Source organism: Papaver somniferum, chromosome 1 (assembly GCF_003573695.1).
Source record: "Papaver somniferum cultivar HN1 chromosome 1, ASM357369v1, whole genome shotgun sequence".
In the NCBI taxonomy this organism is placed as follows: Eukaryota; Viridiplantae; Streptophyta; class Magnoliopsida; order Ranunculales; family Papaveraceae; genus Papaver; species Papaver somniferum.
Genome location: NC_039358.1, coordinates 202,400,357 through 202,470,808, shown reverse-complemented (window position 1 = coordinate 202,470,808; position 70,452 = coordinate 202,400,357). Strand labels below are relative to the sequence as shown.

Here is a 70,452-nt window from a genome sequence, read left to right as displayed (position 1 = left end):
TGATGAGGATAGTGCTGATGAAGAATTTGACACATATATGCATAGTGATCAGGAATCTGTTACTCCAATTGAGCTTTACAATGATATTACTATTTCTAGTTCAAATCCAAATAATTTTAATAATTATTCACCTATTCAAAAGGACGAGGATTTGACTAGAGATACCCTCGTTTTAGACGATGTAGTATGTCCTGTTTACGAATCCGATAAAGGTTTAGAGGAACCGGTTTATCTTGAGACTACTGTTTTCGAGTCGAACGATTTAGAAACTGTAATCGATGATGGTTTCGAGGAACGGTTTTATCCTGAGAATACTGTTTTAGAGTCGTACGATTTAGAAACAATAGTCTTAGATGAACTCGTAGAGATTAATGAGGATGAACCTGACTTAGAAGAATCAATTGCCCATTTTCAGGAATCTGATGACCTAGAAATTAGGGAGATTGTGACTAGTCTAACTAGAGATACTGAAAACTCTAAGTTTGGGGGTGATTATCATTCTCCATATGCTTTAACTCTTAGAAAGGTCCCTCACTTGGGACTTGACATCAATGCCTCAACCATCGTACAATATTATCTTCATACTCTCTCCCCCAAACCTCATAATGTCCATAAGGAATTTCAGTCGTTAGAAACCCACCCTCTGGTTGATGTGGTTTATCCAGGATATGATACCCAGATCGATTTTGTTTTCCCACCAAATAGTTTTCTTCCAAATGTGGGAACGTTTGTATTTAAAATAAGTCGAATATTAAGTTATGAGACTAAGCCTAAGTACTTTAGGTTAATAGAATCGACACATTTTCCTAAGAATGACCACTACTCTCATTGTGGTCAATTATGTAAGTCAAATTTGATTGACTTAGAGGATCCTCAGTTATTTAGGTTATTATTTTGTGATTCTAAGTTCTTATTTGAGTTTTTCCAGACTCTAGGACCTAATAATTTGGATCCAACCTAAGAGGAAATGTATCCAAGGAAAATATTTTATTTAGACCCTTTCATAGAACCTGAACCTGAACCGCAGTTAGTGATAGTTATCAGGAAACTAGGTAAGGGCATGCTAGTCTTGTTCATTTTCTTGGTTTACTGCAATTTCCTTTGGTCAGCTCTATTTGGTTTTGAAGACCCACAATTATTTCGGCTGTTACTATATGATTCGAGGTGACTAATCCTTTTCTAAGTCTGGCTGAAGACATTAAATTTAGCACTTCTTGGGAGGTAATGGTGGACCCGGAGGAGTGTGAAAATTAAGCGCAATAAAAACGCGGGTCTACAGTAATACCGCAAGTGCACGGTCGTCAGTTGTAGCTCGTGCAAGTACGGGTCGATCCACAGAGACTGGGTGTGTTTTGGAGTTTTCTAGCTATTTTGGGCTCTAAGTTGCTATTGTTGGGCTTTGGGTACCAATGGATTTTGGTAACCAATGGGTTATGATTGTGCTTTGGGCCTTTGAGTTCTTTGGGAATGAACTGGGCTTTAGCTTTAGCCTATCAGTAAACTAGGCTTTGGAGAGAACTGTAGACTGGGCTCAATGATCTTGAAGTGCTCTTGGGCTCAGTGGTTTTGAAATGAATTAAACTGGGGTTTTGATGTGAGCTAAGCTTTGATTGAGTTGGGTTTTCACAGTGAACTGGGCCTGTCTTTAACCTTAAGAGTTTACAGTGGGCTTAAAGCAGAAGAGAAGTGACAGAGCTGAGAGCAAAGTGGGCAGTAACAAGAGAGCAGTGAACAAGAATGGTAAAGAAAGACAGTGAGCAAACAGAAAGTGACAGTGAGGAAGTAACAAAGTGAAACAATGTATGTACAAGGCCAACATGAGAGGGTATTTACAGGGCAGTGACAAGAGAGGACTGGTACTGTGGACAACACAGGCAAAGGAAGAGAGGCACAACAGCAGCAGTAGGGTAATGCAGGCTGGGCAGGGAAGCAAAACAGGGCAGAACAAGGCAAAGCAGGGCAATATATCAAATGGAAAGTGGACAATGGCAATGGAGATAGTGTCATTATATACAATGTGGCAATATATACAATGATAAAACAACAGTGATCTACATGTGCATATTAACAATGGCATGGTAGTGGCAATGTGGTAGTGATAAATCAAGACAGTTGCAAACCAAGGCCTAAGCCAAGGGAAATGGCAGGGGAGCAAAACTACAGATACAAAACAGAGAAACAACACAACTAGGTTATGAATCCACCTTGTGACCTGGCCAGATAGTGTAATTCTATGTTAAATCCCTGTCCCTAATGGAGCTAGGTGAAGGTTCAAGCCTGCCTATGTTCCAGGGTATACATAAATGGAATGGAAAGATAAAAAGCTTGCTCAACTGTTTACTCCTAGCATTGACTGTCTTTTGACAGCACAATCAATCACAAGCACAGTTGAGCACTAATTTCCTCCATTTCTCAATCAATTCTATTTACATGAATTATAACCTAGCATTCCACCACTAACAGTGACTTAAGGCATCATCTCAGCCTAGCTATACACAAATACATGTGAGCTCACATAACAGCAACAAGAAAACATTTACTAAACAGAGAACTACAAACTAACATGTGAACTAGAATGAAATGTGAATTAAAACATAAAACAAACTGAATTGAAACAAGATAAACTAAAACTGAATTTGGAATTAAAATTGAAAATTAAAATTAAATCTACAAATACAAAACAGGGAAGAAAAATCTACCCAAGAGGAACTGGCTAGTCCAGCCCTCATGGGGATACACTGGCTAGTCCAGAGATACCTTCTATTCGACACCCTTGTGTTCAATTTATACAAAAAGGGACCTATGAACCCTAAATTAAAAACCCTAATTTTACAGACCTAGGGTTTGATTTTTTTTACCTAATTTAGTTGATAGGTCTTCACCACATCGTCGACCCATGCTTTATCTCTCTGCTCTGATTCTTCTCACGCTCTTGCTGCTGTGTCTAGCATGAATTACTTCATCAACTCCACACCCTAGGGTTCAGAGGCGTGAGTGTGGGTTTGATGAAAAAATAAAGGCTAGGTGGATGGGTTTTTGCAGATATGGGGGGTAGTTGGTGGCAGTTGGTGTAGGTGGTGGCGATGGCAGTGGCAGTAGCAGGTGGAGGTGATGGTGGCGGAATGGGTGTTGCAGAGAGGAGGTGGAGAGAAAGAGAAGAATAAGAAGGAAATGAAAGAGAAGTCGATAGATTTTAGGGTATAGGGTTAGGTCTTTTCGGTGTGAGGCGGAACAGAAGAATCTGATGATCAGCGTGTGAAAGACGTTGGATACGAAGATGGTTGGTAGATCTAACGGTGGTATGAGAGATGAATCACTTCGACCGTTGGATTGTGAAATACAACAAAGTCAACGGTGCTAGATGATGTTAGGTACTGTAGTGTAAAGCGGGAGTATCTAATTTTGATGCACAGGCATAAGAGCGACCGTTGGATTCAAATACAATGTAATCTGAAGGCTTGGAATTTAAGCGCTGTGGTGTTTGTCAGAGACTTCAGATTTTGATGCTCTATGAATGAGCGACCGTAGGATGATGAGTTGGATCCAATCTGACGGCTGAGAATGGAGGCGGTTTTGGTTATAGAAAATGGGTTTGGGTAAGGGTTTTGGGCCTTGGGTATGCCAAGCCCATATCTTCTTTAAGAGCAATTCTTCCTTCTTGAGCCCATTTCTAGTCTTTTGGGCTTATGCGCACCATTCTTCGCGGCTTCCTTGCGTAATTTCTTCCGGCTTTTCACTACTTTTCTGCTCTTTTCCGCTCCTCAAGTCATCCAAACTTTATTTGGTACCTAAAAATGCAAAATTAATTAAGAAAAATATTTATTCTTGAAAACAATGAAAATACAGAATATGGGATAAAATGTAGAATTAATGCACAATATATGAGTTAAATGCCAACAAAAAGGGATAAATATATACAATATTTGGCACTCATCAAATACCCCCAAACCTGAATTTTACTTGTCCTCAAGTAAAACAAAACTAAGGAAATCCTAACTATACCACTGTCGCTGGTTTCTCGAATGCATTTAGCGTATGCACTAAGCCTTTTAAACCACTAAGTGTCCCTAGTGGACGAGTGAAGTCTCGTGAAGGTTTGCTTAGAACGTACCTACAAAGTTCTAGATCAAAATATAAGCTCAGATTCCATCAAATGTGACATGTGCAAGTCAGTTTAAGCTCACAGCAAAATGGAGATGTCAATCTAGCTATCAAAGGCACAATCCTAGCACTGATAACAAAAAAAGACATGTGATAAGATTGTAAAGTGTATCTACACATGTTTCTAGAATGACCTGAAGTTATGACTACTAACCACCAAGAGATAGTTTTTAGGCTAAGAACCGAATTCTAAGCCAAGCTAGCTGTCCGGCTTTACGAGAATTGTGAATGTTCACCCAATGAGTTGGTGATATTTCAGTTTACCCGCGTTATACATCGATGGCTGCACCCTCCTTGCTTATTACAAGACTATTTACAACAAAAAGATGACTCTTTACATGACTCTTATTTACATTGACTACTCTCTTTTATTTTTGGAACAAGAGAGAACTATTGTCTTTGACATGACAAAACATGGAATAAATAAATACTTGATTTTTTTGATTTTTTTTTTTTTGATTTTTTTTTTGATTTTTTTTTTTTTTGAGGAAATAAATTTGATCTTTACAACATAATGACACTTTTGATACATGAACAAAAAGAAAAACATAATTACATGACTCTTAGCAAGAGGTGGCCCTTATCGAATGCATCCGGTCAAATTCTATGGTTGCTTTTCTTAACGTATCCTCCAACTTCTATCCCAGCCAACCAAAGAACAAGCTAGTCAAGTCTCATTCAGTATTCTAAAGTGATTGGCAATCTAACTTCCTATCAAACACCTTGAAGATCGAGGCTATACATGTATTGGTAGATCGTGCGCGTGCAAGTTTCTTATCACTATGTGAATTGTGCTAGAATCAGGGTGCCTAAATATCTAGACTAAGATTCCTAATAATTACATATTTGCACAAGAGTCAACATTTCAAGGTAAATGAGCTCCATTTTTATGTTTTTTTTTATCATTTTTTAATTTTTTTTTTTTGGAATTTTTTTTAAAAGCGGGAGTTCTGTTTTCAATTATGGCATATTATCAAAGTATCTACTTTTCACCCCCAAACCTAAACTAAACATTGTCCTCAATGTTTAAAAATATGGAAAGAATTAAAATGCAACATATGGAAAGGGACATGCTGAGTATAGTAAAAGGAGAGAGAATACCCGATTTCGGCGAAAGCAGAATTAAAACTCCGTTATCCAAGGCAAAACTCCAACATATTCGGAGTCACAATGGATGAGCACAAAATATATACAAAAGGAAATTTAACTAACACATTATCTACAAGAAAATTTGGTTTTTAATGGGATTGGACTTTTTGGGAAAAATTTGGTTTTGTCGGGAGACATTTGGTTTTGATGGGAAAAAGAAAAATTTTGGTTTTTAGGGAAACATTTGGAAAACTTTGGTTTTTATGGGAGAAAAACATTTGGTTTTGATGGGAAAAAGAAAAATTTTGGTTTTTAGGGAAACATTTGGAAAACTTTGGTTTTTATGGGAGAAATTTTTGGTTTTTTTTTTTTTTGGAAAATTTGAACTATTAGAAATTATCACAACCCACAAAAGAAAATAAAAATAACAATACAAATAATTACATGCCCATAAAAAAAAGGAAAAAGAAATAAAAAAAAAAATTATTACAAGCCCAAAATAATAAATAAATAAAAAGGAAAAAGAAATAAAGTAAAAATTATTACAAGACCAAAATTGAAACAAAATTATTACAAGCCCACAACTAAAATTTGGAAGCCCACAATTCGGGTTCTCTTAAATGGGTTACCTTTTAAGCACAGCCCAGCTGCTCTGATATTGTTGCAAAAACCCAGTTGGGCTTTGGTTCTTTTCCTTGGTGGCGTCCCAGCAGAGGAAAAACTGGTTCAGAACAGCAGGTCCAACAGCAAATGAAGTGAAGCAGATGCAGATGCAAATGCTATGCAGTGAAATGCAAAAATAGCTAATAAAACTACTAGAGAAACAAACCGAGTCCCCGGCAGCGGCGCCAAAAACTTGGTGGACCCGGAGGAGTGTGAAAATTAAGCGCAATAAAAACGCGGGTCTACAGTAATACCGCAAGTGCATGGTCGTCAGTTGTAGCTCGTGCAAGTACGGGTCGATCCATAGAGACTGGGTGTGTTTTGGAGTTTTCTAGCTATTTTGGGCTCTAAATTGCTATTGTTGGGCTTTGGGTACCAATGGATTTTGGTAACCAATGGGTTATGATTGTGCTTTGGGCCTTTGAGTTCTTTGGGAATGAACTGGGCTTTAGCTTTAGCCTATCAGTAAACTAGGCTTTGGAGAGAACTGTAGACTGGGCTCAATGATCTTGAAGTGCTCTTGGGCTCAGTGGTTTTGAAATGAATTAAACTGGGGTTTTGATGTGAGCTAAGCTTTGATTGAGTTGGGTTTTCACAGTGAACTGGGCCTGTCTTTAACCTTAAGAGTTTACAGTGGGCTTAAAGCAGAAGAGAAGTGACAGAGCTGAGAGCAAAGTGGGCAGTAACAAGAGAGCAGTGAACAAGAATGGTAAAGAAAGACAGTGAGCAAACAGAAAGTGACAGTGAGGAAGTAACAAAGTGAAACAATGTATGTACAAGGCCAACATGAGAGGGTATTTACAGGGCAGTGACAAGAGAGGACTGGTACTGTGGACAGCACAGGCAAAGGAAGAGAGGCACAACAGCAGCACTAGGGTAATGCAGGCTGTGCAGGGAAGCAAAACAGGGCAGAACAAGGCAAAGCAGAGCAATATATCAAAGGGAAAGTGGACAACGGCAATGGAGATAGTGTCATTATATACAATGTGGCAATATATACAATGATAAAACAACAGTGATCTACATGTGCATATTAACAATGGCATGGTAGTGGCAATGTGGTAGTGATAAATCAAGACAGTTGCAAACCAAGGCCTAATCCAAGGGCAATGGCAGGGGAGCAAAACTACAGATACAAAACAGAGAAACAACACAACTAGGTTATGAATCCACCTTGTGACCTAGCCAGATAGTGTAATTCTATGTTAAATCCCTGTCCCTAATGGAGCTAGGTGAAGGTTCAAGCCTGCCTATGTTCCAGGGTATACATAAATGGAATGGAAAGATAAAAAGCTTGCTCAACTGTTTACTCCTAGCATTGACTGTCTTTTAACAGCACAATCAATCACAAGCACAGTTGAGCACTAATTTCCTCCATTTCTCAATCAATCCTATTTACATGAATTATAACCTAGCATTCCACCACTAACAGTGACTTAATGCATCATCTCAGCCTGGATATACACAAATACATGTGAGCTCACATAACAGCAACAAGAAAACATTTACTAAACAGAGAACTACAAACTAACATGTGAACTAGAATGAAATGTGAATTAAAACATAAAACAAACTGAATTGAAACAAGATAAACTAAAACTGAATTTGGAATTAAAATTGAAAATTAAAATTAAATCTACAAATACAAAACAGGGAAGAAAAATCTACCCAAGAGGAACTGGCTAGTCCAGCCCTCATGGGGATACACTGGCTAGTCCAGAGATACCTTCTATTCGACACCCTTGTGTTCAATTTATACAAAAAGGGACCTATGAACCCTAAATTAAAAACCCTAATTTTACAGACCTAGGGTTTGATTTTTTTTTTACCTAATTTGGTTGACAGGTCTTCACCACATCGTCGACCCATGCTTTATCTCTCTGCTCTGATTCTTCTCACGCTCCTGCTGCTGTGTCTAGCATGAATTACTTCATCAACTCCACACCTAGGGTTCAGAGGCGTGAGTGTGGGTTTGATGAAACAATAAAGGCTAGGTGGATGGGTTTTTGCAGATATGGGGGGTAGTTGGTGGCAGTTGGTGTAGGTGGTGGCGATGGCAGTGGCAGTAGCAGGTGGAGGTGATGGAGGCGGAATGGGTGTTGCAGAGAGGAGGTGGAGAGAAAGAGAAGAAGAAGAAGGAAATGAAAGAGAAGTCGATAGATTTTAGGGTATAGGGTTAGGTCTTTTCGGTGTGAGGCGGAACAGAAGAATCTGATGATCAGCGTGTGAAAGACGTTGGATACGAAGATGGTTGGTAGATCTAACGGTGGTATGAGAGATGAATCACTTCGACCGTTGGATTGTGAAATACAACAAAGTCAACGGTGCTAGATGATGTTAGGTACTGTAGTGTAAAGCGGGAGTATCTAATTTTGATGCACAGGCATAGGAGCGACCGTTGGATTCAAATACAATGTAATCTGAAGGCTTGGAATTTAAGCGCTGTGGTGTTTGTCAGAGACTTCAGATTTTGATGCTCTATGAATGAGCGACCGTAGGATGATGAGTTGGATCCAATCTGACGGCTGAGAATGTAGGCGGTTTTGGTATAGAAAATGGGTTTGGGTAAGGGTTTTGGGCCTTGGGTATGCCAAGCCCATATCTTCTTTAAGAGCAATTCTTCCTTCTTGAGCCCATTTCTAGTCTTTTGGGCTTATGCGCACCATTCTTCGCGGCTTCCTTGCGTAATTTCTTCCGGCTTTTCACTACTTTTCTGCTCTTTTCCGCTCCTCAAGTCATCCAAACTTTATTTGGTACCTAAAAATGCAAAATTAATTAAGAAAAATATTTATTCTTGAAAACAATGAAAATACAGAATATGGGATAAAATGTAGAATTAATGCACAATATATGAGTTAAATGCCAACAAAAAGGGATAAATATATACAATATTTGGCACTCATCAGGTAACCCAACATTCACGCAACCAGCTAATATCTTTCCTTAACTCCTTTGCTTTAAATGGTAACAATTTCTCATTGTTCATGCTTTTAATTTTATCTTTAGAACATTGAGGACAATGTTAGATTTAAGTTTGGGGGTATGGGAGAAATTTTTTAGTTGCAATAAATAAACTCTAGAGCTTAGAAATTTATGCCTATTTAGGATTGCACTAACTAATCTAAGTGGATGGAAGCATTTTGGTTGTAGGAGTTGAGGAACCAATCTGATTAGATGGAAACATCTAGAAGAGTCTATTCATAAAAGCACAAAGCTCAGGTGTTAGAAATAACATGATAGTTTCACCATATCTCGTTGAGTCCTTTTCACTTCTATTTTTATTTTATTTTTTTTAAACTATGTTTCTCTAAATGATAGGTGGGGTCCACGATTCAAGTTGTTACCAATGCTTTGGTGAATTAGAGTGATTGAGATACCATGAAAAAAAAGTTGAAAAAGAAAAAAAAAGTTGAAAAAGAAAAAAAAAAGTTGAAAAAGAAAAAGAGAAAAAAAAAAGATAACAAAAAAAAATGGTAGTTCCCAAAAAGTTGAAAGAAAAAAGAGAAAAAAAATTGAGACCAGACCATTTGACCAAAAGGAACAAATTCAATAAAGTCGATCACTGGTACCCTTGTATATGCCAGTTGTGTTGACCTAGAGTTAGGTTATCGACCACTGGTTCCCTTGTATATGTCAGTGTGTTGATATTAGTCAGACTAATATCTCAATCCATTAGGATAGGTTCATTTTGGCGGAGGCCTTCAGACAGATATGGGAAACATTGATCATTTAGTCAACATCAAAACCATCTACATTTTTCTATTTCCATCTTCTTAATCTATCCATATGATTAGTTTGACTCCGAATATGATGTTCATAGTGCAACTATCTGAGTAGAGCTCTGTCACTTATATATGAATTTTAGTATGCTTGAGTGCAAACTCGTGTACATCAATTGGAATTTCGCATCGGGGTACTTCCTCTTGTAGTCAATAAGTATGCCAACCAAGGGGATTTTTTAGTGCCTTCCGAGGTTCGTTGTAGATAGCTAGGGTCTGGAGTATAAAGGTTTTGTGGGTATATCTCTAGTAAGCCCTCCCGGGACTATAACTCGGCCACTAGGGACACCTAGGGGTTTAAAGGCTTATTGCATACGCTAAATGCAATCGACGATGCCTCCGACAATGAGTTAGGATTTTATTTTCTATTTAATTTGCTCGAGGACTAGCAAATAATAGGTTTGGGGATATTTGATAGACGCATTTATGTGTCTAATTTGTCCCAATTGTATATATTGTTAGTACTCAATTTTGTACTTATTTGGTTATTTTATGTCTTTGTAGGTGTTTTTTTGGAGAAATAAGCTTTTGCGGCGAAATTGGCTCGAAAAGTGGTTTTTGCGCTCGTGGGATAAAATTACTATATGAACTCTCAGTTTGGATAAGGGGTAACCTAATTACTAAGGGGCACCCTCAGGACACCCCCAAGGCATCTGCTATTCGCACCCCATCAGATGATAGGGGAGGACACTTTTTATCACGGTTTAAAAGGAAACAGAAAACTTCCTTTATACTCGGAAGTGAGCAGCGAACTTTGGAAGCCTAGATTGGATCGAATTGGATAAAACGTTGAAGGAAGTTGATCTCTGGTGAAATTATGGATAAGGATAGATACATAGGAGTTTTCGGAAGATCAAAACACTAAAAATCCGTTCGATGATTGGCTGCGGAAGTTTCCTAGTCGCATTGGAACTCTGTCAACTAATGCTTATCGAATTGGGAGTTTGAGGGGATTACGATCGTGTTAAAGTATATATATAGGTGCTGGGAGGTTCAGAGAAGGGACACACAAAGTTTGGGGAAGTTTGGACGTCAGGTCGTGGAGGAATCGGGCGCGGAAGAAGGTTGCAGGAAGCTGTTTTCTGCTGCTGCTGAAGAACAACCGTTGCGAATAAGAACAACGTCGCGAATTCGCAACAGGCCGAAGAAAAAACATTGCGGTTTAGTATAAGCGTCTCAGTTCTGTAAAAGTTCTATTATTCTTTCTTAACAGACGATTTGTAGCGCTATTTCAGCGTTGTTTTTCACCCTTTTGAGCTATGAACAATTATTTTGAGCAAGTGAATGACATGAGGAGCTAAACCCCAACACTGGGATGATGGAGGAAGCCCTATTTCACGCATGTGGTAATTCTAATAATTCTTTTATGACTATTTTCATTGATTTTTAATCGATTTATGATTTTTATTGAATGGGTGTGATTTCGTTTGATGGTGTATGCTTCGTCTATGTATTTTTGATACATCATGCTTTTGATTTACAGTCATTGCTTTTCAAAAATCTACTTTTTGGCAAAGAATAAGAGTCCATATTTTTAATATTTGATCTATAATTGATTGGAATTATTATTTGAATCACATGAATGGAATTTGGTGGAATCCCGAGTCTCAGTCTCTCTCGACATTGTGACAAACCTTTTGTATATATATTTTCTATTTTTATTTTAAGTCTAGAACCCTATCTTATCAAGTCCGAGTTGAACGAACTTTACTACCACTTTCAAAACTACATCAATCAGCGAAAGGATATATTACTTCAAGTGTTGTACTGCACTTTCCGATCCACTGAATATGCTTGCAAGCGTTGGTAATACGCATTTCTACGGGATGTCCGTATGCATGATCTCATAGGTGAATGGCGATTTATCTGCTTCCTCTATTGCTTCTGCTAACTGTACTCTTCCACCTCTTCGTGAGTTATTAATTAAATCCCTCATGTCTCTCAACTCGTTCAGGACTTCTTGGTTCAAGTTTCCTCCATCCTCCTCATGGTGACGGCCTCTCATCACGCTAAGACTCCCTTCGTCTGGTCGTCGCCTATCCTCCTCGTCTCGGATAAAGTTCGCCTGACGTTGCAGTTCGTCCTCCTGCCTCTGTTCCTCCTCATGTCTCCGCCTCTGATCTTCCCATTGTGAGATCTCCAGTGCTCTTCTCAAGTCTCTTTCTTCGTCTTCATTCATTCGTCGTATTCTTCTTCGTCCTCCTTCATTTTCCTCGTGGTCATATATCCTTCGCCGCAGTTCATCTTCCTCCGAAGATACAGTGTTCCTTCCGAATCTATGGCATTCATCTCCACGTTTTCGTTAAGTTGCCGGTTTTGTTGCCTCAACCTAGTATTATGCCTTTCCAATTGCACATGTTGTTCCGCCAAGTCTCGGTCCCGTTCTCGTTCACGATGGAGCATCTCCCTTAGCTGGTCCAACGTTATGTTTTCTTCTCCGATATTCTCTTCCATCTCCTCGCGAGTCATCTCCTCCTCGACAACGGTGTCTGTATCGGATGCGTGCACTGAACCTTACCTGAGGCCATCTTCCTTCGTCTGTCGCTGGTTCTCTTCTCGCCTGCATCCTACAACTGATGTTCCGGCCCGTTCCATCCTTCCCCTCTTATCTGCCAATCGTTTGCTTGTCCTTACAGCTATCACATGCGCTGCTCGATCTGATGTTCTAGCCATCAACCTATCCTTATTTCAATATCAACTGAACTTTTCCAACCCTAATTATCTAGATCTCCTATTTTCACAGCCTCGACTTTCTTCTAACTCTTAGATGAGGATCGACCCTTGAATATAGCGCCAAAATGTGATTACTGGAAATCCAGCAACACACCCAAATGGAGAATATGCAAGATCTAAGACATAATAAACACTAGAACTTAAACTTATTTATTAATCTCAAGCGAAATACAAGTTACACTCGTGGGTTACAAGGAAACCCTAATCCCTTCTCCCAGCCTATGAATTACAAGGAAACCCTAACTCTCTGTCTCTCCTATGCTAGACCTTTCCCTCTCCAAAAGATCTCTCCCTTTACATTGTCAAAAGTTCTCTATTTATAGGCCTAAGCAACCTTAGTGTCATACAGCTCATATCATCTCGCCGATGTTAGTTTATGCTTCGCCCGGAGCATATTCCATAAAGTTTTTCCCCACCTTTCGCTGACTTCACGTGGTCTTGTCGGGACACCTGTCCTTTTTCTTGTGCCCTACTGCTCCTACTTCGCGGTTTATCTTCTTCGCCAAGTAATCTTTTCGTGGCTTCGCCTTAGTATCTTGATGGTCCTTCTACTTTATTCGGGGTGGAGAGTTATGTCGCGCTTGTGATTTGTATTTCGCCTTCTGATGTTGACTGATTTGATAAATCACTGACACGGATCTTTGACTAGAAATTTCTTACCTTACTTGGTATGACACGTGACAATCCTATTTCATGTACCTACTCAACCTCTACTATTAACTGCAAACACAATGAAATGCAAGTACATTAAAAACCAAAGGAAATATGCAGTTGCATACCCACAAAGTACGACTTTAGTTAACTTCACTTTCAAAGTCTACCATTATCCTTAAATTTTTTTTCTCTAAGGTAAAAGTTTAATTACTCATTGACTTTAGAGTCTAATGTCCTCAACCAACTCTACGGACTATAGCATTGAGCTTATACGCTCAGACAATTTTTTTAATGAATTCTACGACATTAAGCTTATGCAATTTCAATTCTACCGTTATTATTTGCACCAACAACACGTTTGAATTATAAAACCCAACCCATTAATTCCTGAAAATTGAAAATCCACTTGCACCCTCTCCCTCCCCTCCGTCCCCGCTTTTACTACTAATATCTGAAAAACCATTTATATTTTCAGAAAATAAAAACTCTCCAATAATAATAAAAAAAAGTATCAAAGCCGATTATAGAGATCAAGATGGGAGCAAACATACTTACCTTTTGTGATAGAAATGCAATCCAAAATATTTGGATAAATGAAGGATTAGAAGCTATTCTACGTCACCTATATATTAGGAATTGTATAAATCTTGTAACAACTAATGAACCTCAAAATTTTGAGAGTCACTGAATTCAATATATTGCTTGAGGAATTTCCTTCTTTTTCGAAAAAAAAAAGAGAGATTGAGATGGGACCCATCCACAACATAATAGAATCCTGCTAATTTTTAAGGGCAAGTCCAACCATAATGTGAGAGGATCGGTTTTTTTTTGGAGATTGCATAAGATCACATAAAGTATTTCAGTCTTATATTTTTTTATAAAGTATCCCTACTTTTCACATTACATTAAAAAAGTGCCCCCATTTTTTAGATTTTGTTAAAATACCCTGTTTTATTTAAAAGGTAAATTCCATCGAGTTAAGTGCTAGGCGATAGTTATATTTCTAATTAAAATTCCTATTTAGCCCTGAACTACATCTCCTAGGTGGGGAGGGTAAATGACCCGACGATCCTAAAAATGGTATAATGATCCTGAACCAGGATCGACGAACCTGAACTTGTTGCCACGATCCTGAAACGGGCTCGACGAACCTAAAAAATGTTGTAGAAGGTCGATTTTCCTCCAACCAAAAACCCAAAACACTTGGAATGATAAACCCTTTATGGAAATGATGTAGCGAACTTGAAAGCGGTGTAACGATCCTGAAAAATGATGTAGAAAATCAATGTGGCAATAAGTAAAGGACAAATATGTAAAATAAGTTAATATTAACTAACACTAGATGGAAAAACTAATGTGAGGATATTTTAACAAATTTCAAAATAATGAGGGTATTTTTTTTATGTGTTCCTGAGAGAGGGGTACTTTATCAAAATTCTTTTTTTTAATAATAAAGTATTTTAGTTTTATTCACATAAATGTTTAATTAGGTGATGTTTAGAATCATGGTTAGTGAGTTAGGACCATAAAGTTCCTTAAAACTTTAGTAAGAAGAGTCATAAACTTGAAAAGACTCCGGTCCAGTTTGGAGTCTCTCCACTCCAGTGACTCCACCAGCAACAGTTGTTGTCGTTTGTCTTTCCACTCAATTTCATTTTCCAGCCGTTTAGTATTTACTCTTACTACTCATCAACTGTCACACTTTTCCTCTTTATTCTTGTCCTTTATCTCAAAATTCCGATCTCAGTTTCCTTCTACAGGAAACAAGAACAATCAAAGTAATCTACTTCCTAGGGTTTGCAGTTTCACCCAATTCAATCTTCTTCAAGATGGCTGCAAATCCTGAAGATGAATTAAAATCTCCTTCAGCATCAACCCCACAAGATTTCCCCTTTAATCAGGTACTTTTTTCACCTCTAATTTCTTTGTTGGAGGGGATTTCCATTTATATGCTGTTAGTTTAGATAAGGGTTGCTGGAAATTTTTGAAATTTATTATCTTTTTAAGGAAGTTGGCAGTTCTGGTTGTATGAAATGTCATTTTTGTGGACCCAATGTTTAATGTATGTGAACTGTAGAGTAGAAATAATAATTGATGAACTATGTAATTTTTGTGTCGAAATTGGGATTTTGATGAACTGGGTAATGCGTTTTTGATGGATGGTTGGATGTGTGATTACGGAATTGGAGCTTGTTTAACAAATTAGGCTCGTTCTTGGTGTAACTAACTGTTTTCGTGATTTTAGTTATAGCACTAATTTGTCATGAAATGGAGGTTTATCTGTAGCTATGGAGTGTTTGACACATTTATCCTGTGCCCACATTGTTCGATTTGTTAGACAGTCGTAATTTAATGTAATCAAGCGCAATATATTGGAAATTTTGGTTAGGATTTTTGAAAATCCGTAGGTCAGTAATAATGGATATAATTCGGTCTTTGCTTATTTGCTTAGGTGATTTGCATCTATCAACATGTAAATTATGGTACCTTGTACAGCTATACAATTTATCATGAAAACTTTGTTTTCGTTACCAATTTTGACCATGATATTATCGCTTGTGCGAGTTGCTTCTGTTTTAGCATGAAAGCACCTTTTTCGCGTTGTTGGGTTTAATTGTATTCTAATCTATGTTTACGTTATCTCTTTAGATGGATATATTTACAGTAGTTAGTAGGTCTTGCTTTCTGAGATTGGTCATAGTTTCTACACTCACTTAGTTACGCAGTGCCAGTTCTATAAGCTTCACGAGTTTTCTGTTTCTCTCAGGACATTAAGCAAAATAAGAGAAGAGAAACCTCACCTGATCAGCATTCAAGGCGTCCAAACTTGTCGTCACTGCAAATACCTGAAAGGTCCATAGAAAATTCATTGATCAATTCCGCAAGAACAGATATAGCACCAAGTCCCAGTTCTACAAGAGCAGGCCTACCTCCAAGACCAAATTCAGCGAAGTACAAAGCATCTGTTAAAAATTTGCTTCCCCAACGCAGTCTTAGGACAAAAACTTTGTCTCACGAAGGAGAGAAGACCGTTCTTCTTGTTCCAGAGACAGAATTGTCAGTTGGTCCAGTCGACAAGCCTTCTACCTCAAGATCGTTTTCTCTGACTAAGGTGTTCTCCTCGTCAATGGCTAAAGGCACAAACTCTATGCCAGTAACACCTGTTGCAAACTCAGGCGTCGAATCTTTACAGGGAAGACATCTCCAAGATCATTCTGATTTTCCTGTAAGTGCCCCCCTCTCTTTCACATACTCACTCACATGCACACTCACTTTAGAGAATACAAGCGCTAGACTTACTGAAAAGGGGCGTTTGTTTCACAGAAACAAGCAGATCAGAAGCATATATCACGCTCCTTTTCAGTTCCTGTTAATGTCAAAACGATGGCAACTTTAAGGAGAATGGATTCATCAGGAGGTCTGATTCGTGTAATTTCAACTCCTCGTCCTGTAATGGTTGATGGAGGATCGCCAGATGACATTGGTGCAGCGGCCACTGGTGATTAGCTAATTTCTTTTCATCAAGTTAGATGCCAAATATTTTGTTTAATACTGTCATGTGATATTTGGCGTCTAACTTTGTTTTAGGTAGGCTTAATTTCTAAGTTATCTCTTATGGTTTACATATATGCAGCGACTGAAGAAGCAACTGAGGATATTCCTGAAGAAGAAGCAGTGTGCAGAATTTGTTTTGTCGAACTCAATGAAGGGGGTGAAACTCTTAAATTGGAGTGTAGCTGCAGAGGTGAACTTGCACTAGCCCACCAAGAATGTGCAGTGAAGTGGTTCAGTATAAAGGGTAACAGGACATGTGATGTCTGCAAGCAAGAAGTAAAAAACTTACCTGTAACATTATTGCGAATAGAGAGTATTCAGCAGCAGACTGTTAATAGACAGACGGGGGTTGTGGCACCACAGAGGGAAGTTCCTCGATACAGGCAAGTCCCATTTATGGATGTATAGATTTCTTCCCGAAATGTATGCCTTTCTAAATGAATTTGTTGGCATGAGGCTCAGATACAAGAGTACAAGATATCTTATCTTGATTGCTTCATCTCATGCATTCCAGGGTCTGGCAGGACGTGCCGGTTCTTGTCATGGTCAGCATGTTGGCGTATTTCTGCTTTCTGGAGCAGCTTCTGGTAAATAACTTTTCTAGTGCTATTTTAGAAACCGTCATTGCATTTCAGATTTAGACGAATAACAAACTTGATGAATACTGAATTTGTGCTGGCATTTACTGTTGCCTGATTGAAGAAAATATGGCCATCAGTATAGCAGTTATGCTTAGAATTAAAATTCTATTTTGTGATAGCTGCATATTAGATCGACAACCTGACCTGATTGAACTTGTGACTATGCTGTGGCTCCATTTATAGGATAGTAAAAGTCTCATAGTAGGTGAATGGAACTCTATTAAATGAAATATCCATAGTGTGACGTCTGGTGTTCTCCATATAAATGCAATATCCATATTGTATCCGTGTCATTCTACTGTTTAAATCAATTTCAGTTGTCCTTTTTTTCGTTTCTTTTCCATTAGGCCCTTTGTAATTGATGTGTGATATGCAAACAGGTTTCAGATCTGGGGTCTCGTGCTCTCGCTATATCTTTGCCCTTTTCCTGTGTTTTAGGCCTACTATCAGCCATGATAGCTTCTACAATGGGTAAGTCATCGCTCAACTTCTTGTGACCTTGTCATCCTACAGCCTACAAAGTTAAGACCAAATAGGGGAAGAAAAATATGAGTTTTTTGGTATTTCTGTCGAAGAATTTACACATCATTTTATCTAATGAAATCAGCTACTGGATCTTTAATTCTGAATCTCGCGCTTTTGAGAAAGGATTTTTGTTTTCATTTTATTTTTCGCCTTCCCCTTAAAAGTATTCCAATGCATCCAGGATTATGTCTGAATCCAAATGTTTTGCTTATTCTTTTCTTTTGTTCTGTCTTTTCGTTAATAATGAATCTGTATATTGATTTAACTTAATAAAGATTCTTAAATTTTTGATCTTCCAGTGAGCAAGAGTTACATTTGGGCTTATGCTTCGTTCCAATTTGCGATCGTTATCCTGTTTGCTCATATCTTTTATACTGTAGTAAGTAGGATCTGTTTCCTCCCCTATTTTTCCTATGACTTTCAGAGTCCCTAGAGATTAAAGGTATTCACACTTTCTTTCTACGGAATATTACAGCTTAGTGTGAACCCGATTCTCTCAGTTCTGCTTTCTTCGTTCACTGGTTTTGGAATTGCAATCAGCACGAATTCTCTGCTTGTGGAGTACCTAAGATGGAGAACCAGCAGAAATCCGCAAACTGCTCATCAACAAAACCAAAGAGGAGTACAGCATCAGTATCATCGTCATCGTCAGCATCAGCATCATCAACAACAACAGCAGCAGCAGCACCAGCAACAACAACAACAACAGCAGCAGCAGCAACAAAGGGAGGATATTGAAACTGGGACAGTAGATAGGCCTAACAGGAGTCTCGAAACCTGACAAGGGAACACTAATGCCGAGAGTAAAAATGGTATGCTGTTGTTCCCAAAACCTCTAACTTCCAATTGTCTTTATATATGTGGATTGAATATTAATAAACTGGGTAGACTGTTAGAGAGGACGATTGAGTGAAAAAATACCCGAACAAAGAGTGGTAGTAGAAAACCAAAATTTAACTTTCCGTAATCTAAAATGATAACGAGTTAAAACTGTTTTGAATGTCACCTCATCAAACTAATGTTTGTTAAATTTCATTCTTCCTATTGCAGAGAAGAGTAATTTTCCTCCACACTCTGCTGTGATATAAAACAAAAAAAAGAGAAAAAAAGAAGAAGAAGAAGGTGATTGTAAAGGAATGAGAATAGTAAAGAAAGCAAATGTGAATTATTACATCCTTTGTATAAGCAATTTTCATACTAAGGTAAAGAAAAAGTAGTACTTGAGAAACCCCTGGTTTCATTCATATATAATTCGATCGCGTCCTTCATTTTTGTTGTTTGTTTATATAATGGTGAAAATGAAATGCAACTTGTGTTCGTCAAATTTTCTCTTCTGTTTTCAGTTCTCCATGTCAGACACTCTAAAGAATAAATATAAAGATGAAGATAGGACATAAACTAGTCGGACTTGACAGAAATTCTTTTAGACGGCAATCCAGTGTGCGGAGCATTTTTGATTTAACAACACCATAATCATGCAAAATTTTCATTGATCAAGTGTTTTTATAATCATATGTAACGCTTTTAGATCAAAAATGCTGGAATGCTGAGTAAATTTTCTTCCATGAAATATAGGGTGGAAATAGCTAATTATTCCTTTAGGGGTAAAAAAGTTATTCTTCATTTGGTCCTCCTGTACCAAAATTAGTGATTTTAATAAAAAAATGAATCTCCAAAGAAAACATGAAGAAGAAAATATTTTGGATTCAAAATCAGAATAAGGATCCTCCTTTACTTGAATAATAATCTGCACTTCGTCTTAGATTCTTCACTCAGAATATCTGCTCGTCTTCATTATTCTTCTAATCACATTTCTTCTACTTCCTCAGAATCAATCGATCTTGTTGTTGATTTTTCTTCTTGATTTTACCGAATGGCGAATGATGAAGATAATAGTAACGAATCTCCTCCTCCTCCGCAGAAACATCTTGTTTTTGCTTATTACATTACTGGTCATGGATTTGGTCACGCTACTCGTGCAGTTGAGGTACTTATCTCACTCTTTTGATCTTGTTTTTATCGCATAATGTGAGAGATTTTGGTTTCAATTTCTTCTTCTTTTAGCATTTCTGTTTGATAATCAGTGGATTTTGAGATTACAATGGTTTAATTTGGAGGTTTTGATTGATTAATAGGAAGTAGGTTATGATTTGGTATTGAAATTTTGTGGATATTGATCTCAAAAATTGACACATAGACTGACCAGAATAATGTTGTTTAGTAATGGCTTTGGATGGTGAACAAATGTAGTTTAAGGTTATTGTTGAGATTTATTACCAACTTCAGATGGAATTTGTTTGGTTTGTGAAACGGAAATGTGGAATGTTATTGAAATTTGGTTGTTGGGAAAATGCAGGTTGTTCGACATCTTATTGCAGCTGGGCATGATGTCTATGTGGTCACTTGTGCTCCAGATTTTGTTTTCACTTCTGAAATTAAATCTGAAAGACTCTTCATTCGTAAGGTCTTGTTAGATTGTGGAGCTGTTCAAGCAGATGCATTGTCAGTGGATCCCCTGGCTTCGTTAGAGAAGGTACAAATAAAATGCTTGAGTGAGTTCAGAAGTATGATTAGAATGTAGTTGCTGTTAATCACGTGAATTTTGTTGCTGCCTGATCTGCTTATGGTTGCTATTGCCATATGTATAACTTACTTTGTATTTTTCACCTTTTGTTTTCCTATGTTCTTGACTACTCTATCGTCTCTGTTTGTTGGATAATGTAGTATTCGCAGACTGCAGTTGTACCCCGGGATTCTATTTTGGCAACAGAAATAGAGTGGCTTACCTCAATCAATGCTGATTTAGTGGTACGTGGATGGTCTTTATTTATTTTGTTCCAAAAGATTAGCAATGTCAAATTTTGCATCTGCTCCTTGTTGCATAACAACATGAATGTTTCTATAGTGCATACCTTCTTGAATATGAGTTTACATTCCTATGTTGCTTGAACATGGGTTCTTTGCTGCTTTTTGGAAATAGGTGTCGGATGTTGTTCCTATTGCATGTCGAGCAGCGGATGATGCTGGAATTCGCTCTGCTTGTGTCACCAATTTCAGGTGACTTTTGGGTACCGGTTATTACCATATGTATTTAATTTGGTTGGATCACCTAGACTGTTTCTTAGGGGCGGTAACATGAAGGACACAACAAACGATTTTATAAATTATTCTTTTGTCATGTACCTCTATGAAGACAATATCGAGCACATCCATATTAGATTTACGGCTATGAGACAATGGTCACATGATGGCTGTTGCTTTGATGACTTAAATGACTGAGTGTTACAGTGACTTGTATGTTTTTCATGACCAAGTCAATTCACCATTCCTTTTGATTTGGGACTTGAATTATTTCCAGGTGATCGGAAATTGAATCCGGAAAAATGGGGATTACACAAACAACACAATCATAGACCTGTTAATTATATTTCCTCTCATTTAGTTTGTATAAATGAACTCTTCACGCTTTGTTTACACCGGTGCAGTTGGGATTTTATCTACGCTGAGTATGTGATGGCTGCTGGACATCACCATCGTTCAATAGTTTGGCAGGTGATTCATTACGCACTAAAGCTAACTGTACAGATAGTTTTGGGGGAAGTGCCTCTCTCTCTTTCTATTTGTAACTGTACAGATAAATCCTGATATTGAATGTGCAAGTACTTATGAGATAGAGTAGCTGAGGATGAAGCACATTAAGTCTGTTTTATTTATTGGCCTTTGGTACGGATAGCAGAGGATTATTCTCACTGCGATCTTCTAATCCGCCTTCCAGGATACTGCCCGAGTATGTTGGTTTACATCTCATTTTAATGATTTCTTCGCATTCATTTTCTCTTCAATATTTTTGTAGCTGGCGTATAAAGTTAAGCTTCGATTTTGCAGTGCCTGCCTTTCGTGATGTTATTGATGTACCGCTTGTTGTGAGGGAGCAACGTAAATCAAGAGCGGAGGTAGTGATCTAAACATTCATCAATCACGTTGGCCAACTGCATCTTGCATCTCTTGATAATGTTCCTTCGGTGCAGGTTAGGAAAGAGCTTGAAATAGGGGAGGATGTTAAGCTAGTTATTTTCAACTTTGGTGGACAGGTGATAAATCATTACGTTGTTCGTGTTTTGGTCCTTGCAGCTTCTATGATTCTATCATTTCGTATTATTTAAACTTTTTTCTTGCTAGCAGCCTGCAGGTTGGACGCTAAAGGAGGAGTATTTACCGCCTGGTTGGCTCTGTCTGGTACTTTTGTTTGCAGAACTATCCCCTTGATCTGTTTTAGGCAGGCAAATATTTTTCCGGACTTGAATTATAGCAGAATAATAATCTATTCCAAATCAGGTATGTGGTGCATCTGACAATCAAGAACTTCCTCCAAATTTTATAAAGCTCAAAAGAGATGTATACACACCAGATGTGATGGCAGCATGTGACTGTATGATCGGTATTGGGTTAAGTTTCGTTGAAAATTTAAGTTTTCGTTTCTGTTAGTCTGATAATAAAATCAGATACTTAGTTATATTCTGTTTCAGGAAAGATTGGGTATGGAACAGTAAGTGAGGCTCTGTCATACAAGTTGCCTTTCGTATTTGTACGGAGAGACTTCTTTAATGAAGAACCGTTCGTTAGAAATATGCTTGAGGTATACAAGTCACTAGCTGATACTTTAGCTCTTTACCCATTTATCACTATAATAGTTGGGATATGTGAGTTTGTGTGGTTGACCTGATCTTTTTTTTCTTTTTTCTTTTTCAAAATAGTATTACCAAAACGGCGTTGAAATGATTAGGAGGGATTTGCTCACAGGACGCTGGGCACCTTACCTTCAGCGTGCAATTAGTTTGAAACCCTGCTATGAAGGAGGGGTTGATGGTGGCAAGGTAATCCTTGCTATTACCTTCAGCGTGCAATTAGTTTGTCTCTGTTCATACAGCCTTTTGATAAAATCCGTGTTTAGAAATTAACTTGCAATTTGCTCGATCATCGTTTTCCAGTTGATGTATCTCGGACTCCAAGTTGTCACCAATGTATTCTCATCTGAATGATATTTAGTATTTACCTAAATTTTTTAGTTGTTATAGCTGATAGTGGCCTTGTTGATAATTCAGGTGACTGCCCGCATACTACAGGATATGGCTTTTGGAAAGAATAATACTCCACAAAAGGTAAATCTAATTTGTCTGTCTTAATTTTAAATTTGTAATTTGTAACAGAATCATGCATTTACAGTTTTGAATATTTGTAATCTCGTCTATTTCTGGAAAAAGACTTGTTCGAGATCAGTTACACCCACCAATGTGATCAATCATTAAATTACATCTGGACCATCTTTCCTTACCCAAGAAGATGTGATCTTAATATCCTTTTTTCGTTTGTGCAAAATGTAGTTTAGCGGGGCCAGCAGATTGAGTGATGCCATAGTCCTCGGGTATCAATTACAACGAGCACCTGGTAGAGATGCAGATATTCCAGAGTGGTATTCTGTTGCTGAACATGAACTTGGTTTGCGCAACTCATTGTCGAGTGCTGAGATGAATCAGAAAAGCTCTTCCGAAAAATCGTGAGTTTGACTGGCATTAATCCTCACTTGATCTGTTTGTGCTTTTTAGTTTTGTATTTACGTACATGTCTGTCTTCCTGTTTCTGTGCTAGATGCGTTGAAGAATTTGAGATTCTTCATGGAGATCATCATGGTCTTTCGGACACAATAAATTTCTTGAGGAGTTTGGCAGAGCTGGATGTTGAACATGATTCTCGACACAGTACCGAGAAGCATAAAATGCGAGAGCAAATTGCAGCTGCTGGTCTTTTTAACTGGGAGGTCGTATCCAATGCTTTAATTATCATGTGTTGTTTCTTTTGTGATTGGTTAGTCACTGCAGAAGGAAGCACCCATATGAAACATAGGATTAACAAGTTATGGATTCCTTGTCGTAATACTAAATGTTATTCTTTACTTAATATTCAACTAATCTTTTTTGTTGACGGCAAATCCCATTTATATAATTGAGATTGAAAGTTAATTCATTCATGGAAGGAAGTTTCGTAGGCATAACATCATATTTTTTATGGCTCATGCAGGATGAGATATTTGTTGCCAGAGCACCTGGGAGATTGGATGTCATGGGAGGAATTGCAGACTATTCAGGAAGCCTTGTATTGCAGGTAATTAGTGATTTAGTGCTTATGTTGAAATTTATTATTGTCGTAGGGGTCTTCTTTCATCAGGAAAAAAACAAACAAACCATCTTTCACGTCATATGGAAAGTCATCTTAACTCCGTATAAGAATAAAGCATGAAAAGGGAATAAAACCTCTACTTGGAGAAGGTGGGAGCCGAACCGAGGGGTTTCTTGCAGAATCCTTAATAGTAGAATTTATTTCTTAGTTTGGGGTTGAGAATGTAGTGTTATCTTTTACTCTGTTTTCTTTTATGTTTTCTTACTCTGAATTATAAATCTCATTGCTAATATTATTTCGCTTATATAGCTGCCCATTAGAGAAGCTTGCCATGTTGCCATCCAGAGAAGTCATCCAAGCAAGCAGAAACTCTGGAAGCATGCCCAAGCTCGGCAACTTGCAAAAGGGCAGTCCACTCCTGTGCTGCAAATTGTATGTCATCAGCCTAGTTGATCAATATTCTTTGTATCTTTGCAAACGAAATAAGTTCTTATTTTGTTGTCTAATTTTCCTCAACATATCCCAAAAGATTAAAACGAAAAATGTTCTCACGTCTTACTTCTGTTGTAACAATATCACGAGTTATGATCCTGATCACTACCATTATTCTAAACAATGTTTCTTGATAGCACAATGTATATGTTCATAATACTGAATTAAAACTAATTAACATTTTATCGTTACAAAATTCGACCAATGCAGGTTTCATATGGGTCAGAATTGACCAATCGTGGACCAACTTTTGACATGGACTTATCTGATTTTATGGATGGTGAGCAGCCAGTTTCTTATGAAGCGGCCAACAGATTCTTTGCCAAAGATCCTTCACAGAAGTGGGTCATCCTTGTTTTTTCTTTATTTCCTCCATGTCTGTGGATATTTTTGTGTTCCTCCTATTAATACTTTTTTTTTGTTAATACGAGTCTTGGTATAGGTGGGCAGCATATGTTGCAGGGACTGTTCTTGTTTTGATGACTGAATTGGGTGTACGGTTTGACGATGGCATCAGTATATTGGTAAATCACTCCCTCAAGTTCAGAATTCATGGGTTACTTGTTACATGGGATATGTAGATTAACATAATTCTTATTTTCCTCCATGGACCGTGACTAGTAAACTCCATGTCAATTTTTTTTTCTCTCTCTAATTAATGAAATAGTATACGACTTGTATTTGTTTTCACTTTTCAGCTAGATGTCATCTTGTTATTACTTGTTTAGGAAGGAGGAGAATATATTTGATGCTAGCTGATGCGGTTATGCATGATCGCGTATGAATTCCTGCTCTTCGATTTTTATCAGTGTGGTCTTGCAGGTGTCTTCTGCTGTGCCGGAAGGGAAAGGAGTATCTTCTTCTGCTGCAGTGGAGGTTGCTACCATGTCGTCCATTGCTGCTGCTCATGGTTACTTCTCTTTTCCCATCTTACGCCATGTTCTCATTTTTAATTTTTGCGAGATGCATTTATGTAGCTTTTAATTCTGACATATATTCTATTTACCCACTCTAAGAGATAGGTTTAGGTGAATTAATTCTCACCCGCACACATGACAGCTTAAAAGCTCATCATTTAATTCTAAACATTTTATGATAAGAAATGACATCCTTAGTCAAATTTGATCAAGCGACACTGAGTTAAGTTTGCAACATCCACTAGATAATCAGTTGCAGGAGCATCTTTTTCTGGAGCGACTGTCCCTTTGGGCTATGAAACCAAGGGATTGATTTTGCTTTTGCCATCAGTTGTGGCTCTTGGGGAGATAGTGCAGTCTCCCTTCGTTAAAATGTTTACCAATTCTAATCATGATTTAAAATATATGAATCTCATTAACTGAGAGGGCATCTTTTCATTGCAGGGCTAGATATAAAGGCAAGAGATCTCGCATTGCTCTGTCAAAAGGCATGTGCACATCTATTAACTCAGTTTTTGAACATTTTTTTTACTTTTTAAAGTAAAGTTTGGGACCAGGATGGAGCGTGACCATCTCAGCAATATTTGACAGGGGGAGAATCATGTTGTTGGAGCTCCTTGTGGAGTGATGGATCAGATGGCATCAGCGTGCGGGGAATCTAACAAACTTCTTGCAATGGTTTGCCAGGTAAGGTTTTGGTATACTGAAGTTTTTTATATGTGTTGTTGATCCAGCATTGTAATTCAACTTGTATTAATGTAGCCAGCTGAGGTGCTCGGACTTGTGACAATCCCTTCCCATATACGATTCTGGGGTATCGATTCAGGAATTCGACATAGGTAATCAATGAAAGTTTCAGCTTCACATAGTTTGTTTCTGTGATCATGCCTCAGTTTCGGGATTATCTTTTTATACCTTAAAGATCTTCGCTATGGATTAATTTTTATGTTTACATAAAGTGCAGTCATCTTTAACCAAGATTTGGACATAGGAGTGGATGTTTTTATTGCACACTTCGGTATCATAGTTATTCCTGAGAAATTCTCTGTTAGATTCTTGATAAAGTTTTATTTTTTAGTTCTTTGAACCCACACTGTACCTTCTTTTTCCAGCTTTAATATGGCATTATTTTCAGTGTTGGTGGTGCAGACTATGGATCTGTCAGAATAGGTGCCTTTATGGGTCGTAAAATCATTAAATCAATTGCGTTAGCGTCGTTGTCTAAATCATCATCCAGTGCTAATACACCAGAGCAAGTAAATGAACTCGAAGAAGATGGTAACGAACTACGTGAAGCTGAAGTTTCCCTTGATTACCTATGTAATCTTTCCCCTCACAGGTAATTTTCTCAGGGCACAAATTCAAACTAATATTTCTCTCTTTTACGCCGCTCAGAAGTCTGTAATTATATCTTTTACTGCAGATATGAAGCTGTTTATGAAAACTTGTAATTACATCTTTTACTGCAGATATGAAGCTGTTTATGAAAACTTGTAATTACATCTTTTACTGCAGATATGAAGCTGTTTATGAAAACAAGCTTCCTGAATCTATACTTGGGGAAACATTCTTGGAAACCTACCTTGACCATGATGATCGAGTAACCACTATTGATCACAAACGCAGTTATGTAGTTAAAGCACCGGCCAGACATCCAATCTATGAGAATTTCCGTGTCAAGGTTGGTTGTTATATTTGACTCTCGGAGAAACAGTTTTGCCTTTTCATGTTATTCAGTATTTGTAGACACAATCTTTGATGAGCTTCAGACTTTCTCTAGGCATTATAATGACCTTTATCGGGTTTGAAATATGTAAAGATGTCCTTCTTCTACGTGTTACCCCCAAATCCATGCAGTATTTGGCTAGGAGTAGCTTAATTAAGAAGGAGATTTCTTGGAGCATCACCATTGGAACTTCTTCCATGCATGAAATAATCTGACCAAATTGCTAATGCGTATATATTTGATTTCAGGCTTTTAAAGCACTACTAACGGCTGTCTCATCGAATGACCAATTTTCTGCTCTTGGAGAACTCATGTACCAGGTATCATGCAGTTTTAAACTCCGAGCTTTATGCAGTTATATGTTATGTAGTTCCAAATTGTGTTTTCTAAAGAGTGCCACCACTAATAGTTGAGATTTGTTGACTACTATTTTCTTATTCCTTTTTTGGTATACAGTGCCACTACAGTTATAGTTCTTGCGGACTTGGATCTGATGGAACGGATAGGCTAGTAAAATTGGTGCAGGAAATCAACATTGTAAAGTGTCTAAATCTGAAAATGGAACTCTGTTTGGAGTAAAGATTACTGGTGGAGGCTCCGGTGGCTCTGTTTGCGTACTAGGAAGGAACTGTCTACGAAGCAGCGAACAGATTCTAGAGGTAACTTTCGGAAACCTCAGTTGAGGAAAAAATAAAATAAAGATTAGGATAAGTTTATCGTGCTTAAGTTAAGACATGGGCTACAAACAAAATTGACCGCCTTGACAATACCCCTAGAAATTTGTGCGCTGCATCCGTGCTGAACTCTTCTTAATGTGCACCGCATTCATGCTGAACTCTTCTTATTAGAGACGGTTATTCAATTACCTTGTATCTAATTGATTTTATTTTTCATGATACTAAATGTGCAGATTCAGAAAAAGTACAAAGCTGCCACAGGATTCAAGCCATTTGTTTTTGAAGGTTCTTCCCCAGGTGCCGGAGAGTTTGGGTATCTGAAAATTCGGCGCCGTTTTCCACCAGCAGAAGCTTAGTTTTCTCCCCCTCTAAAATTGTAGTCATTAAGATTCTAATTTTCGTTATAGACCTGTAAGTTATAAGTTGTAACCCTTCATTTGCTGTAATAGAACACAAAGAATAAGGCCAGGGTGTAGTAAATTTTTATTTTTTACCAACAAATATTAAAAATAATTTTGACACATCAAATAGTAGAATTCTCTATTTACGTTCAACAATTATTCATTATGGTTAATTGAATGGAACAGACATAATAACAAAGACACATCTACTTTTAGACAAGTTGGGGTGTCAAGTGGTAATTGTTGGCCAATAATGGTATAGAAATCACTATCTGCTTTTACGGGGGAAAGAGGTGATCAGAAATGAATGGAGGAGAGTGGACAGAGTATCAAATGGTTTCATGGATATTATTATTATTTTTGACTCTGCGAGCCATCGAAGACTCATCTTATTCCACATTCATAGTTGTACTCTACACACTTCGATATTTTTCTCAAAAAAACACTAGTATTCTTCTTCATTGTTTTTCAATCTGCTTGAAATTTTTCATAATGGCGGCGGAACAAATTCTTGTTAACGGGGTCACTGAGATCATTAAGAAGGTACTACCTGTTATTGCTCAACAGATTTCTTCGGCATGGGGTGTAAAAGACGACTTAAGGAAGCTCAAGGATACCCTGGAGTCAATTCAAGCTCTAATCTCTGATGCTGAGAAGAAACAAGTAAATTATGATACTGTGAAACTTTGGTTGAGAAGGCTGAAAGATGTTGTTTATGATGCAGACGACGTTATGGATGAGTTCGCTTATGAAACCATGCGTCGTCATGCAGTGGGAGGCCAATTTAAACACAAATTACGAGCTCTCGTTTCATCTTCCAACCCACTTGTATTTAAATTCAAGATGGCACGTAAAATTCGAGCCCTCAATGGAAGGTTAGATCAGATCTACAAAGAGAGTACAATGTATCAGTTGCAAAATACTAGTATTACCCAAGACAACCTGACTATGGTTCTGCGAAGTAACCGATTAACCTCATCCGTTGGTGGTACTGATTCAATAATTTTAGGGAGGGAGATTGCAAAATCAGACATAATAAAGATATTGATCCACAAGTCGTCACCATCATTACCGTCGTCATCATCTGGGATTTCTTCTCAACCGGAGAGTGTATCCGCTTTATCCATAGTGGGTATGGGTGGACTGGGTAAGACTACGGTAGCTCAAATGGTCTACAATGATGACTCTATCATGGGAAACTTTGAGCTAAGAACTTGGGTTTGTGTCTCTGATCCTTTTCATATCTTTAAGATTCTAAAAGATATCATCGAATCCATTACTGGAAATAAATGTGAGGATTTATCAAATGTCGATGTACTGGCAAAACAAGTCAAGGAAAAACTGATCGGTAAGAAATATTTGCTAGTGCTCGACGATTTGTGGAATGAGAACGCTACGTATTGGGAAAATCTGAAGAGCTACCTAAGCTATGGCGGCATCGGCAGCAAGATATTAGTCACTACACGCAGTCGAAATGTTGCATCTGTTGTTGGTGGTGATGTTCGTGATCTTGAAAAGTTATCAAAAGATGCTTGTTGGTCCATTATTGAGAAGAAAGTATTGTCCCGTGGTGGAGCAGTATTGACAGATCCAGAAATGATTAGTATTGGCAAGAATATAGCAGAAAAATGTGACGGTCTACCTCTTGCAGCGAACTTACTTGGAAGTTCAATGTGTTCCAAAAGAGAGAAAAGCTATTGGCGGTCAATTGTAGACGACATTGATCGATTGCGAGGTACACCTGAACATAATAATGTCATTTCAATATTAAAACTGAGCTATGATAATTTATCGCCTCCTCTGAAACAATGTTTTTCATACTGCTGTATTTTCCCGAAAGATTGGAAAATAAATAGAGAAATGTTAATTCGATTATGGATGGCAGAAGGATTCCTTTTGTCATCAAGTGGAGGAGAAAGTATATCTCTTGAAGATATTGGTAATGAATATTTTGAGTATTTGGTGTGGAGTTCGTTCTTCCAGGATGTGCAGAAGGATCAAGAGTCGGGTGACATTGAGACATGTAAGATGCATGATTTGGTGCATGATCTTGCAACGAGTGTTCTAGATCGTAATGAATTTAGAATTGCCAAGGTAAGAGATGACAAGGAAGATGTTTCAGAAGTTCGACGCTTACAACTGCTAATTGATGAAGGACAGAGTTTGGCATCTCCTACAGTATTATCAAATGCTGTGAAACTGCGTACAATTGTTGCTCTTGAACGAAAGAATATTTCGCATGTCAGTTCTTTCTTTCAGTGTAGGCGTTTACGCGTACTATGTCCTCTCGGTGACTGGTATAGGTGGGATACATGCACATTCTCTTCTAGGAGCATGTCTGCTTCATCGATTTCTAAGCTGAAGCATCTGAGGTACCTTGACCTCTCTGGCTACAATTTATTTTATGAGGTATCTTTAAATCATTCTTACAATCTGCAAACACTCATACTGAGAAGATGCAGAAGCGTTTCTAGCTGTCTTCTTAATAAGATTGGATCTTTGAAGAGTTTGAGGCATCTTGATATCTCGAAGTCGGATATTAAACATTTACCCGAAAACATTGGGTCCTTGGAACATCTGAGTTTCCTTGATCTTTCACATACAAATATATCAAAATTACCGGATTCAATTATCTGTATCAGCAATCTAAGGACGTTGAGTTTCCGTGGTTGTTATAATTTAGATGGCTTACCAAGTGAGCTAGGAGCACTGACACGATTGAGGTGTCTTGATTTGCGTGGTACTTCCATCAAAGAATTGCCTGAATCATGCATTAGCAACCTCTGCAATTTGGAGATTGTGAAACTAGGTAGTGTGTGTGAGCTTCCAAAGGAAATTAAGAATTGGCCGAAATTGAGAATTTTTGCTCACTCTAGAAAAGATGATGTAATGCCTAGAGGTATAGAAAGGCTTACCTGCCTTGAAACATTAAAGTCTTACATGGTTAGACAAGAAACAGAGGTATGTGGAAGTCCCGGTAATAAGAGTTACGGTGGCATTGAAGAGTTGGCAGGCTTAAACTCCCTTGAGGTATTGAAGATCATAAAACTTGAAAATATGAGAGGTGGAATAGAAGATGGAGAAACAGCAAAGTTAAAGGACAAGCAACATCTTCTAAAATTACATCTGGAATGGGGTTCCACTGTTGGTGATGATGACCAAGTACGGAGTAGTAGAAGTGTAAAAGATACTGCGGTGTTGGTGGGTCTCCAGCCTCACTCAAATTTGAAGAAATTGAGCATCATAGGGTTCTCAGGTTTAAACCTTCCAAAGTGGATGATGGGTTGTTCATTATCTAACTTCCTTCCGAATTTGGTGGATTTAAGTTTCATAGATTTGGATAATTGTGAGCAGCTTCCAGCTCTGGGCATGCTCCAATTTCTTAGGTATCTTGGGATCTTCAGAATGAAATCAATCAAGTGTCTGGGTGAAGAATTCTATTATCAACAAGAAAACAGAGAAGAAGAAGAAGAAAGCAGTAGTAGTGATACTGCAAAGAGATCCTCATTATTCCCTTCCTTAGTTGAATTGAGTATGAATTGGAAAACTTAGAAGAATGGGTTGCTCCTCCTCCTCTTTCTTCTTCTTCTTCTTCTTGTTTTCCTTCACTTGGAGCGATGGAAATCAGAAACTGTAAACGATTGAAAATCATACCAATAATTTCGTTTTCTTATCTGAAGACATTGAGATTATTGGGTACCAACGATAATATGGTAAACTCATTACTGAATAGAACAGGAGGAGAAGGATGTCTACCCTCTCTCACATCCATTGAAATATGGGATTCTCCAGATCTAATATATTTACCACCATTGGGCGCACTACTCCAACGCGGTACTCCGAATCTTGGGTTCCTTCAAATTATGGATTGCTCAAATTTTCAAGGTTTTCGTGATGATGGTGATAATCGAAACAACAACGACAAGAGTTCTATTCGTTCACTGTGGCTAGAAAAGTGTCCTGCTTTAACATCTCTACCGGATTTACGATTATGTACTTCTCTCCGGGAATTAACAATCTGGAACTGCGACAAACTGAAGAATAAGGAGTCAATACCCTATGATCTTAAGAAGTCCCTCACGTTTCTTGATGTACTCAAAGTTGATTTCATCCAAAGAGACGAGGGTGTTCCGGATGTCTCTTTTTCGGATGATTTAACTAATTTGATGGAGAAGAAGAAGAAGTAGATTTGGTCGATGGGAACTCATCTCTTCTTTTAGAATTACCAACAGGTCCCTTTTCTCTCCCTCTCTGTGTCTTTATATAAAATGCCATCTTGTTTATATGCGTTAGTAAGTAGTCTTTGCCATATAAATTGTGTTTCTTTGGATCTTTCATTTCCAAATTCTAATTAACTGAGATTTAATTCGTCTTCCCTTTGAAGAATTGACGGTTGTATGCAAACAAGGTTACTTTGCTTATGAATTTTATTGGTCCACCAGGTTGGTTGGATCGATGGCGAGGAATCAACAAGCAACCAGGCATGCTTCTTAATTTTGCTCTTGAAATTCTGCAAGCAGTGGGTATTGTATTACCAAGTAAGGATTTTCAAGCACAAGAAATAGTCTCACAAAATTGCTAATTTTGGATCTGATGGAACGGATAGGCTAGTAAAATTGGTGCAGGAAATGCAACACTCTAAAGTGTCTAAATCTGAAAATGGAACTCTGTTTGGAGAAAAGATTACTGGTGGAGGCTCCGGTGGCTCTGTTTGCATACTAGGAAGGAATTCTGTCTACGTGGCAGCGAACAGATTCTAGAGGTAAAATCTCAGTTGAGGAAAAATAAAATAAAGATTAGGATAAGTTTATCGTGCTTAAGACATGGGCTACAAACAAAATTGACCGCCTTGATAATACCCCTAGAAATTTGTGCGCTGCATCCATGCAAAAATTCTCTTGTTTGAGTAGAGGTTGTAATTCCAACTCGTTGCATCTGATTGATCTTTTTCATAATACTAAATTTGCAGATTCAGCAGAAGTACAAATTAAGCTGCCACAGGATTCAAGCTATTTGTTTTTGAAGGTTCTTCTCCGGGTGCTGAAGAGTTTGGGTATCTGAAAATTCGTCGTCGTTTTCCACCAACAGAAGCCTAGTTCTTTTCCACCCTCCTTTAACAATCTGAGGCACTTTTGAGTATTCTTTTTCAATCTGATTTTACTATTCGTTGTAGTAATTAAGATTTCAATTCTTGTTATTAGAGAATGGAATTATCTGAGTTGCAAGTTGTAACCCTTCGTTTTGTGAAAAGGTTGTTATATATGTTTTACAAAACCATGCGTTCTCGTGAACACAAGGTACAAGCTCTTGTATCATCCTCCAACCCACTTTTGTTTCGATTAAAATGGCAGTCTCCTTTCTTGACGTCCATGGTAGTTGACAAAAGTAAGCCGGCAGTAAGAGGCAACAACAAAGACAAATTACCGAACAAAAGAGATATGAGATCTGTTACCTCAAAAAGAGCTTGATCCTCAAAGAGAATTCCCCAGCAACTCCTCCCAAAACAATTTTAAAACCATACTGGCTTGCCCCATTACCACCAGTGCCGTCACCCATGTTTTACGTTGGATGTACCAATGCTCAAGCCGTCTCTATTAGGTAAGCTCATCACTTGTTGAGCCACTGACATTCTTCTAGCTGAGTTCCATAGTTTCCCCTGCAGACCTGCACCATAGTTGTGTTCGAACTTTTGCATGTAAACTTCCAAAAACCTTCATTTGAGAACAATTAATTAATAAAAGCAAAATAAAATCAAGATTATTGAACATTGTCACATGACAAAAATTTAATATAGAGATATTTTAAAACGCTAACTTCTTGTAATTATTTTGATAACAGATCCCTAGTATGAAGTCATGGAGATGAGTTCTGTGGTTTAATATAGAGCTATTTTGTAAAAGGGTCGCATCTTTTTGGCTATATTAGGCTCTGGGACGTAGAAGTTGCAGTTGCCGCGTTTGGGTCGAAGACTAACTTTGACTGCCTAACATTTTTACCAGAATACCCTTATAGAATTGTTTAAGGACATAATATCCTAACACCATTAAGAAACTTAACTGGGTCTAACAGATCCGATCCATTTTTAAACGGACCCATATTTTTCCCGTGTTATTACAACCATGGAATGTTTTGGGCGACGTGGAAGATTATCCGCTACTCTGACTGGAACATATTATACACGTTGATCATACAGCTGTAAGAGAACCTAAAGTTTTAGGGTTTGGTTTATCTTCTTTGGTAGAACGGCTGCTACTGCGACTGCGACTCATACTTCAACTAATTGAAAGGTCGATAATCCAATTGAAAAGAATAGTGAGGAATTACATTTATTATCAGTACTGCATACTTTCCGCTCTACCAAATATAGGTATACATTAATTTCAACCATCTGTGATTTGTGCTTAAATTCTAGGGTTTCTATAATGTTAATTTAGTAAATCTACTGTCAGATTTGAAAAATTAAGTAGTTGAAATGAAGTATTTTGTTCTTGATATGATCAATTTAGTTGGTGACACGTGTATTATTCCATTCTCTTTATTTAGATGCTAGCTCCTTTGTAGAAGTTATGTAGAAAAATGAGTGTTTAATTGTCGGTTTTAAAAATGAAACAATGGTGTTGACATTGATTTTGTTGTCTCTATTATCCGTTAGATGTTTCTTCCACTTGTCTTCTTTTTCGTTTTTTTTTTCTTTTTCCTTTTACCAGTCACTGTATATAGCTTTGAAGATTCCTTTCTTTTTGTATTTCTTTAATGATTGACATGGTAGTTGTCTGATTGTGTAAGGATTAAATATGCAGTACGTTTTCGAATGTGATATTGTAAGATGGGTGGGGGGACCAAGGTTAGAAAGAAGAAAAGGATTACTAAGTCCGGTGACTCTTCAGAGAGTGAAGAGGTCCATATACCTAATTATAAGGTAGAAAAATGCAAGGGTAAGTGTGTTGTTGGTGAGGATTCTGGTAAGGAAGACGTTTTTGGGGATGATGTTGGTGTGGATTACTCTTTGTTTGAGAATACAGGAACTGGTGCAACTGATGATGTGAATGCTCAATCTAGAAAAGGTGTTGGAGAAGTAGATTGGAGTAGCTACCCTGGTTTAAGGAGCAATGAAGACTGGCTAACAGAGCAGGAAGAGGAAGATGAAATCTAACATGTTAAAAGACATGTCAACATTAATGACGTAGATCCTGAAGATGGGCATCATTCAGACTTTTCAAGCTCAAGTGAAGATTCAATCCCAAGTGATTCAGACGATGAGGATGATGATATAGGAAATAAGCTTTTGGATGAAGCAGATGGGGTTGAGAATTACGTTGAATTCATCGGGCTAACAGCAAACTACTATAAGGAAGAAGATAAGCGGAAGATGAGGATCCTAGAAAAGCTGAAGTTACACCACTATATGTTGGGATGGAATGGGGTTCTTTTACAGAGTGCAGAGAGTATTTAAGAGACTATGGTATTAGCAAAAGATTTGGGATGAGAAAAATTATGAACAACAAAGTAAGACAAGAGTATGTATGTGATGATGATGATAACTGTGGTTGGTTTGTGAAGTGTAGCTCAATGAGTGACAATGTTACTTTTAGGCTCAAGAAAGGTGAGTTTAAGCATACTTGTCAACCAAGAGGGCTGGAAACTGCACTTGCTAACAGAAAGTGGGTGTCACACAAGGTATCGACTCAATTATGTCACTTAAGTCACTTAACTTTTCAACATTCAGTCATTTAAGTTTTATTGTTTTCTATTTCATTCGCATTTTAACCTCAATTATGTTGTTTATTTATTTCATTTGTAGATTCTGGGATATGTAAGAGACAACCCTGACTGCAAGCCTAAAGCTATAAGGAGAAGAGTTAAGAGGAAGTATAAGGTGAATATTTCATATTGGACAGCTTGGCATGCTAGGTGGAGGTGTTTGGAGATGATATTGGGAAGCTTTGAAGATTCTTACGCTAAAGTTCCTGAGTTGTGTGAGCAAATAAAGAAGGACAATCCTGGTAGCATTGCTACATTCAGTAGAGATAGTAGAACAAAGCAGTTCACAGGCCTGTGTGTGGCTTACAATGCTAGTCTAGAAGGCTATAAAGATGCTAGACCAATGATTGGTTTAGATGCTTTCCACAGTAATGGTAAGCTACATAAATACTTTGCAAGAATATGGTTTAGTGAAGTTTTCACAAAATTTGTGTCTGATGCTATTCAATTTTTGTCCCACATGCAGGTGGGGTGATTATGAGTGTTACATCTTTGGATGGTCACGGTGGGTTATTCCCCCTTGCAGTCTACTTCACAAGGTTAGAGTGTAAAGAAACTTGGAATGCATTTTTGGAGATCATTGCACCTAGTTTGCGCCTCCACGACAAGCCTTTGACCTTCATTAGTGATAAACAAAAAGGTATTGATTTCTTTATTATTCGATACTGGTAGATTATAAAAATCTGGTATTTTATAATGCGAAGAGGCGGTACATTTGCTTTAGTCTAATTGAGTATAATTTGGCAGGAAATGCTTGTCCTATGCCACTTGATCTTTTTTCACATTCCTTCTGATTTTTATGTTTGTTTGGCATGTGTAGGTATAGAGTATGGTGTTCAAAGACAGTTTGGTGATGTCAATCATTTTCACAGGCTCTGTTTTAGACATCACTACAAGAACATGAAGATGAAGCATCCCGGACCTGAGATAGAGAAGCTTGCTTGGAAAGCAGCCAAGTCCTACAATGAATTGATTATAATCAAGCAATGAAGGATCTAGGTGAAACAAAGATGCAATTACAAAAGTTCTTTGAAAAAGTGACTGTGGTCCCAGAAGACGTGGACAGTGGTCCCAAATGATGTGGACACTAATTATCTCTGCTATTTGAATGATTTAACGCTGGAAGATTTAAAGCGCTGGACAGTGGTTCCAGATGATGTGGACTGCTAATCTAACTATTAGATTAGCACTCCCATAGGATTTATGAGCTTGCCTTATCTGACGTAGATTGCTAATCTAGGTGCTAGATTAGCACCCATAAGACTTAGCCTTATCTAGATTAGCAGTCCACGTCAGATAGGACAACCTCCTAAGTGAATGTTACACATACTATTTAGACAAAGAAAAAGAATTTAGTTCCACATTAAAGACCATAATCATATCTATCTTCCCAAAACGGTACTGCAACCCATCTACATAGATGCAAAACATACATCTGTTTCCTTCATGAGAAGATAAACCAAAGAAAATGAGATGAAAAACAATTTGACTGACCAAAATCCTTAAAAGATCTGAAACTCAGCTGTACTGGATAGGGGTGTAAATTTTGCCCGGCAGCCCGAGGCCCAGTACCGTCCGCCCTGTCCCATGACAGCCCATGGGTGACCGTGGCCCTTTACGGGCTGGCCCGACCTAGCCCATTTAAATACGAGGGCGGGCACAAGCCATAATTCAAATTTTCTTGCCCGGCCCAATACCCTTCCTATTATCCCGTCAATGTTACCCGCCAGTGTTATCCATTTACCTAGCCTAAGTGACTGTTCCAATTTTGTTTTATCCTAGAATATACTTGGTACATATACTTAATACAGTCAACCCTCATAATTTTCATATGTATTTCTTAACTTTTATTCCATGGGAGTCTAATTTTGTTAACCATATAGAGAAAATATTGAGCAAAATCTAAGGCACTTTCCTTTTCTGATGATTCAATTCAGGAAAAATTATAGGAAGTCTGGTTTATCTTATTCCCATCTCAATTCTCGTATTTGATCATTAATTTTAAGTAAAACTTGTATATTATTACTACTTTCTTTTTATTTTTAATAATATATATGTATAATATATATTTGTTTGTAATATTCAAGGCCCTCCCGGCCCTACCCGCCCGATCCCAAATTACAAAACAGGTTTGGGTAGGCCATGGGTACTTACTGTAGATAAATAACCCTGCCCTCCCGGTCCTTTTAATTTCATGGATAAGAGATGTTCCAGCCCTTACCGTCCCATTTAATAAATAGGCGGGACTGACCGGCCCGGTCCAATTTACACCCCTAGTACTGGACCCTTTATTTTGAAAGAAAATCAAAACACAGACACAACCACATGACGCCTACGCTTGATCCGGTCTCGAAAGATGAGCACACAAACCTACTATAATGATTTCAAAATTATTTATTTAAGGCATTATTATTAGTAGTAGTATGGAGATGTATAGTTGGTCCTGAAATAAATGAGATCATCTACACTGAATTCAAATGATTTTGTTTGTCCACCGTTTATTCCCGGTCTCAGAAAACCATGGTAGATTTTTTGATTTCCTTTACTGCCAAATGCAATACTATTTTTTAATTTCCTTGCTTTCTATCTTTATTTTTCTTCTTCACTCCCAACATAAACCAAAATTACCATTTTCCTTATACTTCAGGGTATTTATCGCGCTCTGTTCATGCACATCTCTCTTTGATACCTTACCCTTTTTGCAAAACAAGCTGGAAACACCCCCACATTTTCTACTGTATTAATTGTAAATTCCCCTTTGTACTTTCCTTTTTAAGTTTTAGGAAGTCACCTTCAAAGAAATCATGAATGAAACAAAAGCCCCACACCCCTCTAAAATTTCCATTTGAAGTGGACATCTTGATTTCTTGTCCGTTAATCTTACTTCTTCTTCCACTAACTCTTATGACTGGATATTCGTAGCACAAGGATCTAGGTTGAATTGGTCCAAATTTCAAAAAACTGTAAATTTTTAGGGTAGATTTGGGCTTGTTCGGTTACCTTATGTGAAGAACAGGTTACCGAACTCATCTGAAAGTGTAGTTCGGTTACTTTTTCCATATACGCAGGTTACCGAACTCGTTCTTTAATGGAGGTTTTTAGTTGTTCGGTTACCTTTTCCATACACGCAGGTTACCGAACTTTGTTTATAGAACTTACAGAGTAATGTTCGGTTGGTTCGCAAACTTTAACCCAACAACATATCTAACCGAACTCCACATGTATGCAATTAGTGAAGAGTTCGGTTTGTCAAGATTTTTTGCGAACAAACCGAACATAGTGGAACAAGTTCGGTTAAACTGAAACTCAACATAGTAAGCAAAATAACACAGTTCGGTTACATTGGAAAAAAAATTCTTTTTGGAATATAAGTAGAGTTCGGTTACTAGATAGTTTTAGAAATTTTTGCGAACCAACCGAACAAGGTAGGTAAAGTTCGGTTATATCATAACTCAACATAGTAGGAAAAATAACACAGTTCGGTTACATTTTTTTTTGTATTATGGGTAGAGTTCGGTTACTAACTAATTTTAGAAGTTTTTTGCAAACCAACCGAACTCGGAGTTTGGTTATGAAAAATTAAATTCGTGATAACCGAAGTGTTCTTCGTGTTTTTGGTTTCAGAATGTTCGGTTACAAAACTAGTTTTTTTAAAACTATTCCTAATCGAACCTACCACTTTAACATCCATTTAAACCGTATTTTGATGATTTCTACTCAATTTTCCTATCCAAAAACGAATTAAAAAGATTGATGGGTTTTTAAATCGAACGAGGAACGTCAAGGTAAGAGAGAAGAAGAAGAGAATAAACTTCTTTTCAAAACTAAAAAATTTCGATTGTTCTTTTGATTTTGATTTTGGTTAATAAGTTCATTTAGATTAAATGTAAAGGGTAATAAATTCATTTAGATGTTATATAGTTATTAAGTTAGTTTCAATTTAAATTAAAGTAAAGGGTAAATGGGTATTTACCTAACTTTGAAACACCCCTTATTAATATAGGTAGATTGGCCTAATAAGACCATGGTCCCAAAAAAAATCATGGTCCCTAAAAAATTGTTCATTTAATATCCAACTTGCATGTCACTACTAGTGTAGTTACTTTTGGGCAGCCTGACCCAGCATCCACCTAATATCATCCTATGGCCATCTATGATTTTAGATCACAAGGTAATTATGGATTACAGTTACAGTAACACATGAAGGATGGAGTTTGCGTTTGTAGACTTTCAATCGTATAACCAACTTGAAGCTCACAAAAACAAACTTTAAGTCGTTGTGTAATTTTTGGATGACCAGAAAATTGTGCATAAAATTGGTTAAAAAGACCAAAATTAATTATTTTTGGATGAAAAGGGCGTATAGGTTTTGATACTGTTTAAATGGAAAAAAATATTAAAATAGCCAGGACGTAAACAGTTTCATTTTATCCATTTTCGAATATTTTTTTTTAAATTTACATCAGGATGCATCCAGTTTCATCCTCGCTATTTTAAATTTAAATCAGGATAAATCCAGTTTCATCCTTGCTATATTTTTTTTTGTCCATTTCACCCATAATAATTTTTACTCGTCTATTAGAATCATGTTTTAAAAGAATTTGGACAAATTCTAGATCAATGCTTATTCTCACTCATCAATGTTTCTTCTTCAGTAATTGCTATTCTCCAAACTGTAAACTTCTAGAAATGACGGTTTCTTATTCTGCTCTCAAACTGCTGCTGGTACGAATTTTCCACATTTTTGATTCATGAATTCCACACCTAAACATACATAGGTACTGTTTTTCCTTTGAATTTTCCACACTTTTAGTTGAACCGGTCATCATCACAATTAGGTGTTTCTAAATGAAAACGAATAAAGAAAGAACTCACCAACTACATTTACTACATTTCCTTGTGGTGGAGTGATTAAAGTTTTAAAGCAGTATTTTTTTATTTAATTTGTTGTGGTGCTCATAAGAAGGAATCTAGATGATAATTAAAGTTAAATTAGGTAAGGGAACGATTATATAATGACTAAATGACAAGACTTCAAGATTAGTGCTCTGAATCAACACTTACATCCTTTCCCTGCGCATTTTGGTCAATTGAATGGAACCGAGGTAACAAAGACGCATCTACTTTTAGAAAAGTTGGGGTGTCAAGTAGTAATTGCTGGGGTAGCCATTGAAGACTCATTTTATTCCACATTCATAGTTCTGCTCTCCACACTTTCAAGTTTCTCTCAAGAAACACTATCATCTTCATTCATTTCTTCTTCATTGTTTCTCCATCTGCTTGAAATTTCTCATAATGGCCGCGGAAGGAATTCTTGTTAACGGGGTCACTGAAATCATTAAGAAGGTACTACCTGTTATTGCTCAACAGATTTCTTGGTCATGGGGTGTCAAAGACGACTTGAGAAAGCTCAAGGAAACCTTAGAGTCAATTCAAGCTCTAATGTCTGATGCCGAGAGGAGGCAGGTGAATGATGAGGCTGTGAGACTTTGGTTGAGAAGGCTGAAAGATGTTGTTTATGATGCAGACGACGTTATGGATGAGTTCATTTACGAAACCATGCGTTCTAATAAGCACAAGGTACAAGCTCTTGTTTCATCCTCCAACCCACTTTTTTTTCGTTTCAAGATGGCCCGTAATATTCGAGCGATCAATCAGAAGTTGGATGAAATTCACAAAAACAGTAAAAGGTTTCGCTTCCAAAATACCGGAAGTGCACAAGAAAATCAGAATAAAGAGCTTATAAAAAAACGCAACCGGTTAACTACATCGGATGTAGATGATTCGTTACTTCTAGGCAGGGAAGGTGCAAAATCATACATAATTAACTTATTGATCGAGAAGCCGTCGCCATCTGTGCCGTCATCATCATGGGAGATTTCTACCCAACAGCACAACGTATCCACTTTATCTATTGTGGGTATGGGGGGTCTGGGTAAGACTACAGTAGCTCAAATGGTCTATAAAGATGACTCCATGGTGAGAAACTTTGAGCCAAGAGCGTGGGTTTGTGTCTCTGATCCTTTTGACATCTTTAAGATTTTAAGAGATATCATCGAGTCCATCACTGGACGAAAATGTGAGGATCCATCCAATGTCGACGTATTGGCAAAACAAGTCAAGGAAAATTTGCTTGGTAAGAAATATTTTCTAGTGCTCGACGACGTGTGGAATGAGGATGTCGGAGATTGGGATAAACTGAAAAGTTTTCTTGTTTGTGGCGGCTTGGGCAGCAAAATATTAGTCACTACACGAAGCCAGAATGTTGCGTCCGCTGCTGGGGGTACATATTACTCTTTGAACAAATTACCGGATGATGTTTGTTGGTCCATTATCAAGAAGAAAGTATTGTCCCAAGGTGGAGCAGTGCTGACAAAGAAAATGACAGATATTGGAACTGAGATAGCAAGGAAATGTGATGGCTTACCCCTTGTGGCGAATTCACTTGGAAGTTTATTGCGTTCAAGAAGAGATGAAAGCTATTGGCAGTCAATCGTAGACGACATCGCTGATCGTATGCGAGGTACAACTGAACATGAAAAAGTCATTTCAATATTAAAACTGAGCTATGATAATTTATCGCCTCCTCTGAAACAATGTTTTTCATACTGCTGTATTTTCCCGAAAGACTGGGAAATAGAAAGAGAAATGTTAATTCGATTATGGATGGCAGAAGGATTCCTTTTGTCATCAAGTGGAGGAGAAAGTATATCTCTTGAAGATATTGGTAATGAATATTTTGAGTATTTGGTGTGGAGTTCGTTCTTCCAGGATGTGCAGAAGCATCATCTGTCGGGAGACATTAAGACATGTAAGATGCATGATTTGGTGCATGATCTTGCAACGAGTGTTGTAGATCCTAATGAATTTAGAATTGCCAAGGTAAGAGATGACAAGGAAGATGTTTCAGAAGTTCGTCGATTACAACTGCTAATTGATGAAGGACAGAGTTTGGCATCTCCTACAGTATTATCAAATGCTGTGAAACTGCGTACAATTGTTGCTCTTGAACCAAAGAATATTTCGTATACCAATTCTTTCTTTCAATGTAGGCGTTTGCGCATACTATGTCCTCTCAGTGGCTGGGATAGGGGCTGGCGTGAATGCTCACTCTCTTCTAGGAGCATGTCTGCTTCATCGATTTCTAAGCTGAAGCATCTGAGGTACCTTGACCTCTCCAACTGCAAGTTATCTGCTAAGGTATCTTTAAAGCATTCTTACAATCTGCAAATACTCATACTTGGTGGATGCAAAAACGTTCCTAGCTGTCTTCTAAATAAGATTGGATCTTTGAAGAGTTTGAGGCATCTTGATATCTCGAGGTCGGATATTAAACATTTACCCGAAAACATTGGGTCTTTGAAGAGTTTGAGGCATCTTGATATCTTTTTTTCGGATATTAAATCTATACCAGAAAATATTGGGTCCTTGGAACATCTATGTTTCCTTGATCTTTCATATACAAAAATATCAAAGTTACCAGATTCAATCACTTATATCACTAGTTTAAGAACGTTGAAGTTTAATGATTGTAGGAACTTGGATGCCTTACCAAGTGAGCTAGGAGCACTGACACGATTGAGGTGTCTTGATTTGGAATATACTGGAATCAAAGAATTGCCTGAATCATGCATTAGCAACCTCTGCAATTTGGAGATTGTGAAATTAGGAGAGTACTGTAAGCTTCCAAAGGAAATTAAGAATTGGCCGAAATTAAGAATTTTTACTCATGAGAGATTTGATGATGTAATGCCTAGAGGTATAGAAAGGCTCACTTGCCTTGAAACATTGAATTACAATGCTAGAAATGAAAATGAGATCTGTGAAAGTCCCAGTAATAAGAGTTACGGTGGCATTGAAGAGTTAGCAGGCTTAAACTCCCTTCGGGTGTTAGAGATCAGAAAACTTGAAAATGTGAGAGGTGGAATAGAAGATGGAGAAACAGCAAAGTTAAAGGACAAGCAACATCTTCGAGAATTACATCTGGAATGGGGTTCCACAGGTGGTGATGATGACCAAGTACGGAGTAGTAGAAGTGTAAAAGATACTGCGGTGTTGGAGGGTCTCCAGCCTCACTCAAATTTGAAGCATTTGCATATATATAGATTCTCGGGTTTAAACCTTCCAAAGTGGATGATGGGTTGTTCATTATCTAACTTCCTTCCGAATTTGGTGCTTATAGATTTCACAGATTTCAATAATTGTGAGCAGCTTCCAGCTCTGGGCATGCTCCAATTTCTTAGGGATCTTCGGATCGCCAGAATGAAATCAATCAATCGTCTGGGCGAAGAATTCTATTATCAACAAGAAAACAGAGAAGAAGAAGAAGAAGAAAGCAGTAGTAGTGATACTGCAAAGAGATCCTCATTATTCCCTTCGCTAGTTGAATTGCATATTTGTGAATTGGAAAACTTAGAAGAATGGGTTGCTCCTCCTCTTTCTTCTTCTTCTTGTTTTCCTTCTCTTGAGACGATGGAAATCACAAACTGTAAACGATTGAAAACCATACCAATAATTTCGTTTTCTTCTCTGAAGACATTGAATTTAACGGGTACCAATGATAATGCAGTAAACTCATTATTCTATAGAGGGGGAGGAGAAGGATGTCTGCCCTCTCTCACATCCATTGAAATAAGGTATTCTCCAGATCTAATATATTTACCACCATTGGGCGCACTACTCCAACGCAGTACTTCGAATTTTTGGTCCCTTCAAATTGGGAATTGCTCAAATTTTCAAGGTTTTCGTGATGATGGTGATAATCGAAACAACAACGACAACACTTCTTTTCAGTCGCTGAGGATATCTGATTGCCCTGTCTTGGCGTCTCTACCAGATTTACGATTATGTACTTCTCTTTGGTCCCTTCAAATTGTGAATTGCTCAAATTTTCAAGGTTTTCGTGATGATGGTGATAATCGAAACAACAGCAACAATTCTATTCGTTCACTGTGGCTAGAAGATTGTCCTGTTTTAACATCTCTACCAGATTTGCAATTATGTACTTCTATTCGTTCACTGTGGCTAGAAAAGTGTCCTGTTTTAACATCTCTACCGGATTTACGATTATGTACTTCTCTCCGGGAATTAACAATCTGGAAATGCGACAAACTGAAGAATAAGGAGTCAATACCCTATGATCTTAAGAAGTACCTCACGTTTCTTGATGTACTCCAAGTTGATTTCATCCAAAGAGACGAGGGTGTTCCGGATGTCTCTTTTCCATTTGAGTTAACTAATTTGATGGAGAAGAAGAAGTAGAATTACCAACATGTCCCTTTTCTCTCCCTCTCTCTGTCTTTATATAAAATGCCATCTTGTTTGTATGCGTTAGTAAGTAGTCTTTGCCATATAAATTGTGTTTCTTTGGATCTTTCATTTCCAAATTCTAATTAACTGAGATTTAATTCGTCTTCCGTTTGAAGAATTGACGGTTGTATGCAAACAAGGCTACTTTGCTTATGAATTTTATTGGTCCACCAGGTTGGTTGGATCGATGGCGAGGAATCAACAAGCAATCAGGCATGCTTCTTAATTTTGCTCTTGAAATTCTGCAAGCAGTGGGTATTGTATTACCAAGTAAGGATTTTCAAGCACAAAAAATAGTCTCACAAAATTGCTAATTTGTATCTATTTGGTTCTCAGGTGCATCATAATGTTTATGGACTTGGATCTGATGGAAAGGATAGGCTAGTAAAATTGGTGCAGGAAATGCAACACTCTAAAGTGTTTAAATCTGAAAATGGAACTCTGTTTGGAGCAAAGATTACTGGTGGAGGCTCCGGTGGCTCTGTTTGCATACTAGGAAGGAATTCTGTCTACGAGGCAGCGAACAGATTCTAGAGGTAAAACCTCAGTTGAGGAAAATAAAATAAAGATTATAGAAACTGTTTATCGTGCTTAAGTTAAGACATGGGCTACAAACAAGTTATAAGTTGTAACCCTTCATTTGCTGTAATAGAACACAAAGAATAAGGCCAGGGTGTAGTAATTTTTTCTTTTTTTACCTACAAATAGTAAGAACAATTTTGACACAGCAAATAGTAGAAATCTCTCTTAACATTCAACAATTATTCTTGAGACCTAGATTCACTCTCTCTCTCTCCCTATTTCTTGACCAAGACTTTTCCTAGAATCCTCTCAGAAACAATGATCTCTCTCCTTTATATAGGATTTTACATAGTGGATGACAGCTAAGAGCAAGTCTTATGGTGGAATCCAACCTATTCCAAGTGTGGAAAAACCATGGAATGTCAAGTCTAATGGCTTCCAAGTTGGGGTTTTCCACAGAAAATCCAAGCAAGGTTCCACCGTTTCTTGAAAGGGTTCGTGGAATCCATCTGAACGCCAATAAGAATAGCGTTAAACGCTATTAAGAATAACGTTTTTTTTTTGTCCGTAGATTTAGGATGAGTTATTGAAATCTAACGGCTGAGAAAAAACGCTATTCTTAATAGCGTTTTCACTATTCCACTACTACATTTGTTCCATCCACGGTTCCAAATGCTGAGGTGGCGTGGAAGATGGAACTCTTCCACCATAAGACTTGCTCTAAGAAACTCATTATTTTCGGGATCACTATGCGACACATTCGCTCAAATACAATCGATCATCTTCGCATAGCATACTTCTTCGCATAATTCTTCACACTTTACTCGTGACTTTGCTGACATCATCTGATACGTCATCTCAACTTTGATGTGTGCAATGCTCTTCGCTTAGGTTGTATTCTTTACTTCGCGTAGTTATTAGCGTGTGCGATATTTAGCTCCTATAATTTTCTACCAACAGAAGCCTATATGTTTTGTTTCCCCTCTTTGAAAATGTGAGGCACTTTGCGTTTTTATGGCTTTCAAAATTTACCGTTCTTTGTAGACTGTGAAAAATGCAGAAGCTAGCAATGTACTATATACAAATTAACCAACCAAACAGGTATGGTAACTTTATCATTTTGGATTTTTGTTTTTGATATTTTTATAATGATTTCATAGAAGACCGTATCCGGTCTTATACTTTATCTTTTCTGGACACCATCATGACTGGTGTATGCATAACCTTTACTTTTTAACTTTAACAAAATTCCTTCTGGGTCATCTGTTGCTAATTGTATATGCATGTATATATCCAGAAACCATCCTGTTAACCATCTCTCTCCAGTACAATAATTCCTTGCACACTTTTCATGAATGGTCTGTGGGAAGTAGACTGTAGCAAATAATTTCATTTCATACTGTTGGTCGATTTGAAAGAACATTTATCTCAGTAAGAAATGCGTTACAGACATGCAAGTACTGGAGCTACTTTGGTCGACTTGGTGGATGCTCTAGGAATCAGGACATCCAATATAAACAGATCTAGTTTGCTGTGAACTGCACATATATACCGCTGTGATTAGCATGGCAAGTTACCATGACGAGATTTGATGAGCTGCACACAAGATTTGATGAGCTTCAGATTTTCCCTAGGCATTATAGTGACCTTTATCGGGCCACATGATATATGTCAAGATGTTCTTCTTTTACCCCAAAATCCATGCACTATTTAGCTAGGAGCAGCTTAATTAAGAAGAAGGATATATCTTGGAACATCACCATTGGAACTTCCATACATGGAATAGTCTGACCAAATTCCTAATTCGTATTTATTTGATTTCAGGCTTTTAAAGCACTACTAACAGCTGTATCGTCTAATGACCAATTTTCTGCTCTTGGAGAACTCATGTACCAGGTATCTATGCAGTTTCGAGCTCCACGGAGTTAAATTTCTAAATCGTGTTTCTAAAGTAAGAAGAGTCGTCTCTAGTAGTTTTGACTTGTAGGTTCTTCTCCAGGTGCTGGAGAGTTTGGGTATCTGAAAACGTCGTCGTTTTCCACCAACAACTGCCTAGTTCTTTTCCCCCTCCTTTAACAATCCGAGGCATTTTTGAGTATTCTTTTCATTCAGATTTTACTATTCTTTGTAGTTAATGAAGATTCTAATTCTTGTTATAGAGACTGGAATTATCTGAGTTGTAATTTGTAACCCTTCATTTTGTGAAATGCTTATATCTGTAATATAATGAAAAATCACTCAAACAAAATAAAGGCCAAAAAAGAATTCCGATAAATAAATAATAAAAAATTTGGACACAGCAAATAGTGGAAATCTTTCACTTTAAGTTCAACAGTTATTCATTTTGGTCAATTAAGTGGAACAGAGTCACAGACATACCAAAGATGTTGCAACTGTGAATATAATGTTGGCTAGAAAATATTTTCAGACAGGTTTTGTCGTCTTATGTTCTAATGTGACACAATTCACTCCCATATAGTGTTTACTTGACTATGTAAGGTCACCCAGAATTCTTAGTTTACATGCATTTTGTTAATTTCAATTCATACATTGTTTAGGAAGAATCACACGTTGGCACTATAAATGCCTGTTATACTTTTCTAACTCCAGGTATCCTGCCCCTGATTACCTAACTTTGTACGATCAACATGACTAATTAGTTTAATTCCTTTTACATGCATTTTTGACATTTCAATTTATACTCTATTAGGAAAAACACACATTTGTACTATAATGGCGATTATGTTTTTCTGACTCTAATATCATTAGCTCTGCAACGGGTGGTAGATTTAATTACTTGAATATCAATATGCTAGTTTCCTCTGTACCTTTATTTCTCTTTCTTAGTTCTCCAATTTGTAATTTCATCACACCTAAGTGCCACATATTACTTGCTGGTTTAGCAGTTCTTTCACATAAACAACTTCTGGTGTCAACCATGTTCGTTTGATACCTGAAATTGGTTCCCATCTTACTGAATCTAGGTTCCCAGCTTTTGTTGTTGTTGTTGTCTATGAATGGATTCTACATGATTTCGTTCTGTAAGAACAACTTGTGTTAAGCACCCTGGAGATCTATCATTTCTAACTTTTAATTTATCTGACACGATGCAGATGAAAGGCTCAATGAAATCGTTGGAAGTGCATACTATGTTGCACCTGAGGTTCTACATAGATCTTATATTGGTGTGATATCATATATACTTTTGGAAGTCCTCCGTTGCCCAGATTCTGGGATTTTTCGGGCCTTTAGGGCGGACTCAAGTTTCGATGAACCTCCTTGGCCTTCTTTATCTTCTGAAGCCAAGCATTTTTTCAAGCGTCTATTGAATAAAGACCAACGTAAACGAGTGATGGCTGTTGAGGCATTAAGTTAATATTCTCATCTTGTTAAAAAAGACTGCTGAATTTCTTTCTTTGTGATCCTAATTATATTTATCTTGGTAGGTCATCCTTGGATTAGTAACTATAATGATATTCGGGCTCATGAAAGCCTATATGCGCTCATCATCTCTACATAAAGCTGCTTTAAGAGTGAGTACTTTAACATTCTCAAAATTTGCTTTGTTGTTGATCATGTCTCATAATTTGTTTTGTCCACGCCCCTTGCTTTTCAGGCATTCTCCAACCTTGTGGTTTACTTTTATGGAAGCCATGCTTGGTACAACAACCCACCTCCAGAAAATCTAATAACATTTCATTAAAGAAAAACAACCCATGCATAGTTCTCCATTGAAAAACATAAGCTTTAAATCATTTTGATTTTAAGACATTGGGTAAAAAAAAAAGAGCACAACGGTATGAACATAAGATTTTCAGATTTCCAAGTTAGGAAGACGATTCCTCGCGTCGAGTTTCTATAACCGAACCCATATATCCGATTCATAGTTGTCCATATTTTTGAGAAAAAAATACACAAAATTGGTTAAAAAGACCAAAATCAACAATTCCTGGGTGAAATGGACAGTTAGATTTCGATACTGTGTACATGGATAAAAATGTAAAAATAGGCAGGATGTAACCAGTTTCATCGTGCCCATTTTCAAATATTTTTTCTTATTTTTAATTTACACAAGATGTATCCAGTTTCATCCTTGCTATTTTTTAAATTTAAGCTAGGATGAACTTACTATTTTCTTTTTAACCATTTCACCCAAACTATTTTTTACTCGTCCATTTGAACCGTGGTTTAAAAATATTTGGACAAAGGACCCATTTTCCGAAAAAAATAAAAATTACAAACCATGAATGAGCAAACAACGAATATGTAAGGTTTGTATGGGTAAAAACTTTGCTGCATTTCCCCATTAGGGATGAATGAACCTTATTATTTCTGAAAATTAACAAATTTATCATTTAACTTGAATTAGAAACTAAGTTATGGAAGTGCGGAGAATCTTCGTTTCATGAAGATGGCGTAGTTTACATTACATTGAGAGAGTGAGATAGCATTTTTTAAGAGATAGATAAAGAAAGAAAGAGGCAGGAGAAGATGAAATTAAAAGCAAAACCATGTTTGTGTAGCTTTTGTTCTTATGTGGTTTTGGAAATAACACGACGAAATTGCTTTCCACACTGCCCTTGAATCCTTCGTGAGTTATAGAGACGCAGCCATTTGGTATCCATGCTATAGGCATTAGTGGATGCGGAAGGAATATGCGATTTAGCACTCATTTCCCATACATTACTGAAAAAAAGGTAATCATGTCTCCAAGATATACTTTCATGATTTTTCATTTTTTGCATGGTCATAATATTGTTTTTTCTTAAAGGATAGTAAAAAGTGAGAAGGGAGCGAAAACCCATAATCGACTCCCAACTAGGTCTATTCGGGCAAAAAGTAATAATCAAACCAAAAATCGAAGTCGATTCGCCAACTAGGTCCATTTGAATACCGAGTTAACTACTATTACCTGCTAAGATATATTCATCACAAATGAGTGAATATCAATAACCTTGATGCACTAATAAAGATATCAGCTATAAAGCCTATGATACCAGCGCCGCCCCCGTGCCATAATGGCACGGGCATCCCACTAGTTTCTGATAGGGAAAATTGGAAATATGTCCCATTTTCACTAATTTGTTTGGGGATCTATCCCATAACGAAAAAAATTAAGGAATGTATCCTAGAGAGAGAAAAAAATTGTTAAGTGGCTAACATCCCACATGTGTGGGCTTACACATGCGACAGATTCACTTTTTTACCCTCAACCTTTAGATGAGCGACACATCACCCAACATATAAATGAGCGCCACATCACCTATTATGTCGATGAGCGCCACACATTATGAAATCCGACGGTTAATTATTTACCTTAATACTTGAAATGACATTTTTACCCTCATTTAATAGAAAAAATACGGAACAAACCGTCTTCATCATCCTTCTTCCACTGCTACTGCTACTTGTATGAGTAGAAAAAAATAATGATTTTTATTTATTGAAAATTAAAGGAAAAAATCAAGATAATAAATACTTTTCTTCATGATAAAACATGATAAACATAATAAAATTATCAATGCAAATGAAAGAAATTATTAAATCAAGTTTTTCTTTATCTTTATATAATAATTAGTAGTATGTCTTGAGATGTTAACATAGAAAGAACAAACAGACTAATTAGGCTAGTTCTAGTACTACTGTCTAACATTTAACCAAAGATAATTAAACATTGGTCTAGCAACACCTATCTCCACATTTGCTTCTCACAAAGAGCTCACACACCAAAATGAACATTGATCAATCTTACACATCAAACTGGATTTTACGCTTCCTCTCCCTCGTTGAACCTGCATCATAGTTGAAATTGTTAATGGTCTGCTTCACAGGGCCCTTCTTGATGTTTCTGATGGACACATTCAAACTAGCTGATGTAGCAGCAGTTTTTGGGTCTTTTTGTTTCCCTTTTGGCTTAGTAGCTGTAGTTGATGTAGTTTTTCTAACAGTTTCAGAAGATGAAGCAGTCCTTGAAGTTGTCTTTTTGCTAGAATCACTTGCTCTGCTCCTTCTGATCTTGGTTCCTGTGGGCATGTTTTTTGGTTTTGATGTAGTGGTTGTAAATGAACTTCCACTCACCTCACATTCAACTATAGCTTTCTTTCCGTTGGGGTTGGATCCAACCTCACCACCTTTACATGTTCTTCTATTGTGATTCAGACCACCAAACTTATGACAGTGCCTTGGGGTTCATCTATCGCTATCATTTGCCAAGACATTCAATACATACAATGGTTTATCAGCTTTAATACCAGCAATCTGATTTAGAACCGTCAACCTAAAATTCCTTTGTATCACTTTCCCGAAACAATAGTTAACAGAATTTAGTTAAACAGCAAAAACAGTAAGTTCACATATGAGTCCAATTGTACATATGAACCCACCACTGAGTGTCGGCACAACGTTGTTCACTTAGCAATCAATCATAGAATATTAGGTTGGCATAGAGCCACAAAATATACACAATTTTCATGCACAATTAATCCTACATTATTTATTGTTTTTAGGACCACCCACTTACATTTTTACTACTACACTGGAAAACAAGGTACGACAGAAAATGCATACTAGTTCTAACCACTAAAAGAGTAAAAGTATGACTGCATCAAGATTGGACTCTATACAGAATACAGTCAAGAAATAAACATGGTTTATTTGAGAATAGCAGTTGATGTACCTACTAGCAAAATAAATGAAACAAGTTCCTTGTTGGATTTTTTTTAGAATAGCAGAAGTATCACAGTTGATGTACCTAATAAAACTAACAGCCATAGCACAGGATAACAAAAAAAGTAAATATAAGAGACGGATCCTTGATGAGTATGTTGGGGGTTCCATCATCACACATTATATATAACACTAATTATACAAACCCTAAATCGATTTTATACAATATATTCATGTTTAAAAAAAAATAGCCCCAATTTAACAAACCCTCAAATCGATTTTATACAAACTCTGAATTCAAAGTTGCAATTAAAGAAAAATTAACCTACTTAGATGTGATATACAACGGAAATTGCAACTGGGTTTGAAGAACTTAGACGTTTGAAACAAAATCCCTAATTTCAGAAATTCTAAAATCAATTTTACATAAACCCTATATTCAAAAGTTGCAATTAAAGGAAAAATGAACTATTAGATGTGAGATACAACAAAAATCACAGCTGCGTTTGAAGAACTTACATGATTTGAGAAGATTTCGCAACTTTGAAATCAACGAATCTGATATTGGACTTGTTCTTCCTTCAATAACACATAATCCTCTCTAACAACACATCAACGAACTAGATCTATCACTATTTCACACCATCTACCTTTTTGTTTCTCTTGGTTCTCGATTTCTCTTCTGTACAAAGAAGAAAACCAAAGTTACTACTCGTGATCGACTGTCGGATCCCAAACACGTGTTATGCAAAGTGACGTGTCGTTCATCTAAAGGTTGAGGGTAAAAAAGTGAATCTGTCGCATGTGTGGGATGTTAGCCACTTAACAGTTTTTTTTCTCTCTCTAGAATAAATTTCTTAATTTTTTCCGTTATGGGATAGATCCCCAAACGAATTAGTGAAAGTGGAACATATTCCCAATTTTCCCTTTGTGATAAATGGAAAAGATTTAGTGAACAATTTTTCTAATAAATTAAGACTTAATTTGTCTTCCTTTCAAGACTTCACGGTTGTATGCTAAACAACGGCAACTCTATTTTTTTATATGGGTTATTTTCATCCGAAAAAATCCAAACAAGGATACTTTGCTTATGAATTTTATTGGTCCACCAGGTTGGTTGGAGTTACTTCTTCGACTTTGTAGCTTCATTTGTGAGGGGATATGAAAAATTGGTTCGACGGCGAGGAATCAATAAGCAACCAGGCATGCTTCTTAATTTTGCTCTTAAAATTCAGCAAAGAGACGACCTCGGGGGATGTGTCTAGTAGGGATGCCTTGATAAATTTGATGGAGAAGAGGTAGATTTGCTTGCAACAAAATCATCTTTTCCTATGCACTATCAACAGGCATCTTCTTTCTCTATGTCTTTACATAAATTTCCATCTTGAGTTCAAATGTTTTATTTCCAAATTGATATATTGAGACTAAATTTGTCTTCTCTTTGATTTCTGACTTTCTGTTAATAAATCATCGTTATGATATGAAACGTTGGTCCCACAGGTTGGTTGGAGTGACTACTAATTCTTATTTTGTTGCCTCATTGGAGAAGGAAGGATATGAAATGTGACGAGCAATCAAAAACCCACCAGGCATGCTCCTTAATTTCTTTTTTCTAATTCTGCAAGCACAGGAAATAATCTGACCGAATTGCCAATTCATATTTATTTGATTCTCGTATTTTTTACATAATAATGATGTTGATGTATTTGGCGAATCAAATACCGTGGTCTAACAAGTCACTTTATAGTCTGGATCAAGTTGAATTTCCTACTAGTTTTGTCTGGAAGACGAAAGTCCCCCTAAAATAAATTTTCTAATGTACTAACTTGGATGATCTTTGTATTACGTGTATCATCATATTGTAACGAAGTTTGGTCTTCCCTTACTCAAAATGAAGGTTGGGCATGGGTTTTCCCTAATAGATAGCTTGGTCGTGGTCCCCACTTGGCTTATCACCTGCAGGAAAAGTTGTGTGAAGCTTCATTCCATAAGCTGTAGTATACGGGTGTTGTGGAAAGTACGAAATAAGAGAAATTTGGAGGGAAAACGGATTCAGACCTTTGTTCTGCTGCAAGAACTTTGGTGCTGAGTTGGGTGCTTGCGGCAGCTCTCGTCCCATAAAGTTAATAAGTTCTACTCTCTCTGCCTTGTCTGGCCTCTCTAGCAGCCTAGTTTACTCCATAAAGCACCAATTGTTTCAAATAAAGCCCTAAATCCATATAGAATGTTTCCTCGTAAAAAAAATCCATATTATGACTTGATCTCCGGTCTTCTAATAATGATACGAGTCGTCCTTGTTATAGATGCCTGCCTATATTACAGAGTCTGCAATAGTCAGTAGAGGAGTGAGTGTACTAGGAAATAACTCAAACTCCTTAAAATGTATATCTCCTAAATATAGACTCCTATATTATTTCCTAATAGAGTGAGATGTGAAAGATTGAATAACATATCTATTTGAAAATTATGGTGTGAGTTTTGATTCCGGAATTAAACAAAACAACAAATCATTTGAAAATTTGACTCGATATCTCTAGTCTAGATCAAACATGTGATTTACAATATTTTCTTTCAAATTTAAAATCTCAATACGTATGAATGCAGTTGTAAAATTTGTGTTATTCCGATCTAACACTAGGCGGCTCATTAAACAAGATAGAAATAAGATGGTCCTTAAATCAACAACGTATTAATTAAAAAAGTAGTACTACTACAACTCCATAATTGTGAGGATTTTTTTTTGTTAATTTAATTTGTTTTCTGGATGGCGCCGTGCAGATGATATTGACGCTTTTAGCTTCCGCTACGGTTACTGCTGTTGCTGTGTTGGTCATTGCAACTAAAGGAAATTCCCACGATGAATGGTTGAAAACATGTAACGTTTTTGATAAATTTTGCCGTCACATGTGGGCTTCATTTGGGTTGTCAATATTCGCGTGCTCTCTATTCGTATGGATTATTGTTTACTCAGCTGGCGCCATTCGAGCTCCTTGATAAATGTTAATCATGCTCTCGACTATTTTAAAAGTCATTGTAAATTGGGGATGTAATTTAATAGTCGTCGTTGTGAGTTGTATTCTCCGTCGATCATTGTTTTCGGGTATTATGGTATTTCAGCTTGAATAGAGTGTAACGACTTCCAAAGTTTAGAAAAACATTCATATGTTTTTCCCTTTCTTTGTATTTCAAATTCCATTTTTTTCTCACACACTCTTTAATATGAACCCAAGAAAGGTTAAATTGATAGAAAATATTTACACGCTGTTAAAAGCAAAACAGCAAGACCACTGAGCTCAAAGAACTGCAATTACAAAAGTTTTTCCATTCGATTATTTGTCAGCTAAAGGTTATACTTTCTTAGTGGTTTGTGGTATTCTGGTTGGTTATTAATTTATTATAAACAATTTTTTGGGTCTGTTATTTAAAACAAAACGTTGTTTCTTTTAATATAAACGATTTTTTGGGACATGGTTTTTTTGGGGACCATGGTCCAAATAGGCCACCTACCCTACAATTTTAAGGGATGTCCTAAAATCATGAGATTACTAATTTGGTCCTTATCCTAATTAAAATTAACCCTAATTTAATAACTGCCTCTAATTTAATCTAAAACAAAACCTAAACTAAACCTAATTCAAAACCTAAACTAAACCTATCCGCACCCAAAAAAGAAAAAAAAAAAGAAAACAGTTTTGAGGAGAAAACTATTCTCCCTCTTGTCCTTCTCTTCTTCCCCATTTCAACGACATCTTTATCGATTAATCGTCGATTCATAAAATTTTCATCGTCGATTAATCAATCGACTATAAGAATGGTTCTTCGAAAGAAAACCAAAAGACTCCCAGGAACAGGTCCCCTAGTAGGACATCTAGCAAATCAGCCAAGTGATTTGAGATTCATAAAGAAGTGGAAGAGCCAAGTGAATGCATAATCCAGTATAATAGACGCAGTAAGAAGCCTGATTCTTCCATGGGACCGATTCGCAGGTATTTCCCGAGAAACCCATTTCTTTTAATTTGATTTTCATCGATTCAATTGATTAGAAATCATCAAAATATGGTTCAAATTGAAGTTACAGTGTTTAGTTCGGTTAGAGCGTCTTTTATTGTTGCCCTAGTTTCTTAACCGAACTCCATGAAACGAAGAACACGAAGAACAGTTCGGTTTTGTAGGATTGAAAACTAGGTTACCGAACTCGTGAGTTCGGTTGTTTCGCAAAAAAATTGTTGAACTGCCATGTAACCGAACTATAGACATATTACCAAAAATACGAAAAAAATCCATGTAACCGAACTGTTTGATTTTTCCCAAAATTTCTAGTACCCACACTACCGAACTCTAGCTCCTTTGTTCGGTTGTTTCGCATAAATGTTTAAAACTGCCATGTAACCGAACTGTACCCTTATTACAAAAAAAAATTTGGCCATGTAACCGAACTGTTCTTTTTTCCCCTATATGTTTAGTACCCATATAACCGAACTTGTTCCAATATGTTCGGTGTGTTCGCAAAAAACTTTGACAAACCGAACTCTTGGCTATTTACATATATATGTGGAGTTCGGTTTTCTCGAAAAAATAATTGAGTAATTGAACTCTACCCTGGAACACGATTTTTTTTTTCTTGAGTTGGTTTTTTTTTCGTGAATTATTCCTTATTTCTTTTGTTTTTTTGTTTAGTGGCAAAGGTAAAAAAATCTAACCAACGATTACCGGAAGATTTGAGAACTCCCACGCCTAGAGGCCCAAAACACTTAGGTGCCGATAAGCGTGGAACCAAAAATGCTAAGTATGGAGGTGGGTCATTACCGGGTGTTGTCATCCAAGATGGTGTCAATAGAGATAATGTTGACAACGTAATCCAACAAGTTAATGAAGAGATCGTGGAAGAAATGAGCAGTCAAGAACATAATCAAGGTGGAGAAGATGAACTAGCTCAAGGAGGAGGAAATGAGGGTGGCGATGATGAGGGTGAAAAAGATGAGGAAGGAGGAGACAAGGATGAAGATAAGGATGATGATGAATCAGAGGAGGGCTCGGATGAAGAGGAAGAAGAAAAGGAACAAGCAGACATAGTGGTAAAGAGACCTAGAAAGACGCCTAAAAAGCCTTGTGCTAGATATTCGTACATTCATCATAAGGATTTGTGTTTGCCGCCAAAGAATCCAACATATGGTACTCCAAAAGATGGCGGGGAGGTATTGATGGGCTACAAAAACTCATGGGCTTCCAAGATCTTTGCAACAAAGGTATGGTTCAATCTTAACCATCAAAATTTAGATTTCTCAGTCATTTTATTATATTTTGACATATATTGTTCTTTTTTATATATGTTAGTATATAAGATATGATGTTGTTTTTTTAGGAGCATACATGTTCACCCAAATACTCTTCCTCCGGTTGTGGTTGATAAAATCCATCATTTTCATCTTGAGTTTCATTTTGGGGAAGAATACAATCACCATCTAAGAAATAAGCCAAATCCGAATCATTTTGAAGATTAACAAATATTCTAGGAGAGGATGGAGATGAAGAATCAGATGAATTTTCATCACTTGAATACTCAAAGGGGGTGAATTGGATTTTTTTTTTATTTTCCATGTTTTTCTCCTTCATCTTTTCTAACTCTACTCTCACAATAATTCTACTCAACTAATAATAAACCCATCTTTTAATTTAATCTCACTAATTTTTTTTAACTAAATCATTTCACTAATCATAACCTAAATTAATTAAGAGGTTAGATTAGGTATTAAATAAATAATTAAATATGAGGTGACCTAGAATTATTTCTAATATCTTTACCCAAAATAAAACCATGGTCCTCCAAAAAATCGTTCTTTAATATCCAGCTTGCATGTCACTACTAGTGTAGTTACTTTTGGGCAGCCTGACCCAACATCCACCTAATAGCATCCTATGGCCATCTATGATTTTAGATCACAAGGTAATTCTGGATTACAGTTACAGTAACACATGAAGGATGGAGTTTGCGTCTGTAGACTTTCAATCATATAACCAACTTGAAGCTCACAAAAACAAACTTTAAGTCGTTGTGTAATTTTTGGATGACCAAAAAATTGTGCACAAAATTGGTTAAAAAGAACAAAATTAATTATTTTTGGGTGAAAAAGGCGTCTAGGTTTTGATACTGTTTAAATGGACAAAAATATTAAAATAGCCAGGACGTAAACAGTTTCATTCTATCCATTTTCGAATATCTTTTTTTTATTTTTAATTTACATCAGGATGCATCCAGTTTCATCCTCGCTATTTTAAATTTAAATCAGGATAAATCCAGTTTCATCCTTGCTATATTTTTTTTGTCCATTTCACCCATAATAATTTTTACTCGTCTATTAGAATCATGTTTTAAAAGAATTTGGACAAATTCTAGATCAATGCTTATTCTCACTCATCAATGTTTCTTCTTCAGTAATTGCTATTCTCCAAACTGTAAACTTCTAGAAATGACGGTTTCTTATTCTGCTCTCAAACTGCTGCTGGTACGAATTTTCCACATTTTTGATTCATGAATTCCACACCTAAACATACATAGGTACTGTTTTTCCTTTGAATTTTCCACACTTTTAGTTGAACCGGTCATCATCACAATTAGGTGTTTCTAAATGAAAACGAATAAAGAAAGAACTCACCAACTACATTTACTACATTTCCTTGTGGTGGAGTGATTAAAGTTTTAAAGCAGTATTTTTTTATTTAATTTGTTGTGGTGCTCATAAGAAGGAATCTAGATGATAATTAAAGTTAAATTATGTAAGGGAACGATTATATAATGACTAAATGACAAGACTTCAAGATTAGTGCTCTGAATCAACACTTACATCCTTTCCCTGCGCATTTTGGTCAATTGAATGGAACCGAGGTAACAAAGACGCATCTACTTTTAGAAAAGTTGGGGTGTCAAGTAGTAATTGGTGGGGTAGCCATTGAAGACTCATTTTATTCCACATTCATAGTTCTGCTCTCCACACTTTCAAATTTCTCTCAAGAAACACTATCATCTTCATTCATTTCTTCTTCATTGTTTTTCCATCTGCTTGAAATTTCTCATAATGGCCGCGGAACAAATTCTTGTTAACGGGGTCACTGAAATCATTAAGAAGGTACTACCTGTTATTGCTCAACAGATTTCTTCGTCATGGGGTGTCAAAGACGACTTGAGAAAGCTCAAGGAAACCTTAGAGTCAATTCAAGCTCTAATGTCTGATGCCGAGAGGAGGCAGGTGAATGATGAGGCTGTGAGACTTTGGTTGAGAAGGCTGAAAGATGTTGTTTATGATGCAGACGACGTTATGGATGAGTTCATTTACGAAACCATGCGTTCTAATAAGCACAAGGTACAAGCTCTTGTTTCATCCTCCAACCCACTTTTTTTTCGTTTCAAGATGGCCCGTAATATTCGAGCCATCAATCAGAAGTTGGATGAAATTCACAAAAACAGTAAAAGGTTTCGCTTCCAAAATACCGGAAGTGCACAAGAAAATCAGAATAGGGAGCTTGTAAAAAAACGCAACCGGTTAACTACATCGGATGTAGATGATTCGTTACTTCTAGGCAGGGAAGGTGCAAAATCATACATAATTAACTTATTGATCGAGAAGCCGTCGCCATCTGTGCCGTCATCATCATCGGAGATTTCTACCCAACAGCACAACGTTTCCACTTTATCTATTGTGGGCATGGGGGGTCTGGGTAAGACTACAGTGGCTCAAATGGTCTATAAAGATGACTCCATGGTGAGAAACTTTGAGCCAAGAGCTTGGGTTTGTGTCTCTGATCCTTTTGACATCTTTAAGATTTTAAGAGATATCATCGAGTCCATCACTGGACGAAAATGTGAGGATCCATCCAATGTCGACGTATTGGCAAAACAAGTCAAGGAAAATTTGCTTGGTAAGAAATATTTTCTAGTGCTCGACGACGTGTGGAATGAGGATGTCGGAGATTGGGATAAACTGAAAAGTTTTCTTGTTTGTGGCGGCTTGGGCAGCAAAATATTAGTCACTACACGAAGCCAGAATGTTGCATCTGCTGCTGGGGGTACAGATTACTCTTTGAACAAATTACCCGATGATGTTTGTTGGTCCATTATCAAGAAGAAAGTATTGTCCCAAGGTGGAGCAGTGCTGACAGAGAAAATGACAGATATTGGAACTGAGATAGCAAGGAAATGTGATGGCTTACCCCTTGTGGCGAATTCACTTGGAAGTTTATTGCGTTCAAGAAGAGATGAAAGCTATTGGCAGTCAATCGTAGACGACATCGCTGATCGTATGCGAGGTACACCTGAACATGAAAAAGTCATTTCAATATTAAAACTGAGCTATGATAATTTATCGCCTCCTCTGAAACAATGTTTTTCATACTGCTGTATTTTCCCGAAAGACTGGGAAATAGAAAGAGAAATGTTAATTCGATTATGGATGGCAGAAGGATTCCTTTTGTCATCAAGTGGAGGAGAAAGTATATCTCTTGAAGATATTGGTAATGAATATTTTGAGTATTTGGTGTGGAGTTCGTTCTTCCAGGATGTGCAGAAGGATCAAGAGTCGGGAGACATTTGGAAATGTAAGATGCACGATTTGGTGCATGATCTTGCAACGAGTGTTGTAGATCCTAATGAATTTAGAATTGCAAACGTAAGAGATGACAAGGAAGAAGCCTCACAAGTTCGTCGTTTTCAACTGCTATTTGATGAAGGGAAAAATTTGGCATCTCCTACAGTATTATCAAATGCTGTGAAACTGCGTACAATTGTTGCTGTTAACCCAAAGAATATTTCGCATACCAATTCTTTCTTTCAATGTAGGCGTTTACGCATACTATGTCCTCTCGATGTCTGGGATTGGGGCTGGAGTGCATGCACACTCTCTTCTAGGAGCATGTCTGCTTCATCGATTTCTAAGCTGAAGCATCTGAGGTACCTTGACCTCTCTTACATGGATTTATCTCCTGAGGTATCTTTAAATCATTCTTACAATCTGCAAATACTCATATTGAGAAGATGCAGAAACGTTCCTAGCTGTCTTCTAAATAAGATTGGATCTTTGAAGAGTTTGAGGCATCTTGATATCTCGAGGTCGGATATTAAACATTTACCCGAAAACATTGGGTCCTTGGAACATCTGAGTTTCCTTGATCTTTCAGGTACAAAAATATCAAAGTTACCGGATTCAATTATTTGTATCAGCAATCTAAGAACGTTGAAGTTCAGTGGTTGTGAGAATTTAGATGGCTTACCTAGAGAGCTGGGAGCACTGACACGATTGAGGTGTCTTGATTTGAGTTATACTTCCATCCAAGAATTGCCTGAATCATGCATTAGCAACCTCTGCAATTTGGAGATGGTGAAACTAGGAAGGAAGTGTGAACTTCCAAAGGAAATTAAGAATTGGCCGAAATTGAGAATTTTTGCTCACTCTAGAAAAGATGATGTAATGCCTAGAGGTATAGAAAGGCTTACCTGCCTTGAAACATTAGAGTCTTACATGGTTAGACAAGAAACAGAGGTATGTGGAAGTCCCAGTAATAAGAGTTACGGTGGCATTGAAGAGTTAGCAGGCTTAAACTCCCTTCGGGTGGTAGAGATCAGAAAACTTGAAAATGTGAGAGGTGGAATAGAAGATGAAGAAACAGCAAAGTTAAAGGACAAGCAACATCTTCTAAAATTACATCTGGAATGGGGTTCCACTGTTGGTGATGATGACCAAGTACGGAGTAGTACAAGTGTAAAAGATACTGCCGTGTTGGAGGGTCTCCAGCCTCACTCAAATTTGAAGAAATTGAGCATCATAGGGTTCTCAGGTTTAAAGCTTCCAAAGTGGATGATGGGTTGTTCATTATCTATCTTCCTTACGAATTTGGTGGTTATAGAATTCAGAGATATCAATAATTGTGAGCAGCTTCCAGCTCTGGGCATGCTCCAATTTCTTAGGGATCTTTGGATCCAGAGAATGAAATCAATCAAGTGTCTGGGTGAAGAATTCTATTATCAACAAGAAAACAGAGAAGAAGAAGAAGAAAGCAGTAGTAGTGATACTGCAAAGAGATCCTCATTATTCCCTTCCTTAGTTGAATTGAAAATTCGTGAATTGGAAAACTTAGAAGAATGGGTTGCTCCTCCTCTTTCTTCTTCTTCTTGTTTTCCTTCTCTTGAGACGATGGAAATCACAAACTGTAAACGATTGAAAATCATACCAATAATTTCGTTTTCTTCTCTGAAGACATTGATATTATGGGGTACCAATGATAATATGGTAAACTCATTACTGAATAGAACAGGAGGAGAAGGATGTCTGCCCTCTCTCACATCCATTGAAATAAGTTATTCTCCAGATCTAATATATTTACCACCATTGGGCGCACTACTCCAACGCGGTACTCCGAATTTTTGGTCCCTTGAAATAAGGTATTGCTCAAATTTTCAAGGTTTTCGTGATGATGGTGATAATCGAAACAACAACGACAAGAGTTCTATTCGTTCACTGTGTCTAGAAGATTGTCCTGCTTTAACATCTCTACCGGATTTACGATTATGTACTTCTCTCCGGAAATTAACAATCTGGAACTGCGACAAACTGAAGAATAAGGAGTCAATACCCTATGATCTTAAGAAGTCCCTCACGTTTCTTGATGTACTCAAAGTTGATTTCATCCAAAGAGACGAGGGTGTCTCTTTTCCGGATGATTTAACTAATTTGATGGAGAAGAAGAAGTAGATTTGGTCGATAGGAAGTCATCTCTTCTTCTAGAATTACCAACAGGTCCCTTTTCTCTCCCTCTCTCTGTCTTTATATAAAATGCCATCTTGTTTATATGCGTTAGTAAGTAGTCTTTGGCTACTAACCCCAGTTCCTGCAGACATTTATGTACTTGGGTAATTTTCCGCCACCCATGAAAAATTGTGTTTTTCAACGTGCGAATTCGATAAATAGGATAAGTTTGAATACTTATCGGGTTTGTCTGTTTTTCCATGTGCCAGGTTTCAGGAAATTGTACCACTGAATGCAGGGAATGTATTAGGTGCAGAGGACGATGCTCCCGCCTTAAAGTGGCTTTCACTTATACGCCAAGCTCTGAATAATACTGATAAGAATACTGAATTAGCCCAAAACCCTCCAAGGCGCAAAGAACATAAGAATTTCAAAACCAGAATTAGCTTCTCTGATCTGATATCATTAGAGGATGAACTGGATAAAGAGGATTTAGAAAGACATTCAACTTCGAGTCCAAACTCAGACATTGAGGATGAACCCTCTAATTTTTCAATGAGGCGTAAATCTCCAAAGAATACTAGTAGTCGTTACAGCTTAGCTGCAAGTAAGCAAATGGTTGGCATCTTCTTGTGTGTGTGGTTACTAGTCATGTTGTTGTATGGTCAAATAGAAGAGTGATGGAAGTAAAAGAGGATTGTGCTGACTGCAACTGCAAGTTGCTAGTATCGGGTCGGCATTCTGCTTCAGTGAATTTCTGAGACTTACATCTAACCAAGTAGTGGTAAGAAATCTCAAACACTCAGAATCTTAATTTGTGGAATGTGCTCTTAATTTGTGGAATGTGCTCTTAATGTGCTCTTAGTTATAGTGCTTGCGGACTTGGATCTGATGGAACAGATAGGCTAGTAAAATTGGTGCAGGAAATGCAACACTCTAAGGTGTCTAAATCTGAAAATGGAACTCTGTTTGGAGCAAAGATTACTGGTGGAGGCTCCGGTGGCTCTGTTTGCATACTAGGAAGGAATTCTGTCTACGAAGCAGCGAACAGATTTTAGAGGTAAAACCTCAGTTGAGGAAAAATAAAATAAAGATTAGGATAAGTTTATCGTGCTTAAGTTAAGACATGGGCTACAAATAAGTTATAAGTTGTAACCCTTCATTTGTTGTAATAGAACACAAAGAATAAGGCCAGGGTGTAGTAAATTTTTATTTTTTACCAACAAATATTAAAAATAATTTTAACACAGCAAATAGTAGAAATCTCTCTTTACGTTCAACAATTATTCACTGTCAAGTGGTAATTGTTGGCCAATAATGTGATAGAAATCACTGTCTTGATTTTATGGAGGAAAGAGGTGATCAGAAATGAATGGAGGAGAGTGGACAGAGTATCGAATGCGATGACGCTTGCGTCCCCTTGCTCGATTATCAATATGACGCAATCCGCTTTGTAATTCTCTTTCTTCTAATTCTTCACTTTTTCTCTGTCTATCTCTCGCACGTACAGTCTCTCGTTCACGCTCATATTCGTTTCTCAATATTTCTCTATCATGTAGTATCATTTGTCCTTGCCTTGGATCCTCTTCTTTCCTTTCAAAATTAGTATTTGCACGACGAAGAAGTTCGCGTGGGTGTTCATATCGGTTAGTTGCTAAATCAACTATATGTCTCCTTTCCCTTTGATCTTCCAAATTTTCACCTTCTTGCGAGTTTTCTTCAATGACTTCCATATGTTGCCTTCGCCTATCATTTCTTCGATTAGATTGACTCTGTCGGGAAGAACTCCTACTGGATCTTGACCTTGTGCGTGTAGAACTCCTTGACCTTTGTTCTTGTAATCTAAGATTCTCTTCTCGTAAATCATCATTTTGACGGATTAAATTCGCACGCTCTTCTTCTTCTCTATTTCTTTCAGTTAGTAATTTTTTCCTAAGTTCTGCAATTGTCATATTTCCTTCACTCGTTGTAATTGGTTCTTCGTTCCCAATTCTCTGTCTTTCGTCTGTTGAATCTGTCATTGCAGTATGGACACCCACTCTATCATAATCTATATCATTATTCTGTTCTAATAAAATAAAGATTAGGATAAGTTTATCGTGATTAAGACAAAATTGACCGCCTTGACAACACCCCTAGAAATTTGTGCGTTGCATCCATGCTGAACTCTTCTTAATGTGCATCGCATTCATGCTGACCTCTTCTTAATTAGAGACGGTTATTCAATTACCTTGTATCTAATTGATTTTATTTTTCATGATACTAACTGTGCAGATTCAGAAAAAGTACAAAGCTGCCACGGGATTCAAGTCATTTGTTTTTGAAGGTTCTTCCCCAGGTGCCGGAGAGTTTGGATATCTGAAAATTCGGCGCCGTTTTCCACCAACAGAAGCTTAGTTTTTCCCCCCTCTAACAATCTGAAGCACTTTTGAGTATTCTTTTTCATTCTGATTTTACTATTCTTTGTAGTCATTGAGATTCTAATTTTTGTTATAGAGACTAGAATTATCTATAAGTTGTAACCCTTCATTTGCTGTAATAGAACACAAAGAATAAGGCCAGGGTGTAGTAAATTTTTATTTTTTACCAACAAATATTAAAAATAATTTTGACACAACAAATAGTAGAAATCTCTCTTTACGTTCAACAATTATTCATTATGGTTAATTGAATGGAACAGACATAATAACAAAGACACGTCTACTTTTAGACAAGTTGGGGTGTCAAGCCTAGTTAGCAATTCGGCGAATAATTCGCGAATTATTCGCGAATTATGCCGTATCAATCGGGAACGAATCATACGGGCGACCCATTGAAAGACCGACCCAGGTACGCGTGTTATATGAAGATCCTGAATTATTCGCGTTTTATACGTCCCGAATCAACGTTTATTCATTCGGACGGGAAAATAGGGTTAGGAAATGAATCCGTATAAATTGAAAATTTGGAGAGAGACTTCTAAGTTCTAACCTAACTCCTTCTTCTCTACCTTCTCAGTCACTGCTCACTGAACAGATCTCATCGCACCCAAATTCGTTTTCTGATTTCCTATCTTCAAATCCTTCAATATCTGCTTCTAAGGCTGGCGACGAGGTATGGCATGATTCCATCAACATATTATGTGTTGTATTTTTATGTTTGATTCTGAATTTTTGGTTTTCAATATGATTCAATTGAATCAACAGTACATCTATTTATGTTTAATTTATATTGGATTGTATTGAATCCATGATTGGTTATATCCTTAGGTGTTAGATATTTTGTTACTGCAATTTTAGTTGATTAATAATATTATGAATAATGAATTAGGTTATAGATTTATGAATAATATTGTGAGATTAATTTGGATTCATATGTTTATAAATTAATATCGTTATTCGTCCAAGAAATTCTCTTTCTCTAGTTTTGTTGATACTTAAAACTAGTTTCAGTGTGTATTTGGTAGGAGATGACGAAGATAAAAGACAAATTTTGGGAATATGCTGAGAAACTGAATAACCGTTTCAAATGTAAGTACTGCAAAAGAGATTTTCCTTGAGGAGTAGCAAGAGTGAAGTCTCATTTATCGGGTATTAAAGGCCGTGACATTGCTGTTTGTGCACAAGTACCTGAGGAAGTACAAGCATCTGTTGTTATTGCAGTTGGGGAGGCCGGTGTTAATGTTAGTGGGACTAAAAGAGCTAAATCATCTACTGGGAGTGTTGGGGAGAGCAGCGTTAGTGTCTGTGAAGAACCAAGATTGCAACAAACTTCAATACCTGCAATGCTCAGCAAAAAGGATAAAGATGCGGTGGACATGAAAGTAGCTCTTTGTTTCTTCTTGAATAACATTGCTTTTAATGTTATACAGACAACAGGGTTTATTGAGATGATTAAGGCTGTGTCGGAATATGGTATTGGATATTCATTACCTAGTTATTCTACTCTTCGAACTAAGCTGGTTGTCAATACTAAAGCAGATGTGGAACGTTATGTAAATGAAGTCAAAGAATCTTGGAGTTTAACTGGATGCACCATCATGTCAGACATATGGACAGATATGAAAAAACGGTCGTTTATAAATGTGATTGCTTACTCACCAAAAGGGGCAGTATTCTTAAAATCAGTTGAAAGATCCGGAGAATCGAACACAGGTTTATTTATAAGGGAGGTACTTTTACCAGTTATTGAAGAGATTGGTGCTGAAAATGTAGTGCAAATTGTGACCGACAATGCTTCAAACTATGGACTTGCTTGTAACCTGATCATGGAAGAGTATCCCCACATAATCAAATCAAACTGTGCTGCTCATGGAGTTCAATTGCTATTTGAGGATATATATGATTCTGTTGATTGGGTTAAAGATATTTTTCTCAAAGCAAGAAAGATATATGACCATTTCTATAGGCATATCATTCTTTTGGACTTAATGAGAGAGCATACCAAGAAAGATTTGAGAAAGTATTCTAAAACCAGGTTTGCGTCTCACTTTCTTATGCTTCAATATATTTTAGATGTTGAAGATGGTTTGAGAAACTTGGTCGCATCGGTTGAATATAGAAACATGTTGTACAGCAAAGGAGCTGTTGCTGACATAGTCAAAGAGCTTATACAAGGAACACCATTTTGGGAGGATGGGAAAGAGCTAATTTCAGCAATGGAGCCATTGGTAAAGGTATTACGGTTAGTCGATGGTGATGGGTCAACTTCAGGCTACATTTATGAAGCAACAGATAGAGCACGAAAGGCAATTAAAAAACGATGTGAAGAGGATCCTGTTAAGTATATGCATATATGGGAATTGTTTGAATTCAGAGCGAAATCTAACCTGCTTCATGAGGTTCATGCTGCTGCCATGTATTTGAACCCTCCTTTCATGTTTGATGGAAAGATTTCATATACTAATGAAGCTGTGCAAGCTGCCTTGTCATATATTTATGACAAACTGATTGATACCACTGAAAGAACCAAGTTTTCGCAAGAGCTTTTACTCTATAATGGAAAACATCCAAAGATCTTTACAAGCATCTCAATAGATCAAATCAGTAATTGTCATCCAAGTAAGTTTTTTTTTAATGAATTTTCTTTTTTCTTTTTGGATAATTAATCGTATCTAGGTTGTATTGTTTATCTAAGTTTATGGCCTTATTATAGGGGTGTGGTGGGAAGCAAATGGAGGCTCTGTTCCTATACTAAGAAAGGTTGCCATTCGTTTATTAAGTCAGCCGTGTAGTGCTTCAGCATGTGAACGTAACTGGAGTGCTTTCGATGCCGCACAAACAAAAAAGAGAAACATATTGGCTCCACAGATGTTGGAAGATCTGGTGTACATAAGGATGAACTCGTTAATGCTGAAAAATTCCGTGAACTTTGAGTTAAAAGATAGAGACCCAATTAATCTTGAAAATCTCGCAGAGTGGGACACTGAACTTGTTGATGGCAATCTGGATGAAGCTATTGATGAAGGTTTTGTAGCCGATGCTCAAAGTGACCTGAATGCTGCTTGGATGGATAGAATGTGTAGCGGCATTGGGACATCTTCGAGAATGAATTATCGTCATCAGTAGGTATTTAATACTTGGAACAAATTAGGCTCTAACTGACACATCTAATTGCTTAATCTGTGTCTATATTTTGATTTTTTGTGGAGTTAAAACATTACTCCAGTAACTTAACTTTTTATATATGCACATGGACAGGGTATAAATCGACTGTAATGTATCTATGTCTGCCAGAATCTAAGATACATATTATATATATGTATAAATATTTTGTATTTCGAAGTTCGAACTATGTATTTGCAGGATTATATATAAATTCTGAATATCTGTTATTATACGTGTGCCGAATTTTCGGTGACGAACTCATATTTGTAAATCGAATTATATACGTACGTATGCCGTTACGTATTACTCCCGTATCACGAACCGTTGACCGGATTCTTGACCGAATTCAATTTTTACAAATCCGTATAATACGCGTACGTATCCCGTTCCGAACGTATCCCGTATTGCGAATTGCTAACTAGGGTGTCAAGTGGTAATTGCTAGCCAATAATGTTATAGAAATCACTGTCTTGATTTTATGAAGGAAAGAGGTGATCAGAAATGAATGGAGGAGAGTGGACAGAGTATCAAATGCGATGATGTTTGTGTCCCCTTGCTCGATTATCAATATGACGCAATCAGCTTTGTAATTCTTTTTCTTCTAATTCTTCCCTTTTTCTCTGTCTATCTCTCGCACGTGCAGTCTCTCGTTCGCGCTCGTATTCGTTTCTCAATATTTCTCCACCATGTAATATCATTTGTCCTTATCTTGGATCCTCTTCTTTCTTAATTAGTATTTGCACGACGAAGAAGTTCGCGTGGGTGTTCATATCGGTTAGTTGCTAAATCAACTATACGTCTCCTTTTCCTTTGATCTTCCAAATTTTCACCTTCTTACGAGTTTTCTTCAATGACTTCCATATGTTGCCTTCGCCTATCATTTCTTCGATTAGATTGACTCTGTCGGGAAGAACTCCTACTGGATCTTGACCTTGAGCGTGTAACACTCCTTGACCTTTGTTCTTGTAATTTAAGATTCTCTTCTCGTAAATCATCATTTTGATGGATTAAATTCGCACGCTCTTCTTCTTCTCTATTTCTTTCAATTAGTAATTTTTGCCTAAGTTCTGCAATCGTCATATTTCCTTCACTCGCTGTAATTGGTTCTTCGTTCCAAATTCTCTGTCTTTCATCTGTTGAATCTGTCATTGTAGTATGGACACCCACTCTATCATAATCTATATCATTATTCTATCCTTGTCCTCGCTGAGGTCCAATTGGAATTTCTGTTCTTTGATGTTCATCCGCTCTTTCTTCTTCTTGCTCAAGATTTGTAATTCGTCTTCGTTCAGCAATTCTGTTACTTCTTCTAGTCGTCATTCCTTGTTCCCCAACAGATTTAATCTTTGCCATTTCTAAATTTTTAGATCTCACTTTTTTCCTTTAAATCTATGATATACTATCAGGAATTATCATCCAGAGCTGATTTCTAGCGCCAAAAATGTAGTTGTAAGTTTTCTTACAACTACACTTCTCTTAAACTAAACCAATTTCTAAGTGATCATTATGAATTATTATTTGATTAATTGAAGATTGAGAATGTTTACAAGATAGATTCAAGTATTACAACAATTCTACTTGAGACCTAGATTCACTTTCTCTCTCTCTCCATATTTCTTGACCAAGACTTCTCCTAGAATCCTCTCAGAAACAATGATCTCTCTCCTTTATATAGGATTTTACATAGTG

The 70,452-nt window shown here is 37.1% G+C and overlaps 7 protein-coding genes, 1 long non-coding RNA gene and 1 pseudogene across 11 annotated transcripts; 7 read left to right on the top strand and 2 right to left on the bottom strand.

Annotated features, from left to right (window-relative positions):
* Positions 1-11,511: 11,511 nt before the first annotated feature.
* LOC113358266 (uncharacterized protein KIAA1211 homolog) lies at positions 11,512-12,365 on the bottom strand. Its single transcript, XM_026601803.1, has 2 exons — positions 12,211-12,365; positions 11,512-11,968 (listed from the first exon to the last, which is right to left on the bottom strand). Exons 1-2 carry the CDS (start codon positions 12,363-12,365, stop codon positions 11,512-11,514), a joined length of 612 nt encoding a protein of 203 aa, XP_026457588.1.
* Positions 12,366-14,658: 2,293 nt separating this feature from the next.
* LOC113312525 lies at positions 14,659-19,117 on the top strand. Its single transcript, XM_026561274.1, has 9 exons — positions 14,659-14,980; positions 15,847-16,305; positions 16,404-16,578; positions 16,714-17,017; positions 17,149-17,221; positions 17,656-17,746; positions 18,100-18,179; positions 18,276-18,612; positions 18,851-19,117. The coding sequence occupies exons 1-8, from the start codon at positions 14,909-14,911 to the stop codon at positions 18,579-18,581; spliced, it is 1,560 nt and encodes a 519-aa protein (XP_026417059.1). The 5' UTR covers positions 14,659-14,908; the 3' UTR covers positions 18,582-18,612; positions 18,851-19,117.
* Positions 19,118-19,466: 349 nt separating this feature from the next.
* Positions 19,467-28,296, top strand: LOC113312520 (annotated as a pseudogene).
* A 260-nt stretch (positions 28,297-28,556) lies between these two features.
* Positions 28,557-33,483, top strand: LOC113312486 (disease resistance protein RGA2-like). Of its 2 annotated transcripts, XM_026561243.1 has the most exons (4): positions 28,557-32,419; positions 32,630-32,725; positions 32,813-32,949; positions 33,157-33,483. In XM_026561243.1, the coding sequence occupies exon 1, from the start codon at positions 28,680-28,682 to the stop codon at positions 31,737-31,739; it is 3,060 nt and encodes a 1,019-aa protein (XP_026417028.1). In that variant the 5' UTR covers positions 28,557-28,679; the 3' UTR covers positions 31,740-32,419; positions 32,630-32,725; positions 32,813-32,949; positions 33,157-33,483. The 2 variants fall into 2 exon arrangements, with proteins under 2 accessions (XP_026417028.1, XP_026417022.1); XM_026561237.1 differs by having other exon boundaries at positions 32,630-32,949.
* A 945-nt stretch (positions 33,484-34,428) lies between these two features.
* LOC113312498 lies at positions 34,429-37,315 on the top strand. The gene is made up of 5 exons (XM_026561251.1): positions 34,429-34,554; positions 34,988-35,864; positions 35,989-36,322; positions 36,415-36,588; positions 36,769-37,315. The coding sequence occupies exons 2-5, from the start codon at positions 35,601-35,603 to the stop codon at positions 36,936-36,938; spliced, it is 942 nt and encodes a 313-aa protein (XP_026417036.1). The 5' UTR covers positions 34,429-34,554; positions 34,988-35,600; the 3' UTR covers positions 36,939-37,315.
* Positions 37,316-40,981: 3,666 nt separating this feature from the next.
* On the top strand, positions 40,982-64,425 carry LOC113312475 (disease resistance protein RGA2-like). 2 transcript variants are annotated; one of them, XM_026561230.1, is made up of 3 exons: positions 40,982-43,298; positions 61,574-63,229; positions 63,448-64,425. In XM_026561230.1, exons 1-2 carry the CDS (start codon positions 41,244-41,246, stop codon positions 63,182-63,184), a joined length of 3,666 nt encoding a protein of 1,221 aa, XP_026417015.1. In that variant the 5' UTR covers positions 40,982-41,243; the 3' UTR covers positions 63,185-63,229; positions 63,448-64,425. The 2 variants fall into 2 exon arrangements, with proteins under 2 accessions (XP_026417015.1, XP_026417013.1); XM_026561228.1 differs by having other exon boundaries at positions 40,982-45,205; positions 63,178-63,229.
* On the top strand, positions 45,215-45,998 carry LOC113312502 (L-arabinokinase-like). 2 transcript variants are annotated; one of them, XM_026561255.1, is made up of 3 exons: positions 45,221-45,281; positions 45,432-45,512; positions 45,594-45,998. In XM_026561255.1, the coding sequence occupies exons 1-3, from the start codon at positions 45,258-45,260 to the stop codon at positions 45,789-45,791; spliced, it is 303 nt and encodes a 100-aa protein (XP_026417040.1). In that variant the 5' UTR covers positions 45,221-45,257; the 3' UTR covers positions 45,792-45,998. The 2 variants fall into 2 exon arrangements, with proteins under 2 accessions (XP_026417045.1, XP_026417040.1); XM_026561260.1 differs by having other exon boundaries at positions 45,215-45,508.
* On the bottom strand, positions 54,293-59,410 carry LOC113312515. The gene is made up of 2 exons (XR_003341682.1): positions 59,288-59,410; positions 54,293-54,770 (listed from the first exon to the last, which is right to left on the bottom strand). It is a non-coding gene; the product is annotated as an uncharacterized LOC113312515 (long non-coding RNA).
* Positions 64,426-66,626: 2,201 nt separating the features above from the next.
* On the top strand, positions 66,627-68,724 carry LOC113358261. Its single transcript, XM_026601793.1, has 3 exons — positions 66,627-66,687; positions 66,757-68,217; positions 68,312-68,724. Exons 1-3 carry the CDS (start codon positions 66,627-66,629, stop codon positions 68,722-68,724), a joined length of 1,935 nt encoding a protein of 644 aa, XP_026457578.1.
* Positions 68,725-70,452: the final 1,728 nt, after the last annotated feature.

Bases quoted from the DNA above. Each gene is read 5' to 3' on its own strand.
- LOC113312502 (XM_026561255.1), top strand. From the start codon at position 45,258: ATGCCATCTTGTTTGTATGCGTTA. The intron at 45,282-45,431 runs GTAAGTAGTCTT...TTGGTCCACCAG, and splicing joins CATCTTGTTTGTATGCGTTA to GTTGGTTGGATCGATGGCGA. The intron at 45,513-45,593 runs GTATTGTATTAC...TTTGGTTCTCAG, and splicing joins TGAAATTCTGCAAGCAGTGG to GTGCATCATAATGTTTATGG.
- LOC113312475 (XM_026561228.1), top strand. From the start codon at position 41,244: ATGGCCGCGGAAGGAATTCTTGTTAACGGGGTCACTGAAATCATTAAG.
- LOC113358266 (XM_026601803.1), bottom strand. From the start codon at position 12,365: ATGGCTAGAACATCAGATCGAGCAGCGCATGTGATAGCTGTAAGGACA. The intron at 11,969-12,210 runs GTAAGGTTCAGT...TGAATGCCATAG, and splicing joins ACGAAGGAAGATGGCCTCAG to ATTCGGAAGGAACACTGTAT.
- LOC113358261 (XM_026601793.1), top strand. From the start codon at position 66,627: ATGACGAAGATAAAAGACAAATTTTGGGAATATGCTGAGAAACTGAAT. The intron at 66,688-66,756 runs GTAAGTACTGCA...CGGGTATTAAAG, and splicing joins ACTGAATAACCGTTTCAAAT to GCCGTGACATTGCTGTTTGT. The intron at 68,218-68,311 runs GTAAGTTTTTTT...GCCTTATTATAG, and splicing joins AATCAGTAATTGTCATCCAA to GGGTGTGGTGGGAAGCAAAT.
- LOC113312486 (XM_026561243.1), top strand. From the start codon at position 28,680: ATGGCGGCGGAACAAATTCTTGTTAACGGGGTCACTGAGATCATTAAG.
- LOC113312498 (XM_026561251.1), top strand. From the start codon at position 35,601: ATGGAATGGGGTTCTTTTACAGAGTGCAGAGAGTATTTAAGAGACTAT. The intron at 35,865-35,988 runs GTATCGACTCAA...TTTCATTTGTAG, and splicing joins GAAAGTGGGTGTCACACAAG to ATTCTGGGATATGTAAGAGA. The intron at 36,589-36,768 runs GTATTGATTTCT...TGGCATGTGTAG, and splicing joins CATTAGTGATAAACAAAAAG to GTATAGAGTATGGTGTTCAA.
- LOC113312525 (XM_026561274.1), top strand. From the start codon at position 14,909: ATGGCTGCAAATCCTGAAGATGAATTAAAATCTCCTTCAGCATCAACC. The intron at 17,222-17,655 runs GTAAATAACTTT...ATATGCAAACAG, and splicing joins GCTTTCTGGAGCAGCTTCTG to GTTTCAGATCTGGGGTCTCG. The intron at 17,747-18,099 runs GTAAGTCATCGC...TTGATCTTCCAG, and splicing joins CATGATAGCTTCTACAATGG to TGAGCAAGAGTTACATTTGG.